Source organism: Cnephaeus nilssonii, assembly GCF_951640355.1.
Source record: "Cnephaeus nilssonii genome assembly, chromosome: 7".
NCBI classification, from domain to species: domain Eukaryota; kingdom Metazoa; phylum Chordata; class Mammalia; order Chiroptera; family Vespertilionidae; genus Cnephaeus; species Cnephaeus nilssonii.
In genome coordinates this window covers 83,628,762-83,691,181 of record NC_137078.1, presented here as the reverse complement: position 1 = coordinate 83,691,181, position 62,420 = coordinate 83,628,762, and the positions used below count along the sequence as shown (strand labels likewise).

Sequence of the window (62,420 nt, the reverse complement as noted above, 5' to 3'; positions counted from 1 at the left end):
ATTATCTGAACATAACTGAGAACTAAGAGACCAGCACTTCTCCTGCCTCCCCTCTGATCCCGGCAGTCAAGGCTGTCAAGGTAACAGAGACACTGGGAGAAAGGAGGGCAGCTGAAGGAGCTTCTGCCAGAGCAGGAAGTGCAGTTAGACCAGAAGGACTTCCCAGCTCCTCAAGAGGCCAGCTGGAACCATCAGAGTCCAAATGAGAATAAGAACTTCCAGGAGGAGAGCCACTGCTCATCCCAGCCACCCCCAGGGGTCCCTCTCAGCCTCTGCTTTCACAGCCCCGACCTCCCTGTGGCACCGCTACACAGCTGCAGCAGCGGGAGCGTCTCCCTCCTGAGCGGACCTCTGCCTTCCCCTACCCAAGGCACAGCAGAGGAATCCCAATTGTCCAAAATGGGACCCCGAGGCCCAGACAGGGCAAGGGAATGACTCCAGGGCCCCCAATCCTCTCTGGCCAGGGCTCAGATATGTGAGTATCCAAGCAAAGTTTCTGCCCCCAACATTCCCCTCGACCCTGCTCCATCCCAGACATCTCAGATCTAGAGGGGACTTTCTCGGTCACCACCTTCTTAGTTTTGGTCTTTTTTAAAATATATATATTTTTATTGATTTCAGATAGAAAGGGAGAGAGAGATAGAAACATCAATGATGAGAGAGAATCCTTGATCAGTTGCTTCCTGCACACCCCACACTGGGGATCAAGCCTGCAATCCGGGCACATGCCCTGACGGGGAATCGAATCGTGACCTCCTGCCTCAACACCCAACCACTGAGCCACGCCAGCTGGACTCAGTTTTGGTCTTTAAGCCTCTCAACCTCAGCTGCAGCTGCTGCAGCTGCCTCAAGCTCCAGCACCTTTGAAACAGGAATGCAAGGTTTCTGGAAACAGTTGACCCCTGAGAGAGACAAGTATGTTAAATGTGTTCACGTGTGGTGGTGGTGGTGGTGGTGGTGGTGGTGATGAGATGGGGGGGGGGGGGGAGGGTCCATGCTTCACCAACCTGGTATCCAGCCTCCAAGAAGGACAAACAAGCAAACCAACATAGTCCACATCCTGTGCCTGGAATCCAGTCTGCCCTGACATCTGAACGTTTACCCTGATGTTAGTTGTTGTGTCTTGAGCTGCAAAGGAAGCTGATTTGCTTTGGTGGGGCCCTGCGAGAAGCTGGGCTCTATGGAGAGATGAAGGGAACTACCATTACATGCCTACTGTGTGTCAGAAGCAGCAATAAGGGTATGCAGAGGTGGCATCTCACGGAACCCTCACATAACCTGATGAGTCAGGGATTAGTATGCCTCTTACAGAGAAGGAAACTGAGCCAGCGAGAGGGAAACTAAACTTGCCCAAGGCCACACCGCCAGGAAAGGGCAGAACTGGGATTCTAATCATTGCCTGCATGTCTTTGGTCAGTGATATCGCGATGGGTTCATCCTAATGGTTCAATAAGGTGACCAGGGCTGGAATCGGTGATCACTGTTACATTTTACCCACTTGACCCAAATCTGGGAACATTAGTAAGAAAAATGTGCCTGGCGGTGTGCTCCGTGGTTAGAGGGTTATCCTGCGCACTGTAGGGTCAGCGGGTTCGATTCCCTGTTAGTTCCTCTCCAGTCGGGGTGCCTGCGGGAGGCAACCAATGTGTGTGTGTGTGTGTGTGTCTCTCCCCCTCCCTCCCTCCCTTCCTCCCTCCCTCCCTTCTACTCTCTAAAAAGCAATGAAAAAAAATTATCCTCAGGTGAGGATTAAGAAAATAATAACATAAAATAAAAAAACATAAAAATTTTTAGAACCGCTTACGCATGCGCAGCCCTCGTGCCCATCCAGCAGGACAAGAAGCAAAGGGAACCTGTCCACTGTCCAGGGATAGTTGCCCAAACTAGTTCCGGCCCCGCCTCTATGTTAATGGCATGCAGATAGATGTAAATTTGCACAAGCAACTGCTCAAACCTTGGGAAGCAATGCGATGACACACAGAAGTTTCTATGGAAACCCAAAAGCGCCCCCACACACACCTCGCGGCACCAGCAATCGCACAGACACGTGCACAAAGACCCAGGGTTCCTCGCTCCGGAGCCCAGAGGATCCAGGAGTCGCGGAGGGCGTGAACCGGAAGGAACCGCAGCGCCGGCGGCGTCCAGCCGGTGCTGAAGCCCGAGAAAGCCGCGGGGAGAGCGGCACCGTGGGGCGCCTTCCGCTAAAACCCAGGGGAGCTGGGGAGCCCTTCAAGTCCCAGGCGACTCCTACTCTGGCCTAGCAACGTGAGCCCCGCCCAGCGTTGCTTAGCAACAGCTCACCGAGCCTAGCAACCGCCGGCCTCGCCCCCCTAGCAACAGCTCGCCTAACGCCCCGTCCGGGCCTCCTCTGCCCAAGAGAAAGGCGAGGGGCTTGTGGGCCAGCCGCGCAGCGGTCGCCAACCGGTGGTCCGCGGACAACTGGGGGTCGTGAGGTTCGAAAGGTTGGCGGCCGCTGGACTAGGGCCAAAAGGTGGGTGGGCGGCAGGCTGACCAGCCCCCAGCCTCGAAGCAGGCCGCCAGACTCCGGGTCCGCCTACAGCCCTCGTCCCACGGAGGGGAAAGCGGGACGGAAGCCCCGGCGCAGAGTACTGAGCGCCCCGGGAAGGCCGCGAACGCTCGGCACCTGGGGGAGGGGTGCGCAGCCGGCTCCTGCTCCAACTCCTCCTCCTTCAACTGCGTTAGGAAAATGACCCAAATTGCCGGCTCGGAATAGAGCTGTAGGTTGCATGGTAATTGGTGTCATTTGCATATGGCACAGAAGCTGTGGCGCTCACCAGCCGCTCGGACCAGAAAAGTTCCCAAAGGAGCTTCGACCCCCTCTGCACGTTCACCTGTCCCTGCTCCCTGTCCCACCCCGCACCCCACCCCTGTCCCTGCTTCCAATCCCTTCGGCTAAAATCCCACACTTCGCCCCACCCCCAGCTCGGCCTCTAGCCCTGCCAGCCCCGACCTCCATCCCAAGGCCGAGGGCCCCCTCTGCTGTCGTCCGCGGGTAGGGCAGCAGCAGAGCTCATGGGGCAGAGAAGAGACTCCCCCAAACAACCGATACCCCATCCTTCCAGCACGGTCCAGGACAAGGCTGGCACATAGGGAGATTTCGATAAGGGGTGGGCAGGGGTACGCCCTTCAGGCCCGGGGAGAAGGGTAGGGTCCTGTCAGAAGTTCTCCAAGCCAGGTCCTGCTTCTCCGTGTGGGTTAGGCAGCCAAGGGCGGCCAGTTCGCAGGTCAGTCCCCAGACTCAGTTCTCCCAAGGACACTCCACACTGATATGCTTTACAATTGTAGCTGCTGTTAGATCACTCCAGGCCCCAGACAAAGCAGCAGCATCCAGCCCTGACGACAGCCCGAATGTCCACCTGCCAGGCCAAGACCCTTGGCTTTCTCCAGTCCCAGTGTCCGGGAGCTGGCAAGAGATAGAGGAGTCGTGCTTTATGGTTCTCCCGACTTCCTTCCTCAACAGACACACACAGATACACACACACATGCTCACAGGCAGATGCACACACAGAGACACGGAGGGGCTATGGTGGTAGCCCCACCCCCACCCCAACTATCCAAAGGGGAAAAACATTCTTGGTAACAGAAAGTTTTTAAAACCATTGCCGTCTCTAGGTGCCTGTGCCCCTTCGAAAGCCGAATTCTCTCTCTCCCCCTCCCTACTCCCGCCATCTCTCCCATTACCCGTTCTTCCCCCTAGTTCACATTACTTGCAAAATGCTCCCAGAACCCACCATGGCGACAGCCGCGCCCTGGCACATCATGATAGTTAAGGACCTCAGGCAAGCAACTGGCAAAGTTGCCCCTCCATCCCAGCACTTTGGCTTTGCTACTACATCTGCGCACAAAATCTCAGACACACCCACCCCAACCCACACCTGGCCAGGCCCGGGGTCTCTCCTGCCCAGCCAGCAGAGGCATGCAGTCTCAACTTGGTCAAAATCTTTATTGAACCAAAAAATCAACACTAAACGGTTTGCAAAACATGAAAACCAAAAGGGGCAGGTGGGTTGCGCTGGCCCTCCCCTTCCTCTGCCCCCACATCTCCCAGGAACAGCTCAGGGTTCAGCGCTGGGGAGGGAGTCAAAGCCCCTCTTCTAGGGTCAGGTCCCTCCAGGGAGAGGACACTCAGAGCCAGCTCCATCTGTTGGGCCCCAAGTGGAGTCAGGGGCTGGGCCAGAGGGCTCTGGAGCCGCAGGAGGCCAGCAAAAGAGTCCAAGGATCCCACCGGCCGCAGGGGGCTGGGGAAGGAGCTCCTGACCTGGGGGTCTCAGGGAGGCTTGGAGCTGGTGGCTCATCGTCACCAGGGATTCAAGATGCTGGAGCAGGGCTTGCTGGGGACAGGATGCCTTGTGGAGGTGCTGGCCCCGGCCAGCTGGTGCTGCCGAATACGGATGCCAGGACTGGCCCCAGCCTGGTCTCATGGGCCACTCCCCTCGCCCAGGACCCTGCCGGGTCTCAGGCTCTTCCCACAGTCTCTCCCTGCCTCTAGAGGGCTTCTGCCAGGCACAGATTCCCCTTGGTGCCAGGCTGCCTTTGCCCCGGCTCTGCTGCAGGGTACCCCCTGGGGGTGGGGAGCCCTTCAGGGCCACATCCGGGCTCCCGTCCTTCCGCTGGTAGCATCTCATCTCCACTTTTTTGTTGAAGGAGACCGTCTTGCGCACCTTCTCCAACAAGGGGCTGGCTTCCGCTGTGTCTGGAAGCCCTGCTGTGGGGAGCAGCACAGCCAGCAGCAGGCTTGGGTGAGTGACTTCCAGGCCTGGGGAGAGGCAGGGAGGGAGCAGAGGCCTGGTAGGAGAGTGCACAGCCCTCGGAAGCTGCATGCTGGCTGTGGCAGGAGGTCCTGGAGGTTAGACCCCCAAGAAGAGCTTTCCGGCAATGCGATGGGGGCCCAGGAGATGCTGGGAAAAGTAACTGGGAGGGTGGACCTGCCTTGGAAGATCTGTTTCAGTCGGGGAAAGGGTTCACCTGGCTGAGGGTAGACATGGATGGTTTGACCCTACCTCACTTTCCTCATCTGTGAAATGAGGACATTAATAGCACCATTCCAGGGTTATTTTGAGGACGAAACGAATTAATTTAAGTAAGCTTTTAGAACACTGTCTGGCGTGCAGTAAACAATATACAAGTATGAGCTACCGTCATTGTTATCACATTTTCCTGTCTCAGGAGTTCCCTCCTGAGAGGTGCCTGTCTCCACAGAGACATGGGTGACCGTGTCACCAAGCGAAGGGAGGCAGGGTCTGGCATGGGCATCGGTGTGCTCACCTGGGCCTCCAAGAGGGCGCAGTCTGGTGGGCAGGGGCTGGAAGGCAGGCAGGGGCAGCAGGACCACCCTCACGTGTTCCACAGCTGCCAAGCCATGGCACTGCTTGTTGTTGAGGTAGGAGTAGAGCAGGTGGCAGTTCTGGGTGTCCCGAGCCCCCTGGGGGCACAGTCTGACCACACAGATGTCCTGTAGTTGCAGGAAAGACAGCAGCTTTAGGACCAGTCATCCTTCACTCCTGCAAACACCCCTGCTGTGAGGAAGCGCATCCCCACTTTCCGGAGAAGGAAACAGAGGGACTTGTCCAGGGTCACACTGTAAGCCTGCAGTCACCGTGGAAACTCCACCCAACTGTTGTACACCAGGTCTCCGCTCCAGAGGCAGAGAGAGAGGGAGCACAGGGCTGGGGGTACGGTGCTAGCAGGAGAGGTGAGACCCAAGGGTGGGTGGTTACCTTGGCCTTGGCCGGGCAGATGCTAGCCAGAAGGTCCCAGATGGTATTTCGGGGGATGCAGCCTGCTGAGCGGATCACCTCGGGCAGGGTCTGGGGGGCAGGTAGCATGGCCAGTCAGCCCCCAAGATTCCTAGCCACTTAGGGCAGACTCGACACCAGCCACCTGAAAGCCACAGCCTGTGACGAAGAGGATGAGCAACTAGTCTATCAGGACCCCAAGTGGCTGCCCAGGAGGCCCTAATTGCCCCTGAGGCTTACGTTCTGTCCTGGCCAATCTCCTACAACTTCTCAGAAGGCCCTCACTCCCTCTTCTAACCTTCCACCTTCGTCCCACACTTCAGCTGATCATTAGTCACTTAACAATCATTTCTAAAATCTCCTCTGAGCCAGGGAAGCACAGACCCCTCTCCTGGGTCCTTCTTGCTTTATGCCTTGGGTTACAGGGAGTCCTTTACCCATGTGTGTCTCTGCAGGAGTGGGGCTGGCATCTCATTTGTCCCCATGTCTAGCACTGGGCCAGGCATAGAGAGGGTCTTAGAATGAGTGAGTGAATGAATGAATGAATGAATGAATGAGGGTGTGAGTAACTGACTGGGCTGGTCAGTGTGTGAGGGAGACCCGGGTGAATAGGGCAACAGTACCATGATGAGCTGACAGCTGTGTCCTGAGACCAGCTGGGCCTTGACCCGGAACTGCTTGATGGAGAACATGGCCACAGCCCCCTCCCAGGGGGGCTTTGTGGACTCCGCAGACATCTGCAGCCTGGAGGGAAGGACAGAGAGAGAGGGCCAGGGAGAACAGGTCATCAGGGCTCCCCGGCATCTCCTTCCTTTTCCAAGAAGGTCCCGTGTCCGCACTGCGGGTGCAGCACACTGGTCCGAGCATGGCGTTACGCAGGGGTGAACCAGTAGGTCGGGATGATTAGTTCTACCGCACAGATGGGGAAACTGAGACCCACAGAAGAAGTACGTTTTTTCCAAGGCCACCCAAAAAGAGAAATCCATGCCTATCTGCTGTCCCAGCGGGTGGCTCCCACCACCTCCCTGCCCCCAGCCCCACACCTGTCCTGGGGCTCCATGGGAGGTTTCTCCAAGATTTGGGGCATCTCTGGAGAGGACGCAGGGGCTGGGCTTGGGGCTCTCTGGATGACATTGTCCTCCACCCTCCTGTTGGCTTTGGAGAAGCCTGGCAGCTCACACGAGGGCTTCCTGTCTGCAAACAGCAGAGGCAGGAGCTGAAACAGGGGCAGGCAGCCAGCCTGAAGCCAGCCAGGGCTTTAGAGCCAGGGTTTGAAGCAGGTCATCTTTGAAGTGACCTGGGGCCCAGGCACCCCCACCCTGCCACCTTCTCCCCAGGCCACACATCCCTATTACTGCTGAACCTCACCGCCCCAGCCTGCCTGCCCCCCTCCCCCCCCACCCCGTGCCCTTTCTGTGTCTCCCACAACCCTTGAAGATGTGGCAGCTGGAGTCTAAGAAGTGATGTTCATGCTGCTCCGTGGGGTCCTGCTGCTCCGTGGAGTCCTGCTGCTCCGTGGGGTCCTGCTGCTCCGTGGGGTCCCCCTGCTGCTCCATGGGATCCTGCTGCTCCATGGGGTCCTGCTGCTCCGTGGGGTCCCCCTGCTGCTCCGTGGGGTCCCCGTGCTGCTCCGTGGGATCCTGCTGCTCCATGGGTTCCTGCTGCTCCGTGGGGTCCCCCTGCTGCTCCGTGGGGTCCCCCTGCTGCTCCATGGGGTCCTCCTGCTGCTCCGTGGGGTCCTCTGACATGGCAGGCAGGGCCAGTGGGCTGCAGTCTATGGACACCATGGGTCTCTGGGAGGCACAGGGAGAGGGGGTGGCCTGGAAAGGCAGCTGGGGACGTCAGGAGCCCTCTGTGAGCGGAAAGCCTCAGGGATGTGGCTTTATTCTTCCAAGTAATGGGTTCTTTTATAACAAAAGCATGTGACTTGTTAAAGAAAATTTGGAAATTTTGAAAATTAAAAAAAAAAAAAAAGCCCCTGTCCCATCACTTAGAGACAACTGTTGATACTCTGGGTATTCCTTTATAATTTTTTTATACCCAGGTTTTAGGGTCTTTTACTAAAATAGTTAGGATCAAATATTCAACCTGGGCCTGGCCAAGTGGCTCCGTTGGTTGGAGCATTGTCCCATACGCCAAAAAGGTAGCAGGTTTGATTCCTGGTCAGGGTGCATACCCAGGTTGCAAGTTCCATCCCTGATTGGGGTGTGTATGAGAGGCAATCAATCTCTCTCTCTCTCTCTCTCTCTCTCTCTCCCTCCCTCTTTCCCCCCCTTTCTCCCTTCCCCCTTCCTCCCTCTCTCCCTCCCTCCATCTCTCTAAAATCAATTTTAAAACAACAACATATCCTCGGATGAGTATTAAAAATATACATATACAGGGTGTCCCAAAAAGATGTATACACACTTTGAATGATTATAAACTCAGTGTTTATTAATATACAGTTCACTTTCAAAATTTAAAAGAATCTACAGAAATTAATCATTTGTTTTGTCATTGCCTGTTTTCAAATTGATGACTATTCTGGTCCAGGCACTGCTGATAAGGTGAAGCAATGGAATCGCAAACATCAAGAATCATTTCGTTCGGTATTTGTGCGCCTCGATTCGTTGACTGTTGCCGGGTTTTGTACCGTAAACTTTATCCTTTCTATATCCCCATTAAAAAACGTCTAGTGGCGCTTTAGGATAAATTTTCTTTGTTCAAAACTTAGTCTGGCTTCACCCATTATTTCAAACCAGTTAAACCTGAAAAGGAGTGAAAATTAAGTGAGTTACCAGCTGTTAAAGTGTGTATACATTTTGGGGGGACACCCTATATATCTTCAACCTTTAGAGCATACCTCTGAGGTGCTGTGGGTTCCGTTCCATACCACCACAATAATGCGAATATTGTAATACAGTGAGTCACATGACTTTTCTGGTTTCCCAGTGCATACGTAAGTTATGTTTACACTATTCTGTAGTTGATTAAGTGTTCAATAGCCTTATGTATAAAAAAAAAGTGTATCGCCCTGACCGGTTTGGCTCAGTGGATAGAGAGTCGGCCTGCGGACTGAAGGGTCCCAGGTTCGATTCCAGTCAAGGGCATGTACCTTGGTTGAGGGCACATCCCCGGTGGGGGGTGTGCAAGAGGCAACTGATTGATGTTTCTCTCTCATCAATGTTTCTAACTCTCTCTCCCTCTCCCTTCCTCTCTGTAAAAACATCAATAAAATATATATTTTTAAAAAGTGTATCCCCTGGCTGGGTAGCTCAGTTGGTTAGAGCATCATCTCAGTACACCAAGGTCGAGAGTTCAATCCCCAGTCAGGGCACATACAAGAATCAATCAATGAGTGCATAAATAAGTAGAACAACAAATCGATTTCTCTCTCTCTCTTCCTTCCTCTCTCGCTCTAAAATCAATCAATCAATAAATAAATAAGTAAAGTGTACCTAGCCCTAGCTGGTTTGGCTAAGTGGATAGAGCGTCAGCCTGCGGACTGAAGGGTCCCCGGGTTAGATTCCGGTCAAGGGCATATGCAATGGGTTTTAGGCTCGATCCCCAGTGGGGGGCGTGCAGGAGGCAGCCGATCAATGATTCTCTCTCATCATTGAGGTTTCCATCTCTCTCTCCCTTTCTCCTCCTCTCTGAAATAAAAATATATATTTTTAAAAAGTGTACCTACCTTAATTAAAAATATTTTATTGTGGTGAACACACAATACAGTATACAAGATGATGTATTATAGAATCATACACTTGAAACCTACATAATTTTATTACCAATGTCACCCCAATAAATTCAATAAAAATTTTTATTTATAGAGCAAAGTACGAAATAGAGAAAGACAATATTTCACATATCTTAGTGTCACCAAAATAAAATTTAGGTTCCCCCAAATTAAAAAACAACAACAACATCATTGTTTAAAAATCCTAATCATCATCTGAACCTGTTGAAAAACTGGTGCCAATAGACTTACTTGACATAGGGTGGCCACAAACCTTCAATTTGTAAAAAAAAAAAAGGGCAGTATCTGCAAAGCACAATAAAGCAGAAGCGCAATAAAACAAGGTGGGCCTGTATCCTCATCTTGTCCCCGAATGACAGCAGCGGCATTTGCCACGTCCCGTAGTCCCTGTAGATATTACACGCATGAGGTGCGTGGCAGTGTCCCCATCACCTCGGTGGCCAGATGACTGGGTCAGTCCCAGGTTTTCGCTATTACAAATGGTACTGAGGACATCCTTGTGCAAGAAAATATTTGCCTAAACTTTCAACTATTTCCTTAGGACAAGTTCTCATAAGCTGACAACGGAATCAGGGAGAAGGAACCTTTTTAAGACTCTTGATGCCCATGCCAAATCACCTTCCTTCGTCATAATAGCAACAGCTTTAAACACAAACTAAACATTGTTTTAGGAAGAGTCTAGAAGATGTTTAACTTTGCCTGGCCGGCATGGCTCAGTGGTTGAATGTCGACCTGTGAACCAGGAGTTCACGGTTCAATTCCCAGTCGGGGCACATGCTGAGGTTGTGGGCTCCATCCCCAGTGTAGGGCGGGCAGGAGGCAGCCGATCCATGATTCTCTCTCATCATCGATCCGCTCCCTCCCTCTCTCTCTCTCTCCCCCTTCATCTCTGAAATCAATAAAAATATATTTTAAAAAATTATTTTTAAAAAGATTTTTAACCTCTACTTTTGCCCTAAATACCATCTCTTGAGTAGCGCCAAGGCTCAGGCTCTGGAGTCAGACAGCCTGGCTTCAAATCTCATCTCCCCGCTGCCAACTAGGTGACCTGGGCAAGTGGCTTCAGGTTCCTCATCCAGGAGTACTTTCAGCAAGGAGTAAAGATGGTTGTGTATTATTTCCCCCCCCCCCCTACTCTGCCACCCCCTACTCTTCCCCTCTCTCTCCTCTCCAGGTCTTCCTAGCTCCTCCCCTACACTTACATTCAGTCTATTCAGGGAACACAGATTGGTTTTGGTTGGAGAGCAGCCACATCCCCGCGGGCTACTCTCTGCACAGCAGCAGCTCTGGTTGTTGGCCTGGATGTTGATTGGGAGAAGCAGGGACTTTGTCTTGCTCACTGCCATTTCCCCGGTGAAGGTGACTCCAGGGACCTTGCCTGCCCTCCCCACCCTGGACACACGGCTGATTAGACTGGCGTGAACATCTGACCCACAGACACCCAACCAAAGCCGGAGCCACCTCTGAGAGTGACTGAAGGGAGCCACGGGGGAGTTCTGACAGCTGCAGGAGGCCAAGCTGGCGGGCTCATTGACTGGGATGGAGGGCTGCTGAGCCACCGTGTCGGGCCATGTGCAAGATGGAAGGGCCGCCAAAACCGGTTTGGCTCAGTGGATAGAACGTCGGCCTGCGGACTGAAAGGTCCCAGGTTCGTTTCCGGTCAAGGGCATGTACCTTGGTTGCGGGCACATCCCCAGTGGGGGGTGTGCAGGAGGCAGCTGATCGATGTTTCTCTCTCATCGATGTTTCTAACTCTCTATCTCTCTCCCTTCCTCTCTGTAAAAAATCAATAAAATATATTAAAAAAAAAAAAAGATGGAAGGGCCAAGCAGGAGGAAGGAGCAGGATGGACAGGAGGACGAGGCAGATCCCAGCGATAAGAGGACACTCTGCACCGACTGCCCTGCGATCTGGGTGATTCCCTGCCTGAAGCACCCCCAATTCCTTCTGCCGAATAGAGCAGGTCTGCTCCTTACAGGCACAAAGACACTGCCTCAAACAGTGCGGCCCTCCTGCTTCCCAACCAGGTATCTGGGGGGGACTGCGGGGATAGGACCACTCACATGGGGTCCCTCAGGGTTAGGTCAGTGGTCGGCAAACTCATTAGTCAACAGAGACAAATATCAACAGTACAACAAATGAAATTTCTTTTGAGAGCCAAATTTTTTAAACTTAAACTTCTAACGCCACTTCTTCAAAATAGACTCGCCCAGGCCGTGGTATTTTGTGGAAGAGCCACACTCAAAGGGCCAAAGAGCCGCATGTGGCTCGCGAGCCGCCGTTTGCCAACAACGGGGTTAGGTCAAAAGGAGAGGGACCAGCACTGAGGAGGAGCTGCCAGGCCCTGGGTCGGGGCTGGCTGGCCCCATGCTCACCTGCACTCGGCGTGGTAGATCATTACCCAGCTGGCCAACGAAGACTGTGGGCCTCACAGTGGTCAGGTGATTTGCCCAAGGCCACACAGCTGGTGAGGGAAGGAGTGGGATCCCGGGCACAGGCCCTGCCCAGCACCAGGTCAGGTTCCGCTTACCACCAGATCCTCCAGGGTCAGCATCTGGTCCGTGTCCCGCAGGATCTCGACTTCACCCTTGTGGGTCAGTTTGGAGGTCGGAAGGATGCACAGCTCCTTCTGTTGCTGCTCAATGATCTCCAGGCCCTGAGGGGTGGAGCAGCCGGATTCAGGGGGTCTCTGGCCACCAAGGACCCAAGTGCTCACTGTCCTCCCTCGAGGCCCCTCTCCGGTGGTCCTTTCCACGCCAGGCTTTTCCCTCCCCACGCTTTTGCTTTTGCTATTCCCCTCACCCGGAAAGCCCTCCAGCCCAGCCCTACCTCTCCATAGTCCACTCATCCACCCTCCAGCACAAGCCCTGCTCCTCCAGGACACCTTGAACTTCGCCTGCACCAGCACAGTCGGTGCTGCTCCTGAGTGCACCCCATCGTCTGTCCTGGGAGGTGTGCACGCTCTTGAGTGCCAGCTGGGCCGTTAATATAAGAGACCCACAAGGTAGTGGCCTTGGGCAAGCGCTTTACTGCTCTAAGCCTCATTTTTCCTCTTCTCCAGGGATTAAACTAAGAGCATTATATTAAACAGCATACGTAGAGTGCTTAGCCAGAGCCTGGTTCATAGCAAAGGCTGGTTGTGACTCTTATTATTGATCAGTGCCTTCCTATCTGAAATGTTTCCTGAAAGCCTGTCCCTCCCTTTCTAACCAGCCCTGGAGGGCCGAGGCCCTCTCCTCTCTGGCAGTGCTGGCTTCGTGGGCGAGGCTCCGGGGCAGCTGCGCAGGCTCTGTGCTTAGACGGGCCCCATGCTTAATGCCGTTGTCATCGTGAAATTCTTCATCGTTGTTGAACAAAGGGCCCTGCATTTCCATTCAGCACTGGCCCCACCGATTAAGCAGCTGGTCCCGCTCCCTGATCCCCACAGGGCCTGGACAGAAGTTCAATCTATAGTGGCCAGATTCTCCTAGTGGATTCTAGTTATTCATTCTAATCAGGTCTACCAGAACGGGAGCCTTAGCACCCACCCCATCCCATGGCCCCACTCCCTAGATCCGTCCTTCCCTCTCTCACTAGGCCCCCAAAACCGTTACGCAAATCCCCAAAGCCAGCTGTGCCCACACCTTCCCTGCGCCTGAACAGTCCCCAGGGAGGGGAGACCATGGACACAGGGTATATGGGGATATAACTGTGAAGTGTCGGGGGAGGGAGGTCTCTCATCCAGTCTGGGGCACCAGGAGGCAGGAATGGGAACAGGGGCACCCCAGGGGTCTATTCCCCATGGATGGCAGATGTCAATCATGAACTCTAGAGTCTGGACCATCAACCCCAGCCCCGCCCCCCCTCCCAGAACCCAGCTTCACAGGAAAACAAGAGGAAGGTAACACCTCTCGGGGGTGTCACTCCTCTACCATCTCTCCGTCTCTAATCCCTCTCGTCTCTGCCGCTTTTCCTCGTTTTGTTGGTGGAGTCTCTGACTCTCCCTGTCTGCCTCCTCTCTCCTTTCGTTTCCTCGTTTCTATGTTTCTCTCCGTCTTGTGTTCCCGTGTCTCACCACCTCCCTCCTCCCTCTGCTCTGTCTCCCTCTTCCTGCTCCATACTCGGGTCACCCCTCCACACCGCCACCCATCCTGTCACCTATCCTGACCTGACCCCAAACCTCACCCTTTTCTCCTCCTGGTCCCGCCAGCGGGCCAGCTCTTGGGGGGCCAGCTGGATTGAGTTCATCCGCACCAGGCCGTGGGGGGTGACGTCTCCATGAACCACTTTGAGAAACAGGTCCTGCAGGGCAGGGGCAGGGGCTGCACCGCACCGCTCAGAGCCCCCACCCGCTCAGAGGCCAGGGCTTTGCCGCGGAGGGGGCCGGGCCCAGCCCACAGTCCTGCTCACGGGGTTCCTAGGGTCACGCAGGTTGAACAGCAGGCTGCGGTACTTGGTCTTGTAGCGGCAGTTGGTGGCTTGTGTCAGGTCGAAGAGGGCCGCCTCGATGCCAGCAGCGATGCCCTCCACCACCTCCTCACTCAGCGCCACGTCTGGGACCTCCCGGAGGCTGCGGGGGACAGGCCCTGAGTGTGAGGCTATCCAGGCCAGGCGTCCTCAAACCACGGCCCGCGGGCCACAGGCGGGTGTTTTTGCCGTTTTGTTTTTTTACTTCAAAATAAGATATGTGCAGTGTGCATAGGAATTTGTTCATAGTTTTTTTTTTTAAACTATAGTCCGGCCCTCCACCGGTCTGAGGGACAGTGAACTGGCCCCCTGTTTAAAAAGTTTGAGGACCCCTGATCCAGGCACTCGGCTGGCGGGGAGAGAGATGGTGGGAGGCAGGGTCTGGGCATTTTCCTACGTTTATTCTCACCCCAACTCTCGGAGGAATAAGTATTATCACTCTCCATTTACAGAAGGGGTAACTGAGGCTCAGGGAAGGTAAGTGGCTTGCCCAGGGCCACATGATTAGTGGCAAACAAAATCTGCCTGCTTGGCTCACGCTCTAGCCCTGGCGCTGGAACTGAGGAGAGTAAAAGAGGAGACAGCCTGGGGGCGGGTAAGGCATCAGCCAGGGCAGAGGACAGAGCCCTGGCCTTGGGTGAAACCTTAAGTCTGCCATTGGTTTGCTGGGTGGCTTTTTATTTCATTTTATTTATTTATTTTATTGCTATCAGAGAGGAAGGGAGAGGGAGAGAGAGAGAAACATCAATGATGAGAGAGAATCATTGACTGCCTGCCTCCTGCACGCCCCCTACCTGGGATGGAGCCCACAACCCTTGACTGGAATTGAACCCGGGACCCTTACGGTAAGTCCACAGGCCGATGCTCTATCCACTGAGCCAAACCAGCAAGGGCTGCTGGGTGGCTTTTGCCAAGTCCCGCCTTCCCTGGGCCTTGGTCTCCCCGTTGGGAAATGAGCGCTCTGGGCTCAGACCTCTGAGATCCCACCACCGTCTCATTGTATCTGAAAACATCTGCTGTGGCGACACCCACGAGGACCTGAGCAGACCGGGAGCCACAGGGGCTTAATGGGAAAGCGCAGCCTGGAAGCCAGAGAGACCCAGGGTCAAGTCCACCTCTCTTCTCACTCTTTGTGTGGGCAAGTGACCTCGCGGCTACGAAAGGGGTTCCTCATACACACAAAAGCCCTTGGAAGACAGGTGGGAGACATCCTGCCCCCGGCCGTATAAACCTGCGAAATCATTTGGTCCGGCCCTGCCAAGGCATTAGGGGTGAGTTAATTAAATGTTTGACCAAATATAGCAGGCTAATTTTTTTATAGCAGGCTAATTTTTAAGTATAATTTTGTATGGCCCGCGGATGATGTTATACATATCCAAATGGCCCTTGGAGAAAGAAGGTTCCCCACCCCTGCCTCAGAACATGGCATGGCCCAGGGAGGTGGTGGTACCGTCGGGGGTCAGGGAAGTGGGGAGCCAGGCCTTACCGACTCCACAGCACCTTCCGCATGACACGGACCACAGTGTCCCGTACCCCAATGTCCTTCTGGAGCTGGAGCTGAGCTGTGGAGAAAAAGGATCCGGGGTCCCCAGGGGATGCTCAGGGGCAAGGGGAGGAAGTGACTCGGTGCTGAGGGGCTTAGGCAGGCCAAGGAGGGGTCCGAGTCTCAGGGACCGCATCCCCCCCCCCCTCATCTGTCTAAGAGAGCTCAGTCCAGGCAGCCATCAGCCCCTACCTCTTTGGGGAGGACTACAAGCTGATTGGGGGGTGAGGGGAGAAAAGACATATCCTGTCTTCCAGGGACTGCTGGGCGCAGGCGGCCCCTCACCTGAGTCCTCTTCCCAGTCCTGTTCCTCGGGCTCCTCCTCTTCAGACTCCACTGGACTGGACTGTGAGGGAGGGGGGGGGAACTGAGGCCACGTTGCTGGGTCCAGCCCCGTGGCCCCACAGGGACACAGCTTCCCCCAGCCACACACCCCCTTTCCCACGTTCTCCCTGACCCGTGTTCCAGCGAAGGAGGCCGTGGGACAGGGGCAAACGCACTCACCCCTAGCCACTCGGGAAGCCCCTCCTGCAGGAGAAAGAGTATGTGGGGGAGAAGTGGGGTCCCTGAGGGCCAGGGAGCCACTCCCAGGTGGCGGAAGGGGTCACGCCGTCCCTCCTGAGGGAGGCAACCGGAAGGACTTGGGGTGGCCGGGAGCGAAGAGCACACAGACCCCAGGCGCGGGCCAGGCGGCGGCCCAGCCCTCTGGCTACTGCCCGCTGCGTCTCTCTGGGCTGCGGTGGCCACTCGGAGCATCAGTGTGAGGGTGTCTCTCTCAACAAGATCAAGAGACATCGCCCGAGTAAAGAGCCACACTTAATCTGTAAGAACAAAAAGCAGGTGCTCTGTACCTGGCACCAAGTGGGGCTGTGGGCCTGGCGCCGTATCTTCCTTCTGGGCCTCTGGGCAGGCGAGGCTGCGCTGACCTCCATCATGTTCTCCAGGGCCTCCAGCTTCGGGGGCTGCGGCCCCCCTGCCTGCCCGGGGCTGAGGGCCCCCAGGAGGTGGATCACTGCCCCGGAATCCAGCTGCAGGGGGAGCAGAGGCGGGCTGCGCTCAGCCCACTTGTAAGCGCTTACGTCGCTCCCCGCACTGCACTCTACGCTCCATGAGGGCAGCGAACACTGGATCCCGAGGCCTGCTAAAGGCCCGGCACACAGGAGGGTTCCATGACGGCTTGCTGACTGTGTGGCCTGTGCCGCAGGGGAGGAGCCTGTCTCCTGTCCGACCTCTCTCATCTTCCCCGCTCACTCCCAGACACATTCAGCGGTAACTGCACCCTTCCCGCCCTCCTGAGTCCAGACACATCTCGTCAGGGGGGACTGGGGGTCAGAGTGGGGTTCTGGCCTTCTAATGAGCTAAGCCTCTGTCCTGCTCTCCTGGGCGCCGTGGTTGCCAGGAAGCTCCGTGTACGCTTGGAGCCTTGCCGTTGTACCTTCCCAAGATTGGGGGAGGGGGAGGGGTTGTGGTAACAAGAGTTCCCTTCCTCCTTCCCTTGTTCTCGCTTTCTTTAGGCTTTTATCCCGCTTTGAGTATGTTTTGATCATTTGCTTTATTGCAAACTATGGAGAGTTGTTTTGAAAGCAATTGGGTCTGAAAAGCAATCCCCTTGAATAAATGACCATGAATGGTCAGGATCCAAGGTCTGGGGGAAGTGGGAGCACACGGGGGCTCTGGCGGGGGGCAGGCCAGGGGGCTGGGGTTGCCGCTGGTGTGGAGGAGCCCCCATCCCACCAGACCTGGGAGAGGGAGCAAGAAGGGATGTAATAAAAAGCAAAGACCTACGTAGCACACACGCTTCACCCCACGGGGCATTTTCATTTCCTCCTTGAAGAGAAAGAGGATGAGAGATTAGAATGCAGAGGATCCAGGGACCCACAGAGGTGAAACTTTTTTTTTTTTTTTTACTGAAACACAAGTTCAGAACAATACATTCAGTGTTCACTGCATTGGTATTTATAACAAAAAAAAAATTTTTGAGTACAATCTAATGTTCATCAAAGAGGAATGGTTAAGCCCTGGCCAGTGTGCTCAGTGGTTAGAGCATCAGCGCGTGCACCTGAGGGTCTCGGGTTTGATTCCTGGTCAAGGACACATACCTGGGTTTTGGGTTCATTCCCCAGTCCTGGTCGGACATGTACAGGAGGCAACCAATCAATGTGTCTCTTTCACAGCGATGTTTCTCTCTCTCTCTCTCTCTCTCTCTCTCTCTCTCTCTCTCTCTATCTCTCTCCTCCTTCCCTCCCTTTCTCTCTCCCCTCCCCCATACCTTCTATTCTCTCTAGAAATCAATAAAAAAAAATATCCTCAGGTGAGGATTTAAAAAAATAATAAATTTAAAAAGGGGGGATGGGTAATAAAAAGTGACATGTCATACTATGGAGTCTATGTGGTCATTAAAAAGGGTGAGTCATATCCTTAGCTGATTTGGCTCAATGGATAGAGCATCGGCCTGCAGACTGAAGGGTCCCAGGTTCAATTCCAGTCAAGGGCACATGCCTGGGTTGCAGGTTCAATCCCCAATTTGGTGCAGGAGGCAACCAATCAATGATTCTCTCATCACTGATGTTTCTAGCTCTCTCTTCCTCTCTGAAATATATATATATATATATATATATATATATATATATATATATATATATATATATATACTAGAGGCCTGGTGCATGAAAATTCATGCACTGGAAGGGGGGTCCCTCAGCCTGGCCTGCCCCCTCTCACAGTCCGGGAGCCCTCAAGGGCCAGAGGTGACCAGGCGACCAGAAGAAGGCGACGACCCCATCACACCTCTGCTGCTGCCACTGCCGGCAGCACAAGCCTCGGCCGGCCCTAGGCGGCTGGGCAGCTACCATCCAAGGCTTGCTTGCACCTCGGCCATCAGCTGGGCAGCCAACATCTGAGGCTTGCCTGCACCTCGGGCGTCAGCTAGGCAGCTGACATCCGAGGTGCAGGTAAGCCTTGGGCTGGCCCTGGGCGGCTGGGGGGCTGAGGGTACTGGGGGACTCCGGAGGCAGGCACGCGGGGTGGGCCCAGCCGTGCCATGCGTCTGCCACCCTGGTGGGGCTGAGGGAACTGGGCACCGACATCTTGTGGCTGTGGGTGCCGCCATCTTTTAGGTGTGGCAGTCAATTAGCATATTCCCTTCTTATTGGCTATGGGTGCCACCATCTTTGTGAGGGTGTGATGGACAATTAGCATATTCCCTCTTTATTAGATAGGCTATTTTTTTAAAGGTGAGTCATAATATAAACTACTATTCATCAGGTGCTTAGAAGGTAGCTGGCCCTGGAGGAAGCACATCACATGTAATCTTATGAAGGTCTCAGAACAACACTATGAGGTATGTACTATTTCTATCCCCATTTTACAGATTAGGAAACTGAGGCTCAGAGAGGATCTGAAAAGTCCCGTAGCTCCTAAGCAGCAGCAGAGCTAGGATCAGAACCTAGTTCTGTCTGACTCAAAGCTCAGGCGCTAAACTGCTGAGTTATGCAGCAGCACTGACTGATACGGAAAGATGTCATGCTGTACTACTAGGAGAATAAGAATAGCTGACAGAATAGTATCTGTTGCATAAGCCCATTTATGTAAATACATAGTTATAGTTGCATAATAGAGGTTATCTCTAGGGAATGAAATTGCAGGGTGGTTTTTGCTTTCCACATATAGGCACTTGGGTATTTATGTTACTCACAATGAGCACGTATTTCTTTTACAATCGGAAACATTTTTTTTTTTTTTTTTACTGAAACACAAGTTGAGAACAATGTGTGTCGTGTGCTACCACTGCACTAAAAAGACAGAAAAAGACTTTTTAAATTTGTATTTGCTTGACTCTGCATAAAATATCGCCGGAAGTATCCACCAGAACCTAATAAAAACGAGGCTGCCAATAGGAAAAGGACTGGGAGCTGGGAAGGAAACTTTTCACTTTTTTTTTTTTTTTTTTTTTTTAATCATGGGAATGAATCAGCCTTTTAAAAAATAAACTGAGAACGGGGGTGGGGGGGAAAACGGGACATCTGGGAGGGAAAGCAGGAAAGACATTAAGGACAGCCCTTCACAATTTAAAACCTTTTGGCTGGCCCCGTCTCAGGGTCCGCACTGCAGCATTGGGAGGCTCCAAACAACGCAGCAATCAGACCAGCAAAGACTTAAATGCTGGATTTATCAGACCAAAATGCAAAATACATATATATGACATGTCTAACAAAATAAAAGGAGTCGAACATAACCCCCCAAAAAAAGGCGAAAGGCAAAAGAAATATATTTTTTAAATGATCAAGCATGCCGTGACTGGTGTGGCTCAGTTGGTTGGAGTGTCATCCCGTACACTGAAAGGTCTCAGGTTCAATTCCCGGTCAGGGCACATACCTAGTCAGGGTGTGTACAGGAAGCAACCAATCTATGCTTCTCTCTCCCTTCCTCTCTCTCTAAAATTGATACATATATCCTTGATCATTAAAAAAAATGATCAAGCAGACTTGGTCGGGTACCAAACACAAATTTTGGGAATGAAAAATATGATAACAATTAAAATGAAAAACTCAATATATAGGTTTAATCGCATATTAGACACAACAGAAATAAGTTAGTCACCTAGAAGATAGATTTAACAAGTTACTGAGACTATTCACGGCACAAAGACGGTGAGACACCGTCAAAGAGACACTAGGGATGGAGTGAAAAGGACTAATTAACCTGAAGTCCCAGAAGGAGAGGAGGGAGAATGGGGCAGAGGTAATATCTGAAGATATATGGCTAAGAATTTTCCTGAATTGATCAAAGACAACAATTCACAGATTCCAAAAGCTCAGTGCATTTCAAACAGGGTAAGTAAAAGGAAATCCTCACCTAGACAAATCATAATGAAACTGTTCAGCACCAATGATAAGGAGATCCTAAAAGCATCAAGAGAAAAAAATAACAGCTAACCCTGAACTAGCACTGACAATGCACTCTAACGGCGCTGCATGCTTTACGTGTTAGTTCAGTCAATCCTCACCCCCCACCCCACCCCCCGTGAGCTAAGTCCTGGTACCATTACTGTCCCCATTGTTCAGAAGGGGAAACGGAGGCACAGCGAGGCTGGTTAGTCAGCTTGCCCACTGCCGCACAGCTGGTAAACCAGAGCGCTGGGATTCAATCCAGGCAGTCTGGTTCCAGAGGCCACACCTTTAGCCACTACTCCATCAGGCCTCTCACCAGAAGACCTTTTACTTACAACAGAATGACAATTAGACGAACAGCTGACTTCTCAATAGTAATGTGGAAGGCAAAACACAGCAGAATGATGTTTTTCTATGAGCCTAAAGAAAATAACTATCAATTGTGGCCTCAGACAAAATCTTTTCTGAGAACGAGGATAAAATAAAAACACCGTAGAGAAAAGCGAGTTATTGTTTTTCTTGATAATTTAATTTTTTCTTCAATAACCAAAATGTTAAAGGATGAACTTGAGGCAGAAGAAAGGAAAAATGATCCCAGGTAGAAATGCTGAGATGCAAGGAGAAATCTTGAGCAAAGAAAATGATAAATATGTTGTTAAATCTAAGCCAACATTGACTTATGATACTATAATAACAATGTGTAATTTGTGGGATTAAAAAAAAAATAACTTAAGACCAACTCACTGGGTAACAACAGCACATAAATGGGGAAGGTTCGTCCTAGCTGGTTTGGCTCAGTGGATAGAGCGTCGGTCTGCGGACCAAAGGGTCCCAGGTTTGATTCCGGTCAAGGGCATGGACCTCGGTTGCAGGCTCTTCCCTGGCCCAGGGTCTGGTCAGGGCATGTCCAGGAGGCAACTAATCGATGTGTTTCTCTCACATCGATATTTCTCTCTGTCTTTTCCTCTCTCTTCCACTCTCCCTAAAAATCAATGGAAAAATATCCTCGAGTGAGGATTTAAAAAAAAATAAATTGGGAAGGTTCATGCTTGGAATTAAAGCATCCCAAGATCCTTATATCATTTCAGAGGAAGATAAAGATGTAACTACCTTTATACTTTGGTAAGTGAGGTATTCATGTTAAAATTTCTAAAATGGCCACCAAAAGAATATAAACAGGGCATAGAAAACTTCCAATCTACTAGAGCAGTGGTTCTCAACCTTTCTAATGCCGCGACCCTTTAATACAGTTCCTCATGTTGTGGTGACCCCCAACCATAAAATTATTTTCATTGCTACTTCATAACTGTAATTTTGCTACTGTTATGAATCGTAATGTAAATGCAACCCACAGGTTGAGAACCGCTAGCAGGGTCGCCTAAGACCATCGGAAAACACAGATATTTACATTACAATTCATTTACATTACAATTCATTGTGCTGTATACCAAAAGGTTGCAGGTTCAATTCCAGGTCAGGGCACACGCCTAGGTTTCAGGTTTGATCCCCAGTCGGGGAGCCAACTGATCAATGGATGTTTCCCTCTCCTCCCCTCCCCTCCCCTCCCCTCCCCTCCCCTTCCCTCTCCTCTCCTCTCCTCTCCTCTCCTCTCCTCTCCTCAGACAGCCCCCTCCTCTGCCCTCCCCTACCTTAAAACCCTCCCACCCACCCCTCTCCAGGGAAGACTCAATTGCCCTCTAGGTATCCAGGGTCTGCTGGACTTCAGTCTGTATCTTGACTCTCTGGTGACTTAAGTCCCACTTCCCGCTTGTTGAAGAAATTATAATAAAGTCCCATACAAATCCAAACTCCTCAGCCAGGCCTTCGGCAGCCTGGCTCCGAGCGTGGACTCTGGAGTCTCACGGGCCTGGCTTTAAAAGCTGGCCGCGCCGCTCACTTGCTGTGTGACCCTGAGTGGGCCACATACCTTCTCTGAATCCCGGATTCCTTATTTGGCAAAGCAGGGTATTAACACTGACTTCTAATGCTATGGCGAGGGCTCAGTATGAGATGATGATATATGTGAAGCTCCTTATATACAATAAGAACTCAAAACAAGGAGCTATTCTTAGGCTGTCCATCTGGGGGAAAGACACAGTCCTCCCTCGCACGCCTTCTGACACTGCATCTACGCAGGACCCCTGAGGCTGGGAACCTGGGTGGGGCCCGAGCCGCTCTGTGCCTCCCCGGCTGTGATGGGCAGAGCCAGGGGCTCTGGCAGAGCTGCCCTCCCCTCGTCCCCTGCCTTCCACAGAGCAGCTCCAGACCTCCTGGCCACTGCGGGCTCAGGACAGAGAAGAAACTGGCCTCCACCCGCCTCCCCACGCCTCCAAGAGTCTCTACTTCAAGCCAGAGGAATGCAACACGACCGACCTCACACCCCAGATTCCCAGCAGTTCTGGGGCCCAGCTGACTCCCCCATTTTGTAGAGGAAGAAACTGAGATTCAGACGAGAGACATCTCTCATCCGAAGTAAGAAACAGAGCCTGACCTTGAACCCATCTGTCTGGCCCTGGCACAAGCCAGGCTGCCTCCGGGAGAAGGTGCCAGGGCCCCAAAGAGGGGCTCCAGACCAGCCGGGCACTATGCCCACGCCCCACTCAGCCCTGTCCTCAACCACCTGCCCGTCCCTGTCATGCCCAGCCTCCATTCTCCTGCAGCTGCCACCAGTTGCTGTGGCAACGGGTTGTTTGGGAAGCTGTGGGCTGCTGGGCTGGGCTGCAGAGTCAAGGATGGGGCCTGGGGGCACGAGCAGCCGTGGGCTGCTCCCAGTCCAGGCGGGCGGGCACCTGGCTCCGCCACCCACTTCAGTCTAGCCCCTCAGACCGCTGTGGGCCCAGGAACCCCCATGCTGGGCACGTGGCCCCAATAACTAATGTGCAATGGGGAGGAGCCAGATGCCCAGCGATGTTCACCCCAGCGTGACTCAGAGCAGGACAAAATTGTACGTCAACAGCAGGTAACGTTTTTGACTATTGTCCTCGCACCAGGCACCTTGCTAAAGGCCAAGCACACGTCATCTCATGCTGCTCACCTCCACCCTCGGAAATTAGTCCCAGGAGGTGACGTCGCTCGCCTGGGTCACTCAGATAGGGGCAAAGCCAGGACCCAATGCCTGTCTGGTGGCCTCCAGGCCTCGTGCTCGGAACCACAGGACAGAGGTAGGAAATGAGAAAAGGAAGTCCCGGCCCAGCCTTAGTCCTAGCTGGGCCTGTGACAAGTGTGTCTGTAGCTGCTACGATGCAGGCTCAGGGATTCGCCAAACAATAGGTACCAACTTGGAAAAATCTTCAAATGCCACAGCGCGAGAAAAGTAAACAAGCACAGGTCCTGGAACAATGAGGCGTGGGATGAGCCCGCTTACAGATAGGGAGGCGCCATGTGTAGGTGTTCACATATGTATAGACGTTCATAGAAAGCAGATAGGAAAGACTGTTAACAGTGGTTATCTCCACTCAAGGCAAGGGGCCCGGAGGCGTTCAAAGGGATTTCCTCATTCTGTGCTAACAATTAATTGTGTGTGTGTGTGGGGGGGGGGGGGGGAGTTAAATACCAAACATCAAGTTATAAAAAATTTGGCACACGTGATCCCATTTCTAGGCAAAGAAAAGATATATATGCATAGGGAAAAGGACATATACCAAAATGCCACCAGGAGATAGCCCTCAATGTTGACATTATGGGGATTTTATTTTTTCTTTATTTTCTGTGCTACACACACATTCGTGTGTTTTTTTAATTAAAAACTAATATTTTTGAGTGATGCTTACAAAGACAATGTCACCGCATTCTAATGTAATGACCCGCCAGGTGGGGGTAAATCACCCAGGCAGCTCACCGCTTCCTATGCCAGTGCTACTAGTTTGCAGTTTGGCCTGGAACTAGTCATTTCACCTTTCTGAGCCTCAGTGTCCACATCAGTAAAATGGGTTTATATCAATGGCATCTACTTCATAGGGTGGTTAGGAGAATTGAAGATAAAGTGCTTAGGACAGCGCTTAGCACACAGGAGGCAGGCCAGGTACTATTATTGGTCGTCACGGTAGTGATACTGCCCAGTGGCACGCCTGCCCAGCAGGGAAGACGCACAAGCAGGCCGTGCCGCAAGCTCTCAGGACAGACTGCCTGTGTTTGTGTCCTGGCTCCGTCATTTACCAGGTGTGGGGCCTGGGACCTGCTAGCTTACCTCTCCGGGCTTCATGTGAAAACTCAATCAAAAGCGCCCAGCACACAATACATATTCAACAAGTGGGATAAAAATCAACTATGGGAGAAGCATACGCAGGACACAGGTAGTGCCGTCTCCTGCCCTCGGTGTATAAACATGTTCGCCATGATTATTAATAAAACGACGATCATTAGAAGTAAAAGAACAATACAGGGAACGTGGATACGCACCGACTCCCTCGCTGTGTGTGAGCTTGGAGAAGTCTGTGAACTTCCCTGAGCCTCAGTTTCCCCATCTGGAAATACGGAGCCAGTGCCCACTTTATACGGCAATTGCTGACCCCAAAGCAAAAGCCAACTTGACATAAATGAGGTAATTTACCTTGTGCCATCTGCTGTGCTAGGCACATTATTTTACACCATCATCTCATTTAGTCCTTGGAGAAACCCATTAAACTGGCATTAATATTTCCTTTTTACAGATGAAAACACGGAGAGATTAAAAAAATATTCCAACGTCACTCAGCCAGGAGGTGGGCAGAGGTAAAATCTGAACCCAGGACTTACCAACCCCAAAAGATGCTGACCACTGACAAGATGTCAGCAAATGCGGTTTACTTTTAGTCTCCTGACTCGGTGGGCCTTCGTTTCGTCAGGTGTAAAATGGGCATGTGGGACAAAGGTCATTAAGAGTCCATCCAGCTCGGCTCTATTAAATTCCACCACCAAGCATGGCATTGACAGACTGGCCTGGCCCTTCCTATCCCAACCTCTCAGGCTCAACTTACCAGTGTGGGGAAGCCCCGTGGGCGGGCTGCTGCTGGCGGGTCCTGGCTGAAGGTGTGGGAGCTCCTGTCTGTGCCCTGGTCCTCGGCAGGGGGAACGGGGCCCCTCCCCAGCTTAGCGCACTTGAATCTCCTCTGCCCCGTGAATGAACCTGAGCGAGCCTTGCTGGCTGCAGACTCTGGGGAGTCGGCAGGGGTGTCAGTGAGAGCAGGGAGACCTTGCCCGGGCCTCCCCATGGACACTGGCCAAGCCTTGACCTCCAGCTCCTCCTGCCTGTGTGAGGCAGCAGGGCCATCCTCACCGCCAGCCCCCACAACGACCTGCTCAGCGGCCCGCTGCCCTGTGGACGCCTTCCCAGACACCGCCAGGCACGGTGCGGGGCTCTGGGGAGGACCCTGGGCAGCTGGCCTGAGGGACAGCCCTCCACGGGGCAGTGGGAACTCGACAGGGCCGTAGGGGCTGCCTGGTTGGGCCCCATCCGCCGCGTCGGGCAAATATCGGAACGTAGTCCCTGAGGCCCATCCCACACAACTTCCATCTGAATCTCTTGGCCCAGACCCAGTGTCCTTGGGAGGGAGAGGGTGGCAGAGGCCTCCCAAGGACTCCCAGTCAGCTCCTTGTGGGGGGTCTCCCACCCCCTGGGGGTTGTCCCCACCGGGGCTCTGACCAACCCCCTCCCCATCCTCTGAGCAGGTCTCACACTTCCCAACAGGGGCTGAGCCTAGTGAGGGGGGCAGTTCCCGTTTGGGGGGTTCCTCTTTACTGAGGGCGGGGCTTCTCCCATCACACCCCGGAGAACTCCCACCTTCTCCAGCCTCTCTGGGCCGGGGGCAGCTCTCCTTCTCCACCTCTGCTGGCCTCTGCCTGCCAACCAGCGCTCTCTCGGGGAGACCCACACACTTGCTACAAAGATTGCTGGCCCAACCTTCAGCTAAGATGCTGTGCAGAGAGATCTGGGGCCTTCCCTGAGCAGGCACTGTGGCCAGCTGGGTGTGGAGCCTGGGACCAGGCACCGAGTCCTGGCTTTGTCCCGCGACCGGCAGCTCCAGGACCACCAGGTCGGCCGCGGCCTTCACGCTGGCCCTAGGGGCATCCTCAGCCGGGGAGCTGGCACCTCGATGGGCCTCCTCCCTGAGCGCCCTCTTCCTTCTGCCAGCTGAAAGGTGGGCCCCAGAGCTCGCCCCCCGCAGGTGTGGTGCCAGGCCTGCCACGGAGCTAGCTTCCTCCAAGTCCTTCTGGAAGAGCCCACGGCTGCGGCGGGGACTGAGAACAGGCCCCTCTGTGCCGCAGCCCTGGGCAGCCCCTTCCTGAGACATGCCTGTCCCCCTAGAGGGGCCAAAAGCAGCGTGTGGGCCCTGTGAGGAGAGAGGAGAGGTTTCATGGTGGAGGCCTGACTCCCCGGCCGTCAGGACACCAGGACACCGGGAACCCGGAGCCTCTCAGCCTCCCTTCCAGGTGCCCCCCAGGCCTGCCCGCCCCTGAGGCCTGGAGGCCAGTGATGTCAGCCCCAGGGGAGGGCTGAGGCCTGCCACCCCATAGGGCTGAGCTACAGCCACCTTAAGGCCTTCCCGTCTCTGAGGGTTTACACTTTTGCTCAAATGGGGTGAGGTATTAACAGTGACCCGTTACTAATTACTTGTTTTTGAGCATTATTTCATTTCACACTGGCAGCCCCAGGTGAGGAAACCGAGATAGGGAGGCGTTTAGTGACTCGCCCAAGGACGGCACCCAGGAGTGGGGGAGCCGGTACCCTCTCTCCATCTTAACGCCCAGCTCCAAACCACTCCGCAGACACCAAGGGGGTTCATGCCCAGCCCCTGCCCAGCCCCCTCACATCGGGCCTGTCCCGGGAGACACCCCAGCCAGTTCCCAGGCCTGACAAGGACAGTCTCCTACCGCTCAGGGAACTCCGCTCCAAACCGTCTAGAAGCTCCCACTCGGAGTCCCCCGGCGCCCCCATCCCAGGGTTCCACCCCCACCTGGGAAGGGGCTGGAATCACGTGACGCAAGGAGCCCTGGGTGAGGGATGGGGCGCAGTCTCCAATGAGACGCCCAGGACGGCACCCTACACGTGCTGACGTCATGGCACCAGCAGAGGGCGCACGCTCCCTCCAGTCCAGAGGGCTTTCGGGGCGGTGCCTAGGCTCGGGGCTCCTGCGCCGAGGTAGGTAGGTGGGTGTCTGAAGCCAAAGGTCATCCAAGAGCCTTGTCGGTGTCAGAGTGTAAACTTGCTCCCAGGGTGATGGGAGTTACTGAACGTGCCTGAAGCCCTAGGGAAATGTCAGAATCAGATCTACAGTTTTGCCTAATTAGTTATTTTAATTATTATCTCAAGTATAAAAATACAATTCACATAGATAAAAACGCACATGGGAGCCAAATATAAAAGTTAGACATCAAAACTTTAAAATGTCCTCTCACTTCCCAACTCAGGAGCAACCTTGCTTTTTTCTTTTCTTTCTTCTTCTTCTTCTTTTTTTTTTTAATTAGGTTGTTATTTTAGCTTTTTGTTTATGTCACTTTCATAACTGTGAATAATGTCCTCACACTCTGGTACTTGATGTGCTAGAGTTCGCAGTATCTCCTGCTTCCCTGCTGTGGCGATTTCATTAGCCATCCTTTCCCCCTTTCTCCTCCCAAATTTTTTACATTCATATTTTTAGTTTTTCTACTGGTTACAATTATAATTTTGAATAATAGTCTTAACTGTCTGTTTCTTCCTTAGATTGTATCTTTCGACTTTCCTCTGTGTGAAATGAATAATTTCCCCGCCCCACTTCTGCCTTCCTCCATCAACTCAATTTTTACTTTGCCTTTGTGAAGGTTTGGAGTATGTACATCCTATGCCGTAAAAGGTGGTTCCATTTGCCATACTTTGCCTGTAGAATGATTCTTAACATTGAAAATCCAGATGGCATTTTATAACATTACTGCCATGTAAGTATCTTCACTGCCGAACCCTCGAAGAGGAAGATGGGATTCTGGGCACTAAAGCCTGGGCCATGGGACACCACGAAAAGCTTCCAGATTCATGGAACACTGCGCTGCAGTGAGAATAAGTTAGCTCCACACATCAACATGGATGCATCTCAAAGACATCGTGTTGAATTTAAAAGGCAAGATAATGTTAATAACAGGCAACTGAATGCCAGGTATTTGGGAACTCTCTGTACTAATCTTCAATTCTTTTTGCTATAAATCTAAATCTTTTCTTAAAAATAAGGTTTACTACACACACACACACACACACACACACACACACACATTCACACACACACACACCGGAAGCTGTTGTATAATCCATATTGAAAGCTATCATGACCTGGCTGTCAGGGTCCCAAATGAGGTAAGAGGTAAGATTGATGTTACCAGTGAGATCCAACCAACGCTCTCAAGAAATAACTTTTTTTACGTGAAAAGACCTCCCACTATGAAACGTCCTGGTGATACTGGGCACAACGGGTCCGTTACTGCCTTCGCCACTAAGCCAATAAGCAGAGACAAGGTCGAATCCTTTGTGAGCGTTTATTAATCAGATAGCAGGCAACCTGAGAGAGCAGCAGGATAGCACCTTGAAAAGGAGTGCTCTGGCATTTCACTTCAAGCTCTTGTATAGGGTTAGTGGGTGGGGGAAAATCTGAAGTTACTGAGTTCCCAGGGTCTGCCTTCTTCCGTTGTCCTTGCGAAGATTAGCCCTGGAATGCTGTCTCCCTTCAGAGATGTTCTGTCCTTCATCTGGGCTCCGGGTTGTCTTATCTCCAGGGCCTGTGCTCCTTCGTGTAACACGTCCTTCAGTTTCCCAGGGTCTGTAAGAAAATCTCTTCTTTATAGTGAGTAGCTATTAAACAACTGTGATTCTACTTCTATTATGTGTCCCTCCCCTATTACCTCCCCCCTCCCCCGTTAGTTTTAAATCTTATATCTATGAGATTAGTTTCCTATGGGAAGGGTCTTGCTGCTGAAGGGGAGGGTGGAAAAGTCCTGTGGGTGCAGGCCAGCGAAGTCCATGCCGACAAGGACCTGGAAACTGGTCAAGTGATGGTCTGATGTGCGTCCTCCTGGTCTTTGTCATCCTGCCTCTGTGTCACCCTGGCTTTAGGTCTGAAGGTCAGCTATTTACCCCTCAGCCATTTCCTTCCACTGTTAGCATCTCCCAGAACTGGGATCACTGAAGGTCAGAGTCTGTATCTTCGGAAGTGAGTTCCTGGGATTCCTACACAAGCATGCTGTTTATCTAGTCAGAGTCAGCATTTATGGAAACAGTGTCAAACGAATGGCCGACTGGGTTACAATTCCCGCTGTTATTCTGGTCGTTGTGGTAGAGGCTTGACCAGGTCCCCTAAGACCAAGTGAACTGTTATTCTGGTCCATTCGGATAATGGAAATCTCCCACCATTGGGTAAGGTGCTGTTAGCATCACGTGGCATTGGGGAGAAATGGGCAGCGACAGATAACACATACGGAGCTACTTTGAGCCAGGGATTGGTCTAAATGCTTTACTATCTTAATCCTATATTTACCTATTTTGATTACCTATATTAATCCTTACAGCAAGTCTATGAGGTAAGTACTGTTATCGCCCCTACTTGACAGATGAGGAAATAAGCAGAGAGATTAAGTGACTTGCCAAGGTTAGTAAGTGGTAGAATTGGTTCAGGAAGCCAGCCAGTCTCTCTATCTCCTGATAGTCTAAAATGTCTCATTGTCATAAAGAATAATCAGAGTAGGGTTTTAGCCAGGTTTTGGCCCAATGCCTTTCACGAAATCGTTTGCTGATTCCTCCATTTACTCAGGACAGCGCCTCTGCCTGCGCTTCCTTATCACCAGGGTTTACCTTTGTTGTTGTTGTTCTTGGTTGCTTCTCGCATTAAACTCCTTCCACGGACGTGAAACTAGAGAAACTGCATGGGAGGCTGCAGGCCTGACCCGGGTGTCAGTGGTTCCCTTAGTGAGTGTTTATTGAGCACTTACTATGGGTTGGGACTTTTGTATATTATCTCATTGAATCTTCACAGCCATACTACAAAGTAGACGTCCTTGTTCACTTTCTACAGAGAAGAAAAGCTGAGGTTTCCGTGGATGAAGGGACTTACCTGGGATCACGCAATGTCTAGGGAGGAGCAGAGCTGGTTCAACCTCAAGTCCAACTCAATTCAAAGTTCCTGCTCTAAACCAGCGGTCGCCAACCGGTGGTGCACGGACCATGGTGGTCCGTGAGGTCTGAAAGGTTGGCGACTGCTGCTCTAAACTATAGTCCCATGAGGGCAGGAACCAGACTGGGTTTGCCTTGTTGGCCTCCTTATTCACAATACCTAATGTGTTAGCTGTCATTTGGTGAGTAAGAACACACACACACACACACACACACACATACACACACACACACACACCAACACATACACAGAGGAAGAATATACTGGCACAATATCACGGAAGCCAAGGAGAGAGTGTTTGGTTTTCGTGGGGGGTGTTTTCTTCTAATAAATGGCTTCTCTTGAAATAAGTTTAGGCTCCCAGAAAAGCTCCAAATATAATACACGGAGTTCTATATACCCTCACCCATTTCCTTCCACTGTCAGCATCTTACATTCTCATGTACGTCACTATTAACTAAGTTGCGCACTTTATTTGGATTTCACCGTGTTCTCACTGATGTCTTTTTTTCTGTTTGTGTTTACCTGTCCTGTGGCGCCCTGGTTACACATGGAATTCAGCTGCCAGGCCTCCCCAGTCTCCTCTGGCCTGTGATAGTTGCTCAGTCTTTCCTTGCTTTTCATGACCTTGACATTCTGAGGAGTAACACTCAATGTTTTGTGGAGTGTTCCTCAATTTGGGTTACTCTGGTGCTTTTCTCCTGATTAAACTGGTCTTAAGGGTTTGGGGCAAGCATGCCACAGAGGGGAAGTGCCTTCTCCCCACATCAGACCAGGGGCATGTGATAGCCACACAACATCACAGGTGACAGGAACCTTCAGCACATGGTAAGATAGCATTTTCCAGACTCCTCCACGGCACAGTTACTGCTTTAAGAATTTTAAGATGTCCATAGCCGGTTTGGCTCAGTGGATAGAGCATCGGCCTGTGGACTGAAGGGTCCCGGATTCAATTCCGGTCAAGGGCACATGACTGGGTTTCGGACTCAATCCCTAGTGGGGGGCGTGCAGGAGGCAGCCAATCATTGATTCTCTCTCATCATTGATGTCTCTCTCTCTCTCTCTCTCTCTCTTGCCCTTCCTCTCTGAAATCAATAAAAATATTTTTTCAAAAGAGTTTTAAGATGGAAAGAGGTAATGTTTTCCAAGAATATTTAATGAGATGGACAAAGTGTCATATATGATGCTAAGCATGGGCTTAACACTGGAGCCGTCATGGATTCGACAAGGGGGAAGCGCTCAGTCTTGCCTCCCTGAGATGGACTGGTTTTTGTAAATTGGCTTCTCCCGCTGATGGGGAGGCGGGGAGAGGACAAGCGTTCATTTTCTACGGGTGCTTTTGAGCACATTCTTCATCCCAGCTTTGGAGTCAAGGGAAAGAGGGGGCTGATCTGGACCACACTGAGCAGCCAGGGGCCTCCTGGGGGGAGAACGGAAAGTCACTGGGATCCTTGCCTTCCCAGAAGCACCCCCCGCACGGCCGGTCAGCAGCAGGCTGCTCGGCCAGAGGTCACCGAGACAAGCGTGGACCTGACTCTGATGGGGGTTCTCTGGTTTGCTGAAGGACGTGTTCAAGATTGTTGACCTCGTGAACTGGAAAAACAGAAGCAGACCCTCTGGGCCCGAGGCAAGAGGTTTCAGAACATGCTGTCAGCAGCTCCGAGTCCCAGTCTCTGCCTGCAGATGCGCACTGCTAACCCCAGGGCCACCTCCGGCTGCTGGCGCCTCCGGGTGCCGGTGTCCCTCTGACCCAGCTGCTGGGCCTGCCCTGGACGCTGCTGCTGCTCTTCGCTGCCTCTGGACAATGCGAACTCGGTCACAGCTGGGCCCCGTCCAACTCCCTGGGCACTGCGGGCCTCTGACAGAGCCCTCCTGGATGCCGTGGACTGTGGCTTCCCTCTCAGTCCTGGGCCTCAGTGACCGGACTTCCTGTGCCCCTGAGCTCTCAGGAGCTGAGGCGACAGCGGGTGCTCCAGGGCTCCTGGTCCCCACCCCACAAGGTCATGGACACACACAGCCAGGAGTGAACGGGAGCTGTGGATATGCTTGTGTTTATGAAAAAACAGGCTTTTTCCAAGGCGGCCAGGGGCTGCTGGCGCCCTGACCAAGGATGCCGATGGACACAGCATATCCACCTGGCTTATCGGGCTGATGTTGGCCTGACGACCTGGCCGAGGTGGCGTTTGTCAGAAATGCCCCCTGAGAAGGTCCCTCTGCCCCTCCCTGCCACACTGTTCTCTTCGGACGGAAGTCGCCATGAGCAGCCCACGCGTAAGCAATGGGGAGTACGTCCCACCTCTCTGAGGGTAGAATATCTGCATCAATTATTTGGAATGTTCTGTGGAAGATCTGACTCTTCCCGATCATGTATTTATATCAGTATGAACTCATGGGTATCTATTTTATACTCTGGGTGGAAACACAGTGCTACTTCCCTTACTTTGCTGCTCAAACTCTTCCAGCTTTGGCAATAGGGAGCTCTTTCCTTGGCTCCTGTGTCTCTGACGTTTTGGCATTATTGTTGGGGGGGCGGGGTCACATTTCCTTCCTCCTTGGAGGCTTTTGACCCCACTGATGTCAGGTGTCGATGCAGCTGAGACTCAGATGGACCCCCTCCTTCATTCACCCGTGCCTCTTGCTGCTGGGCCTCTGCACCCCAAGCCCTGGCTGGGCCTCCTGGGGAACCTCGGAGCCGCTGGACACACTGAACTTCAGACCTGCCCTTTCCTCCCTCCCGCGGCCACTGCCCTGTGGAAACGGTGCCCTTTCCCCCAGAGGAGTCTGCCCAGTTCTGGCTCCAGAAAGGCTTTGTAACCTTAGGAATGTAACTATATCCTCCATGTGTGTGAATAAACTTACTTGAAGGGTGAAGCAAAACAAAAACAAAATCTGCCTCTGGATTATCTTTGAGACCGACCTTATCTTCTCCATTCCTGGACGTCGGATCCCTGTCCTCTGGCCTGAGGCTGTTTTCATTACACACGTCCCATCGGGCCAGGGTAGCATCAAGGTCTTTGGAGTCAGCCAGACTCGGATTCCAATCCTAGGGGCCCTGGGCTGTCACTTGATCTCTCAAAGCCTCCTTTTCCTCACCTAGAAAAGAGGGATAATAATAACCTCCAAGTCGCTCCCACTAACAGAGCGCCTGTATGTGTATTAAGTGATGACTTAGGAAAAGCACCTAATATGATGTCTAACATACCAGTAGGTGCTCAACAAAAGGAAGCTATTATCACTATTCGTAGAAAGAATACTGTAGTCAGGGTGGGTGGGTGGGAGGTAATCAACCAAAGACCTTGTATGCGTATATGTGTAACCCATGGACTCAGACAGTGGGGTGGTGAGGGCCTGGGGCAGGGGGCGGGGTGGGCTGGAGGAGGTTGATGGAGGGGGAAAGGAGAACATATGTAATACTTTCAACAATAGAGATTTAAAAATAAATAAAATAAAGAATACTGTAGTCACTTATCTCCCTCACCTGTCTCTCCCTCGGATCCAATCTCTACTCCAAAACTCAGACGTAAAGATGTCATTCTTGCCCTAACCGGGTTGGCTCAGTGGATAGAGCGTCGGCCTGTGGACTGAAAGGTCCCAGGTTCTATTCCGGTCAAGGACATGTACCTTGGTTGCGGGCACATCCCCAGTAGGGGGTGTGCAGGAGGCAGCTGATCGATGTTTCTCATCGATGTTTCTAACTCTCTATCCCTCTCCCTTCCTCTCTGTAAAAAATCAATATATATATATATATATATATATATATATATATATATATATATAAAATTATTATTATTATTTTTAAAGATGTCAGTCTTCCACTGGCAATCCTTTGAGAATCTAGAAACCCCCTGGAATTCCAGATCCTTTGGAATCTTGCCGCTCCCTGTGCCTAGCCTCATCTTCCTTCCCTCCCCAAATCCCAGCAGACCATCCACTGTTCCCCAAGCAGGCCTCACTTGACACCTCCTTGCCTTTGCTTGTTCTGTTCCCGCTGCCCACAACCACCTTCCAGCCTTTCTCCACCTGGGACATCCAGTTCCAGGTTTCTGTTCTGTGACAGAACCAACCAACCAGCTGGAGCGTGTGGCTGCTTCCTGCCCCACGGCACCTCCCTGCATGTTGATGTGTCTGCCTCGCTCCCGACCCCTCACTGACCAGGCCCCCTCACTGACCAGGCCCCCTCACTGACCAGGCCCCCTCACTGACCAGGCCCCCCCTCACTGACCAGGCCCCCTCACTGACCAGGCCCCCCCTCACTGACCAGGCCCCCTCACTGACCAGGCCCCCTCACTGACCAGGCCCCCCCTCACTGACCAGGCCCCCCCCTCACTGACCAGGCCCCCCTCACTGACCAGGCCCCCCCCTCACTGACCAGGCCCCCCCTCACTGACCAGGCCCCCTCACTGACCAGGCCCCCCCTCACTGACCAGGCCCCCTCACTGACCAGGCCCCCCCTCACTGACCAGGCCCCCCCTCACTGACCAGGCCCCCCTCACTGACCAGGTCCCCTCACTGACCAGGCCCCCTCACTGACCAGGCCCCCCTCACTGACCAGGCCCCCCTCACTGACCAGGCCCCCCCTCACTGACCAGGCCCCCTCACTGACCAGGCCCCCCTCACTGACCAGGCCCCCTCACTGACCAGGCCCCCCTCACTGACCAGGCCCCCCTCACTGACCAGGCCCCCCCTCACTGACCAGGCCCCCTCACTGACCAGGCCCCCCTCACTGGCCAGGCCCCCTCACTGACCAGGCCCCCCTCACTGACCAGGCCCCCTCACTGACCAGGCCCCCCTCACTGACCAGGCCCCCCTCACTGACCAGGCCCCCCTCACTGACCAGGTCCCCCCTCACTGACCAGGCCCCCTCACTGACCAGGCCCCCTCACTGACCAGGCCCCCCCTCACTGACCAGGCCCCCCCTCACTGACCAGGCCCCCCTCACTGACCAGGCCCCCCCTCACTGACCAGGCCCCCCCTCACTGACCAGGCCCCCTCACTGACCAGGCCCCCCCTCACTGACCAGGCCCCCTCACTGACCAGGCCCCCCCTCACTGACCAGGCCCCCCCTCACTGACCAGGCCCCCCTCACTGACCAGGTCCCCTCACTGACCAGGCCCCCTCACTGACCAGGCCCCCCTCACTGACCAGGCCCCCCTCACTGACCAGGCCCCCCCTCACTGACCAGGCCCCCTCACTGACCAGGCCCCCCTCACTGACCAGGCCCCCTCACTGACCAGGCCCCCCTCACTGACCAGGCCCCCCTCACTGACCAGGCCCCCCCTCACTGACCAGGCCCCCTCACTGACCAGGCCCCCCTCACTGGCCAGGCCCCCTTCACTGACCAGGCCCCCCCTCACTGGCCAGGCCCCCTTCACTGACCAGGCCCCCCTCACTGGCCAGGCCCCCTTCACTGACCAGGCCCCCCTCACTGGCCAGGCCGCCCAAAGGTCAGGGTCAGTTTTATTACCCCAAGTGGTAAGGAGGAAAGGGCATGGACCTGGAGTCCCACAGACCTGGGTGTGATCTGCATTTGGAGCTTATCAGCTGGGTGGCTTCTTGTGGGAATGTTGTAAAGATTTAAGTAGATAACCCATGTAAACTGCTTCCCATAATGCCCGGCACCCAGAAAATGCTTAACAAATGGCCACTTTCTCCCTTTTATTAATATCAGGCAGCCAGGGGTTGGCTGCTCTGCCAGGCTCCGGTTATTGATGGATTCAAGGCTAAAAATAGAGCTGCAGCCTTGAGGAGCAGGTCCTGCCAGAGCTGGGAACTGACGCCCTTGGTGCTGTGGGTGGGAAGGAGCCTGCTTCTCCCCCCCGGGGCCCCTCAGAGAAATAAATCTTAATGCCTCTGGCCTTTCTCCCATTGGTGTCCAGCGGGGGGGGGGGGGGGGGGGGTGGAAGACGGGGACAGGGGGGGGCATGCAGAGGCCACCGGCCCAGACCAGGCTGATGAGCAATCCTAGCAGAGGGCTTTGTAAGCTGACAAGCTGGCCTTTAACTCCCGCCCTGCCATTCATTGGCTCTGTGACCTTGGGCAAGCAACTTCCCCTCTCTGAGGATCATTATTATTCTCTAGCCTGGGAAACTGACAATGGTAATAACATAGTTTGGAATAACAAGCAGCTTACATGCACAGAGAGAGGCCTCGGGGCCGGTGACAAGCTCTGGGATTCTGAGTAATGACATCCCTCTCTGAGCCTCAGTTTGCAGATCTCTAAAACAGGCGCAGCGGCCCTGACCTTAGGCTGTGGTGAGGGCTAGAGAGGGCGTGGACAGCGATCGCTGACAGCGGCATCGCCTGATGGGAACCTGAGTCATCTAATGGCCCGTCTCCCCACGTGAGAGCAGAAACAGAAATTTATTTGAGCTGCTTGTAAGCTATCGATCCGCCAGGCTTGGGAAATGCAAAAAAAAATAAAAAATAAAAAATGCATCCAACAAGAAAAATACCTCTCGTCTTGAGCTGCTAGCAGGCTGGCCCTGCCAGCCGATAGACCACTTCTGGGTGATTGACATTCCCTGCCATCAGCTCGGTGCTCTTGTAGAGTTGTCTCATCTCCCAGGACAAGATGCTGATTTAATTAAAGAAGATCCTCAATGGCGGGCGGGAGGCCCCATTTTCCTTCTACAGCTTGTCTTCACGGTGCCGTCCAAGGGCCTACGTCTGGCCTCCAGGGGCACCGACCCAGCTCCTCCACGTAGACATGCAGAGCTCCGACGGTTCACAGCCTCACGGCCACACACACTGAGGGGTCTCCCTTTCTTCCCCTCCTGGCCCAGGTCCAGTCAGGCTCCAGCCGCTTGCTCATTTCTGACCACGAGATGGATTCAGAATTGCATGACAATGGCATTAATAAAAATATACAACCCCGTCACGTTGCAGCCCTCCAGGGAGGAGGATGGTGCAGTGGTCCCTGCAAGGCACTGTAAGCGCTCTCTACCCAGCCTGTGCCCCTGACAAGGAGAGAGAGAATCCGTGTCCTTCTGCCCAGGCTGAGCGTGAAAGGAGGAAGGCGGGATGCTCGTCTCGGGGTGCCAGCAAGCCTACGGGACTGCCCCCACTCGGCGGGGGTGTCCATCCAGCAGCATCTAGAATGAGAGTCTGGGCTCTGGGTTCTCAGCCTCCTGAGCGTGGATCCCAGATCCACCCTAGGAGACCCTGACTCTCCTCGGTGTGTATTTATTTGTTCGTTTGTTTGCATAGTCGTCAGGATTCCTGCTTGCAGACACCAGAGTCCTCTCTGGCCAGGTTAAGGAGAAGAGGAATTCACATAGTGGTTAGGGTCATTGGATGTGGAGAAGCAGCCGGTACATGCAGCTTTCGGGAGCACCTCGAAGAAGCAGCTGCAGAATCGGACTGACGGGGGAGCTGCTGCTGCTGCCCGGACGTCGGCCACCCCCCAGGCCAGCGAAAGGGATGCCCCTCTGCAGCCATTACCACAGAGAGCTCGCCTGCTCGGGTCCTCAGGCGGGTGAGTATGCTGGGAGGAAACCGGGTCACACGCCTGCACGCTAGCCACAAGGGAGGCTGGCTTCTGTTTTGAGGAGGAATTCAAGCTACAAGGAATATTCAAAACGTAGACAGGGATTTTTGAAGCTGTTGGACAGCAATGGATGACAAGCATTCAATACATCTTCTTTCTCTTCTATTTCCTCCACCTTGAGTGAAAGTTCCAAGGGGCAGGTCTCTTAAATGTCTTGTTCACCTCTGTTTTCCCAGCACCTAACATGGAGCCTGGGATGAATAAACAGACAAATCAAATGTGGGTGATAAAAGAGCCACCTACACTTTGAGGCAACTGGCCCACTGACCGTCTCAGGAGACTGCAGCTCCATGCCTGTGGAAAAGCTGCTCCCTGTGGAATGCATTCCTCCACAACCCTTTGCCTAATGAAGTTATCTTCACCTTTCCGTTCTCAGCTTTAATTCACCTCCGCCCGGAGGCCTTCCTTGATGCACAACTCTGTCCCTTTCAGTGTCATAGTAACCTCCCTGAGCTAGTTTACTAGTAGGATGGTGGTTAAAAAGGCGAGCTCTACATTCTAATTGGCTGATTTCAAACACTGGCCTCAGCCCTTACTAGCTGCTGGAGCTTGGTTAAGTCGTGTAATTAGCCTTAGGACCATTCTCTTCATCTATAAAATGGGAATGCTATAGTTTCTTAAGTCACAGAGTTGTTGTGAGGTTTAAATGAGATAGTGGATGCAAGTTCTTAGAACAGGGTCTGAGAGAGAGAGAGAACTGGCACAGAGAGATAACTCGATTGGCTGCTGCTGTTGCAAGCCTTGCCGTTCTAGTGCTTATCTGGGCAATATTATGATTGTTTTCATGTCTATATCCCCAACTTAACTAAGAGCTCTGGAAATTAGGAACTAGGGTGTCCTATATGCCCCCCATCCCTCTCCATGCATCTGTTATACAAACTGGGTGCTCACACACTTTGTTGGATAAATGATTAACTCAACCAGAGAAATCACAAATGCCAAGACTGATAGGTAAAACGTTTAAAGTTTGCGTATTAGAAAAATAACTAAGATCTAAAATTAAAATGTCACCCGGAAGTGGGGAGAATGGCAAATGGCTAATGTCTACATTATGTAAAGATTTCACGCACACCAATATAAAATACCTGAGCTGCTGAGAGATATCCGGACAAAGTTCATGAGCAGGCAATTCAAATGAGGAAATAGAAGCAGTAAGCAAACATGAAAGACTGTTCAACCTTCAACAGGAGAAATAAAAATGAGTCACAAATGAAGGCAACAAGAAACAGAATTCAATACCGAACTATTTATAACACTAAAAAAGGTCCAGTGGCCGAAGAATGGTACATAATTAATGATTCATTGATTCAGTGGCCTGGTGTTTCACCATTAAATAATTATGAAAATGTTGAAACAAGTGCTTATGCTGTAAAAGTTTACAGGCAGACTGTGAAATTAAATTTAAAGCATGATCACCAAGTGTGCAGAATGGATTTGATAAAAGCTTGGCAGAAAATACAAGAAAATGCAAACAGTTGCCTTGATAAAGAAGAGAAATTTTTATGGAGTGCCCACCATACACCAGACTCTATGCCAAGGGCTTCTACATACATGATCTCCCTTAATTCCCCCGTCTCCCCAAATCCCTGCCAGGTTGGAGTTGTTCCCCTTTATAGGTAAGGCAGCTAAGGCATAGGAAGGTGCAATCACCTGCCGAGGGGCACAGCCAGTAACCGGAGAGAAGGACGCCGAAGGATGCCAGCCCTGGAGGGTGGGACTCCAAGCCCAGCCATCTTTCCAAGGCATCAGATGTGTAAAATGGACGGGGTCCAGCGGTTTTTCTTTCTTTTTAAATATTGCTTTTAGTGCTGTTTAAATGTCACTTGTGCAATCAAAACACAATCAAAAGAGCAACCCAAGCTGTCTCAGGAAGGCAGTTCAGCTCCCGTCCCTCCAGAGAGTCCACGGATCAGAGCCCCACCCTGCCATGGGCCAACACCCATGGTTTTGCCCAAACAATACCAGGAAACAACCCGGCTGAATCTTCTGTCCCTCTTCATTGCATTAAAAACCCTTGGGGAGGCACCTGCCATTTCCCCCACTTCTTCACTGTGACCCTTATTTCACCCCAAGGTACCCCAGGGCCTCTGCGTGCCTCAGCAACAGGGACCCCAGGACCTTTGCACATTCCACCCCCTTGCCTAGAACACTCTCCTCTGCTCTTCAGACGTGTCTGGCTCCTCCTCACGCCCTTCCTCAGAGAGCCTCCCCAGTTATTCTTTACCCAGCTTTATCTCTGCTTCCCTGGATTGCTCAAGGTTCTATTGCCACGTCAGGCTCTCTCCACCCCGAGGGAGGATGCCTCTTGGAAGGCCCCTAGGCCCCATGCAGATAAGCCCTGGCGTATCTACCCAAACCAGATCAGCAGATTGCCCATTCCTGTAAGCGCTGCAACCTGGGTGCTAGTTGATACTAACCATCCCCTCCAGAAATACAAGAAATAAAGCCCTTGGAAAATTCCAAGTTATTCTGTACTGAAAACAGAGGACTTTTTTTTTTTTTTTTTTAGCACAAATGAGAACCCCTCGGGGCTTCCCAGAAACCTCCCCCCCCTCACCTTCTTCTCTCTAAACCCCCACATCTAATCATCTATTTATTCAATACATTTCTTGAGCACCTCCCATGTGCCCGGCCTGTGTGTGCTAAGCACTAGTATACACACCAGGGCAGGTCACTCACTGCACAAGGGCACCCAGTTGAGGGACCAGTGGGCCCAGAATCCAGCCCACGGACCCATCACCAAACTGTGGGCTCACAGAGCTGTGTCTGCTCAAAAGGACACCGCGTTCTAACTTCCTTCAGAAACACCATTTGGGCTAGCAGCAGCCCTGCACATCCATGAACTAAACCACATGGTCCCTGACCATGTGGAGTTCCAGTCCAGTGAGAGACAGACCAATAATTAAACAACTAAATATGTAATTAGAATTTACCCTTATTCCACTGGTGCGGACGCAGGGTTTCTGAGAAGCTACGTAATGGGCCCAAGGCCACACAGCTAGTGAGTGACGGGGTCAGGGTTCAGATTGGGGTCTCCTGGCCTCAACGCCACAATCTGCTCTGCAGAAGGAAAGAGGCATGTTAGCCACATCAGTGTTCACGTTGAGATTCAGTCCAACCCCAGCATCTCCGTTCCTCCCTCTTCCTGCCCCTGTGATGATAAACTCAGGCTTCTCTAATTCTGGAGGTTCCCTTACCGTAACCCTGTGGCCCTGCCCCTCAGCTCAGCTCAGCTCGCTTGGATCCACCTGCTGCCTCATGCAGAGGCTCTTAGAGAAATGACTCCTGCGATTTACTTCCGGTCTCGTGTCTTCTGCACCCAGTCCTTCATCCCAGGGCTGGGCTGGCGACAGGCCTGCGTGACTCCTCCTGGGCTCGACTCGCTATTCCATTCACAGAGGCGAATAAAGCCATCCCACATCTAGGAATAAGCCGGTGTGAATAAAATTGTAAACCTTGACTGAAGGCATAAAAGGAGATCTGAAGAAATGGAGAGGCACACCATGTTCCTGGATGGAAAGACTCAGTGTTGTCAAGATGTCAGTTCTCCCCAGAGTAATGGATACGTTCAATGTGCTTCCAATCAAAATGGCAAAGGTATTTTCATAGAATTCGACAAGCTGATTCTCAAGTTAAACTGGGAGAAAATATACAAAAGAATAGAATATCAATATAATAAAATACACATAACATAATTTACCATTTTCACTATTTTTAAGTGTACAATTCATGACATAAGTATATTTAAATTGTTGTGCAACCATCACGACCATCCATCTCCTTTTGTTATCTCAAACTTAAACTCTGTAGCCATTAAACAATAACTCCCCATTTTCCTCTCTCCCACAAGGAAAATAAATTAATGAATAAAAATGAGAAGGAACTATCAAGCCATAAATAAAAATACTTATAAAACAAGAGGAATTCCATATACTATGTAAGTGTCTATCTATCTATTATCATAAGTATAGCATTTTTGCATCTATGAGGAAAATATAGGCTATTTAATCAATGACATTAGGTCAAATGGCTCCCCAATGTGAAAAATATAAAATTTGAACTTTACCCCACACCAGACACACAAACAAAGTACCTTTGATTTAAAGAATGAAATGTAAGAAATACAACCCTGCCCTGGCCAGTGTGCTCAGTGGTTAGAGTGTCGGCCCCAAAACCCAAAGGGTCAAAAATTTGATTCCCAGTCAACGGCAGGCACGTATCTGGGTTGCAGGTTTGATCCCCAGCCCTGGGCAGGGTGGGTGTGGGAGGCAACCAATCCATGTGTCTCTCTCACATCAATGTTTCTCTCGCACACACACACACTTTCTCTCTCTCGCCTTCCCTCCCTTTCACTCTATCTAAAAGCAATGGAAAAATATCCTCAGGTGAAGATTAACAAAAAATAAAGAAGAAAGAAACACAACCTGGCTTGTGGAGAGCGGCTACAGCATTTGGATAGGTTCAAGCCTCGGACTAATGAGAGGGCACGGTCCTCTCATGGCAAAGCCACGTGCAGGTCCCAGCTTGGAGGGCAAAGCCCTCCCAGCACAATTATAGCCAAAGGCTATAGTTGTAAGCTTGACCTTATGGTCCGAACCTGTGGTCCCACATGGCTGAGTGATATGGGCTGTGGGAGGTGCAGCAAGTGCTGCCAAAACAAAGCTTGATAGAGTTCAGATGCAGGTAATTGAGTAGATTCGAAACCTGCAAGAACATTATAAACATCTTGACCATGCCCTTACTTTGCCTCGTGGAATCTGCTCTAAAATAAAGACTCAGCTTGCAGGCTGGGGCACTGTCTCTCCATCCGAGAGCAGTGTCCTACCTAGCCCCAGCTTTATTCTCTTGTCTGTCTTCTTTAATCCTTCACCGCCCCCTCCCCCCACCCACTCAGGTTCACCCCTGGCCGGGCTGAGCACGGCACACTGGCCCTGGTTGGTTAGAGCGTCGTCCCCAATACACCAAGGTTGCAGGTTCAATCCCTGTCAGGGCAAAAACAAGAATCAACCAATGATTGCATAAATAAGTGGAACAATGGATTGATATTTCCCTTTTGCTCTGTCTCTCTCTCTCCCTTTCTTTCTCTCTAAAAAGCAATAAATAAAAATTTTAAAACCATGAAAGCATTAAAAGAATAAAAAAGGTAGTTAGGTCTGACGACATAAAAACATTTAATTTCTGCCCTAGCCGGTTTGGCTCAGTGGATAGAGCATCGGCCTGCAGACAAAAGGGTCCCAGGTTCAATTCCAGCCAAGGGCACATGCTCGGGCTCCATTCCCCCCAGTGGGGGGCATGCAGGAGGCAGCCGATCAATGATCTCTCTCATCATTGATGTTTCCATCTCTCTTTCCCTCTCTCTTCCTCTCTGAAATCAATAAAAATATATTTTTAAAAAGAAATTTAACTTCTGAATGACAGAAGACTATGTGAGCAAAGTTAATATAGCCTGGGAGAGCAAATCTGCCACAGACATACCGGAATGCAACAAGAACATACCTCAAAATAAACACGCTGCTTTTATTTCTCCCACTTCCTCACTTCAATCGGAGGTTGCATTTTACCTCCAGGAGAATTCGTGCCTTTGTAGCAGGAATATAAAGTGAGAGAAACAGCCAGCATTCAGATGTCGTTGTTTTTTAAATTCCCAGATAGTCAGCTGAAGCCCACATCAGAAGCCACGCTTTTGAAAGGCAGAGCCTTTGATTTGCAAGAGGCTGCTTTTGCTGAGGGGAGAAAATCCTCTTGGAAATTAAGGGTAAGGAGTGAAGAAAGCTGGAGATAGAGCTTATGCCTTAATTATCTATTGAAAAGAGAACAGAGCCGGCCCAGACCACGTGCCACCTGGGGAGGTGAATGGGGTCCCTGGGCCGGGATAAAAAGCCAGTGGGATGCAGCATGACCTTGGAAGAGGTCAAGGGGCCCGGGATAAGGAACTGACCTGCAGGACCCCAAGGAGGGGAAGAGAGTCAGTGCCCAGAGACGGCCAAACCCCCTTCATCACCACGACCAGGGAGCTTCCCGGGGACGGGGCTGTCACCGGCAGATTCCCGTGACCTTTTGTCTAATAGCCATATTAGCCATTCAGGTCTTCACTGTCCTGAGACCTGGCTGAGGAGTCCCACCCACACTAATCCCTATCAACACTGCTCCTTTTCAAATGGCTCAGAACATTCATCAGCTCCCAAACCAAAGGGTGGGATCTTTGACGCCCGTAGAGGAGGTGGTATGGAAGGAAAGACCCCCTGCAACCTGTATTTGACTAGAACTAAATAATGGTAAAATCTACCCTGCCTAAGTAGATCCAAAATACAGTATTTTTCAAAATATATTTTATTGATTTTTTACAGAGAGGAAGGGAGAGGGATAGAGAGTTAGAAACATTGATGAGAGAGAAACATTGATCAGCTGCCTCTTGCACACCCCCTACTGGGGATGTGCCCGCAACCAAGGCACATGCCCTTGACTGGAATCAAACCTGGGACCCTTCAGTCCGCAGGCCGAGGCTCTATCCACTGAGCCAAACCGGTTAGGCTACAGTATATTTTTTAAAAGCTCCTATAAATCAGTAAAAATAGACCAATAAACTAATAGAAATGTGGGCAGGGGAATATGAAAAATAAAATTCACAGAGGAAATACGAACATCTAATAAGTATGTGAAAAGATGTTCAGTGTCAGTTCTAATTAGGAAAATGCAAATTAAAATATATGATACTTTTGGCTTAGCAAATCGGCAAAAATTAAAAAGGCAGATAAGCATCGTAAAGCACTGTCATATGCCATTGGCGAACCCTTGGTAAAGGGCCATTGGGCAATTCCATAGAAATTTTAAATGTACACCTTTAAATGCACACCTTTAAACCAGCAATTCCACTCATCCAAAATGCCCCACTAGGGGATGGCTGAGAAAATCATGAGTAAAGGGGTCTGTCGAACATGTGTGCAGTAGGGTTGTTTGCAACATTGTTTTAGTGAAAAACTGGGTAACAGATTGGGAGTGCAGCTGGGGTGCTGCCATTTGGGTGGGATGGTTGTCTCTTGTTTGACTGAGAGAGAGATCCTTCAGGATACCCTCAACGGTGTTGAGAAGTGATCTTGGGACAAGACATTCCAGGCAGTGGGAACAGCCACTGAGGAGGCCCTAAGGATGGAGCATGTCCAGTGTGTTCAGGAAAGCCAGAAAGCCATTGTGGCTGGAGCAGAGTCACGGGGACAGGAAAGAAGGGTCTAGAAGGGGCACACCAGGGTTCTGGGTAGGAGGTGGAGTGGGCAGGCAGATCATGTAGGGCAAGCATGTCAAACTCGTGGCCCACGGACCGCATGCGGCCCACAACGAATATTTTTGCGGCCCAGCCAATATAACGGTATGTAAGAAACGTTTTAATAAAAATGTCATAACTTAATTTTTACAACATCCTGTTATACATAACTAGAGGCCCGGGGCATGAAAATTCATGCACTGGAGGGGGGTCCCTCAGCCCGGCCTGGGACCCCCCTCGGGTAGGAGGCGACCTGGCGATCAGGGGAAAGCAACACCCCCTCACACCTCTGCTGCTGCCACTGCTGGCAGCGCAAGCCTTGGCCGGCCCTGGTTACCTGAGCCTCGGGGGGCCCTGGGCGGGTGGGCAGCCACCATCTGAGGCTTGCCTGCACCTCGGGCCGGCCCTGGGGGACTGGGGGGCTGAGGGGACTGGGGGACTCTGGAGGCAGGCGAGCGGAAGCGGCCTTGCCGCGTGCCTGCCGCCCCGGTGAGGCTGAGGGGACTGGGCGCCATCATCTTGTGGCTGTGGGCACTGCCACCTTTGAGGGAGTGGCAGTCAAGTAGCATATTCCCTCCTTATTGGCTGTGGGAGCTGCCATCTTTGAGTTGGGGCAATCAATTATCATATTCCCTCCGTATTGGCTGTGGGCGCCGCCATCTTTGCGACAGCATGAGGGTCAATTAGCATATTCCCTCTTTATTAGATAGGATTATTAATAGCGAACTACAACATTCACTAATGACTGATTACTATAATCATGTTGCATTCATTTCCCTTACGCGCCTTACTTGCAGGCGCACCATTTCTCTCCACTAATACTAGCAGCGAATATTTTGGCCGCCGATTGCCACGTCATTAGTCTTGTACTGACTTGTTTGGTGTGCGCAACAGGAGATATTTCACTTTCGGAGAACAAGAAAAATAGGCTTATTTGTGTTATGCTTATTAATTTGTGCAGTTATTCAGTGTCTGGTAAGTTAATGTTCAAGAAAAAATATTAATTTTTATTAAAATGTTCTATTATTTTATGTTAACAATTACTCATTTATTTCAGCCCTTTGTATTCAACATGCCTCTATCGAAATAAGCCTACGTTTCTATGAAAATTGAAGCTTTTGTTTTTTTGCGGCCCACACAAACTTAAACCTTGTTTATTTGGCCCGTGTTAGCCTTTGAGTTTGACAAGCTTGATGTAGGGCCTTGTAGGCCATCATAAAGGTGCTTTGGTTTTTGCTCTGAGATTGGAAATCACTGGAGGGATTTATGATTAAGATGAAAAAGCAGCCCGGCTAGTGTTTCTCAGTGGTTGAGCATCAACCTATGAAGCAAGAGGTCACACGGTTTGATTCCTGGTCAGGGCACATGCCGAGGTTGCAGCTAGATCCACAGTTGGGGGCATGCAGGAAGCAGCCAATCAATGATTCTCATCATTGATGTTTCTATCTCTCCCGCTCCCTTCTTCTCTGAAATCAATAATAAAATAAATTTTAAGAAGATTAAAAAGCAGACCTTGGCCGCTGTGGCTCAGTTGGTTGGAGCATCGCCCCACACACCAAAAGGGGGTGGGTTCAATCCCAGTCAGGGAGCATGCAGGAGGCAACTGATCAATATTTTTCTCTCTCATCAGTGTTTCTCTCTTTTTCACTCTCCCTTCCAAAAAAAAAAAGATTAAAAAGCAGAATATAAAATCCAAGAATAGGATGAGATATTTAAAAACTCATTTTAAAAAGACTGAAAGGAAATAACCAAAATTGACCACAGCTGCTAAGTTAGAATGAAGGAGTTATTAACTCTTTCCTCTATCCAGCTTTCAATGTCTCTTTATAGTATGTTTGTGATTAAAATCTCTTTATATGATATTTTAACTGGATCCTTATGAGAAGGCAGAAAACTATTCTGAAGAAGGAGGACGTATACAAAGATCACTGGAGTCAGAGGTAGAGGTGAGGGGCAGAAGCAGAAATAGGGCCCCTGGTAGAAAAACCGGTGCTGAGGTGGGAGAGACACAGGGATGGGCAGGAGAGAGGGAGAGACAGAGAGGGGGGAAGAGTGAGACAGGAGAGATGGTGACCATGACAGGGGCCCAGGACAGAGGCCAGGCACTGCCTACGCCTGTGGAGGGCCCCAGCCTCGGCCCCCCTCTCCCCCCCACCCCGTCACACCCCCATCACACCCCCATCAGGCCCTCAGTACCTCTTGTCAACCCATCCTCCAGCCCCATTCCAGCATCTCAGGAGCCCTCTGTGGCTGCTTCTCACTTCAGCAAGGAAGCGACAGGGTTGAACTTGAGTGTTCGCAGAGCCCACGTCTGTAAGGAGGAAATGGGCTGGACCCAGCACAAACGCTCTGAGAAACACCTGGTACTTCTGAGAGCAAGGCAGGGGGTACAATTCGCGGTCACACCCCACGGAGGGCGCGCACATCTGCTACTGCCCGCACAGAGAAATCCTGGTTCCCGCTGGAGGCGGGGTATCTGCTGAAGGTCCCGGGCAGGGCAGGAGGAACTTGTTCTGAGCCCAGGGGAGATCCGCTAAGACACAGACAGACAAACGCTGCTGGTGCCCCTCCCAACATCCCCTGGGCCCGATGATGCGGCAGCTAGCTGTATGCAGCTTGCTCCCACCCCCTTCCAAAAGGGCCTCTGGCTTCCATTGCCTCTTCTGCCCAGGGATTTCTCTTCAGCTTCCGAAGCCCACTTGGCCCCGAGGAGGCACAATTTGGAAATGCGGGAAGCTGATGTCCCCGGGGCAACCCTCAACCGTGAGGGCTGGGGTCCTGGATAAATGCCTCAGCTTTCTGGCCTGAAATGGAACAATTCTGAGGCCCATCCCTCATGGTTCCTTAAAGGGACCCCAGGGAGTTGAGCCCGGTTGTTGCATATAACCAGCTCAGAGAACACCCACGGACAAAAAATCATGGTCCTATAGAATGTCCCCCCTTCTGGGTCCATCTGCTTGTTTCTTTGGGGTATCATCTACCTTGTTCCTCTATCTCCTGTATTTTCTGTAAAGAAAAGTCGGCCCCACCGAAACCGGTTTGGCTCAGTGGATAGAGCGTCGGCCTGCGGCCTGAAAGGTCCTAGGTTCGATTCCGGTCAAGGGCATGTACCTTCGTTGCGGGCACATCTGTGCAGGAGGCAGCTGATCGATGTTTCTGACTCTCTATCTCTCTCCCTTCCTCTCTGTAAAAAATCAATAAAATATATTAAAAAAAGAAAAAGAAAGAAGAAAAGTCGGCCCCAAGCGCAATTCTTTTGGCAAGGCAGCATCACAGGTGGTGTGGCGCCCAGCTGGCGCTCTTGGCCAGTTCTGGAGGGCACTTTGCTAATGTGCTGGACCAATGTTCTTCTGAGTCCTGCAACCTGAGAGTATCTCCTGGTGCTGAGAGGAGCTGGATATTAATCCCTGGAGCGGCCTCGGATCAGTGCAGGGTAGGAGTTGGTGGCTCAATACCCCAGCTTCCTTGCCTGTCAGAGGAGTTTCTGCCATGTTCTTCAGCCTCAGAGGGTCCCCAGAGGAAATGGCCCCAGTTACCTGAGTGGTGACCCCCACATTAATTCACTTATTATTGGCTTTCTTACTTCCCTGCCTCCCCTCCCCACTCTCTTAAAGATACTTCTTGGGATCATCTCCCACATAAACTTACTTGCACCCAAATCCTTTCCTTGGGGTCTGTTTTTGGGGAGAATCCAAACTAAGGCAGACCCTTCATAGGAGGGGCTGTGCACATCGTACAGCATCACATCAGTGGTGTGACACTCAGTGGGGCTAAGATTGATCAGCGGGCCCAGGCAGGGTGACAGCCTGCTGCTTCCATTATAAAACTTCGTCAACCTTCCATATAATCATTTCATCCATTGGTGATTATTGCCCAGACCCATTATTGTATTAAGGGTTGTAAAATATATATATATATATATATATAATATATATATATATATATATATATATATATATATATATATCACCAATTCTTTCACATTTATTAGTTGGAATTTTTTTTGGTAAGGAACTTTCCCTCACAAACTAGAACGTTTAGGTTGAGATGAAATAGAAGAATGACAGGAGAAAGCTTTAATTCTTCCCTTTTCATTGCTAATTCTCAGGATGAGGAACTGTGCCATAGTTACCTCCAATGATATTTGTTTACATTGAGGTTCTCTCTCTTCCTCTCTCTCTCTCTCTCTCTCTCTCTCTCTCTCTCTCTCTCTGTCTCTCCCTCTTTCTCTCTTTCTCAGAATCAATATGAACAAATGAGTATTTCTATATTAAGTGTGTTTCAATCATTATCAGTCATTATCATTTCTGATGCTCAAATTATTCCATCTTTAACCAGTGGGCATCCCTTCTTGCTGGCTCCTAAATGTCTTTTGGACGTGATCTCATTACCCTTTGACAATGTCCTTGATTTCTGACCCAGTAAGATGTCCCAGGCCACATTGTCTATTTCTGGCTCCAGACCGGAATCAACCATTCCTCCAAAGAGCCCTTGTTCTTGGAAGTTAGTGGACACAACCTTGACACTAGCTGTGCTCATTGATGGCAGGTTATCATTGCTTCTAAATTTTTCAGTGAACAGAGCTGGAAAATACATACTTTTGAACAGAAAAACCAAAAGACTGCGTTTCGGCTAATATTTCAAATGTTAGATTTCAGAATTTTTCTTTAACTTTTTTATCTTATCCTCATATCTCTTTTCTCATTACACTGAAAATCTTGGATTCTACCATTAACATAATTACTTGTTTACATTATCTTGATGTTTATATAAAATAGTTTATGACTTCCAAATGCATTTTTGAGATTTCTTTGGAGCTCTTTTAGTCAAGAAAATATTTATTTAAAAAAAGACAAAAATATTGCCCTAACTGGTTTGGCTCAGTGGATAGAGCGTTGGCCTTCGGACTGAAGGGTCCCAGGTTTGATTCCGTCAAGGGCATGTACCTTGGTTGCGGGCACATCCCCAGTAGTGGGTGTGCAGGAGGCAGCTGATGGATGTTTTTCTCTCATTGATGTTTCTAACTCTCTATCTCTCTCCCTTCCTCTCTGTAAAAAAAAATCAATAAAATGTGTTTTTTTTAAAAAAGACAAAAATATTTATTAAAGTATGTTCAGTCAGTATATATTGTAAAGACACTTGAGATTATTATCTTTACTGAGTGGCTATATTGCCAACCTGATACACATTTAAGGTCCTTCATTTCAGATTGTTTTCAAATTCTAGAGATGCGTTTTCTCCTTTCTTTTTTATTTAATGCGATTTTTTTTTAATGTGTAAAATAGTTATCTGATTCTAAAGTCAGAACCACACCATGTGGTTTAGAAAATTTGGCTTCTGTCGCTGTCCCTCCGCCCTGTTCTTCCCCCATAAACAATCATTTTCATTATTAGTCTGTTTTTGTGGGCGTTCTTCTGTTTATTCCCCCAGTGTTTCTTTCTGCAACTATAAACAATTCGTGTATATATTTATACCATCTCCCGCCCCACTCTTACACAAAAGGTAGCGCGCTTGTGTTTTTCACTTAACAATCACTCTGGGAGACCATTTCACTGCACCCGCCGTCTCTCTTTACAGCTGGATAGCGTCCCGCTGTGTCCACGGACCACGGCTTGTTCAGCCAGTCTCCTCATGATAACCATTTGGATTGTTTCCAATTTTTTCTTATCTCAAATAATGCCACAATGAATAACCTTGTGCATAAATCATTCTAACATTTTTTCCCAGCGTATTTTTAGGTTAGAAACCTGGAAATGGGACCAAAGGTAAATATATAAGTAATATGGATTTTTTTTAAAAGTATTGCCAAGGTCCCCTCCCAAAGAGCGGCACTATTTTGCATTCTCCCTAATAATCATTTCTCAGTCATTCATTTAATAAACACATATCAAAACAGTTGAAAAGATAAACACAGCCCCTGCACTCAGGAACTTACAATCTGGTAAGGAAGTGAGAGTGATGGCTCGTGATGTATATTAAGGAGCAAGTGTCCATCTAACAAGAAGAAGCCCTAACCTGATTTGGGGGGTGGTCAGGAATACTTTCCTGAGGAATAATGGCTAAGCTGACATCTGATGAACAAGTAAGAATTAGCCAGGAAAAGGGGGTAGAGGAAAATACCTGGATAAAGAAATAAAAGCAGAAACTACAATAATCAAATTAAGGAAAAGAGAAACCCTTTATGGCAAAACTTATTGGGTATAGTCATCTTTATTTAGAAGATAATTTATAACTTCAAGTTATTTTATTTGTTTAAAAATGCTGAAAACAAATGAACTAAAACGTGCAACCTAAGACCTAGAAAGAGGGAAAAGAAGTAGAAGAAAATTAATAAAAATAAAGTAATGAAGCAGAAAGGAAAGAAATAAAAAGCAGTTAAAGGTGTAAATTAAAACTGGTTCTTTGAAAATATTTTTTAAATCACTAGCAGGGAGGAAGCAAGAGAAAGAAAAAGGAGATATAACTATGGATATAGAGTGGCTTAAAGAATTTAAAAATGAAATTATGACCACAAATATGTAAGTGCACAGGATGATAACAATCCACCGACATACAAATTACCAAAATTGTCTTAAGAAGGAGAAAGCGGAACAGACCATTAATCAAACAAAAGGTTTAAAAGACTATTAAAGAACTACCACTAAAACACAGCAGAGTTCTCCCCCATCACTTTCTCTCTCCCTCTCCATCTCTCTTCCTTTATTCATACGTTGGCTTCATGCCCTCATGTTACACAGTCTCTATGTGACCTCAGAGGTGACCCCCACGGACAGCCTTCACCTTATGATGGGGGTAAGGGGGAGAGATCAACCAAAGGACTTGTATGCATGCATATAAGCCTAACCAATGGACACAGACAACAGGGGGGTGAGGGCATGAGTGGGGGGATGGGGGTTAATGGGTGGATAAGGACACATATGTGATACCTTAATCAATAAAGAAATTTAAAAAAAAAACATAAGGAAGAGTGCACCTGTCCTGTTAATTACAATGGTAACAACAACAACAAATCCTCCTGACTGATTACCCAGCTTGAGTCGCAGGCTCAGTCAGTCACAGGACGGGGCTGCAGTGCCTGTGTAAGGAACCCAAGTTCTGTCGCCTGCCGCCACGAAAACCCAACTCACTCAACAGGTGCTGGTGGCAAAGGAAAGAGGTTTTATTCAAGTGCCGGTCACCTGAGGAGATGGGGGACTCTTGTCACAAAGCCCATCTCTACATCTCAGCCCAGGCGGAGGTTTTTATAAGGAGGGAGAGGCAAAGCAGAACCAAGGAATCAAGGGGAGGGGGTGAAAGTTCTCTGCGTGCAGACCAGCACCGTCCACGCCGATAAGGATCTCGAAACCGGTCAAGTGGTGGTCTGGTGTGGTCATCCTGGTCTCCCTCATCCTTGTTCTACGTTTGAAGGTCAGCAAATCTCCAGGAACTGGGATAACTGAAGGCCAGAGTCTGTATCTCCTGAGTTAGTTCCTAGGATTCTTATACAAACACTAGAGGCCCGATGCACGAAATCCATGCACAGCGTGGGGAGGGGTCCCCTCAACCCAGCCTGCACCCTCTCCAATGTTGGACATCCCTCTCACAATCCGGGACTGCTGGCTCCTAACTACTCACCTGCCTGCCGGCCTGATTGCCCCTAACTGCCCCCCCGTGCCAACCTGGTCACCCCTTACTGCCCCCACTGCCAGCCTGGTCGCCCCTAACTGCCCCCACCTGCCGGCCTGGTTGCCCCCATCTGCCCTCCCCTGCCAGCCTGGATGTCCCCAACTGCTCCCCCTGCCAGCCTGGTTGTCCCACACAGCCTGCTGTTCAGTCATTTGGTCGTCCCTCACTAACCCCCCCTGCCGGCCAGGTCACCCCATGCAGCCTGCTGTTCAGTCGTTACTGTGAGGGCACCCTGACCAATTTACATATTACCCTTTTATTAGTATAAATGCTATTGATCTACAAGCTACATATTAGTCAGAGTCAGCATTTGCAGAAACAATGTCAAATGAATGGTGGGGTGGGTTGCAATTCCCACTGTCATAGCTGGGGCACCTGTGATTGATAGGGCCCCTCCCCCTGCCCCCAGATCGCAAGGAGTCAGGAGGAAACCCCAGAGAAAGCGACGTCCTGGGAGCCGTGTCTCCAGGAAGAAAGAGTGATTAGCTGTGTCAGATGCTGCTGATGGGCCAGGTAAAGATGAATGAAGGCGATTCAGGTGAGCGGTGAGAGAGAAGAGCTCCTTGGAGAGGGTTTAGAAGAGACTGGAATGGAGTGGGGGTGGGGTGGGCAGATGGAGAGCAAGGACAAAATACACTTTGGGGGAGTTGGCTGCAAAGGTGAGTGTTTTTTTTTACAATGGGATGATAGCTGGCAGAGAAAATCCAGTTTAAAGTGTTTATTGTGTTTTATCTTATAAGATGGGAGAAATCACAATGTTTGTTTGCTGATGGAAGTAATCTAATGAATCATTGTGAGACAGGTCACTGCTGAGAATGAAATGGGGAGGAGGCATTGGGAGACTGAGAAGAGAGCAGAATGTATTAAATAGTCACTTAGAAGCATGGGAGAACCCTGGCCACTGTGGCTGTTTGTTGGAGCATCGTCCTGTACACCAGAAGGTCACAGGTCCAATTCCTGGTCAGGGCACATACCTGGATTTCAGGTTTGGTCCTCATTTGGGGCAAGTACAGGAGGCAACCAATCAAAGTTTCTCTTTCACATTGATGGTTCTATCTCTCTCCCCCTCTCCCTTCCTCTCTGAAATCAATAAAAATATTAAATAATAATAATTAAAATTTAAAAATCAATAAACACACCCTCAGGTGAGGATTAAAATTAATACTAATAATAAATAAATAAATAAAAGCATGTGAGGGTGAAGGGCTCGCTGGCATATAGTGTGATGGCCAGGCAGCCTTCAGGGCCCACTTGAAGTCTGTAGTCAAGAACTATGAGAATTAGCCCTAGCCAGTTTGGCTCAGTGGATAGAGCATCAGCCTGCGGACCGAAAGGTCCCAGATTCAATTCCGGGCAAGGGCATGTACCTTGGTTGCAGGCTCCTCCCTGGTCTGGGCCCTGGTCAGGGCATGTGCTGGAGGCAACCAATTGATGTGTTTCTCTCACATTGATATTTCTCTCTGTCTTTCCCTCTCTCTTCCACTCTTTCTAAAATCAATGGAAAAAATCCTCGGGTGAGGATTTAAAAAAACCAACTATGAGAATTACAAGAGCTAATATATAACATATGAAAAACACTTAGAGCAGAATCTGGCACATAGAAAATATATGATTATTAGCTACTATTATTTAAAATTAAGTATTGAAAGGCCTAAGAGAATCAAAACCATAGCATTCACAATCTTGGGATAAGAACAAATCTACTCATGTTTGGTATTCTCTCTTATTTGGTCTATCAGAATGACAGCCATGTAATAACTCCAATGTATGTGTGCAATTGAGTAATTGATTAAGACGTATGATTACAAGTTGAAATCTTAGTAAAGATTGAAACACCTCATTGAGTTTTAGGCTCACCATATTTATAGTTTAATTTTATAGATTGATAAGAATTATTTTGTGCTTAGAGAGGTTTTGTTTGTTAAGTGAGAAAATTGAAATACTTAAAAAGAAATAAAACATATTTAAATTTATCAGTGCAGTTATACAATGGTGATGGTGTTTAATTAGCTGAGTTCGTAAATGGAACCAAACATTATTCAAAGTCAAAGAATAATTAAAAATTATTCTTAAAATGAATTAGGCTCCTAAATAGAATAATAAATAAGACTTGTAAACTGAACATAAAAGGCTGAAGAAGAACCAATGTTCCTGAGTATGTATTTTTAATAAATTGACTCCGTTTTTAAAACCCAAAATAAACCTTCTTAATAGTCTTTTATGCAGACAAAAATCATCCTCAAGGGCATCAAAGACCAACAACAACAAATTCCGGGGAGATGGCTGCTTCCTCTGGGAGAAGCAATCAGAGTCCAAGACAAACCACCTGGCCATGGAGGGTCATGTTGAGGGCTGAGCCAAGAGGGGGCACAGTGTGGAGACGGAAGGGAATGGGGGTGGGAGGATGGGAAGGAGAGAGAGCCGGTCACCCAGCTGGGGTGGGAGTTGAAAGTGAAGGACTGGGTTTTCAAGGCAACTGGAAGGTTTGTGAGTGAGACAAATTCAGAGGGGAAGGAGTCAGCTTCAGGGATGAATACTCTTTATTGACTCACTTTCTACATTATTCAGGACATGCCAGTAAAAAGTGAATCACTTTTACTTTGGTGGCCAAACAGTGTTTGTTCTGATACAAGCCCGGGCCAGGATGGACCATGCAGAGCCCTGATTTAAGAGAATCTGGGGTCTCCAGGCAGAAAGCTTCCTGTTGAGACGACCCCTGCAGTTCTATCCTGGCAAGGGGTTTTGAATCCAGAAGGCGGATGGGAAGTGGGTCCTCAGAGGGCGTGTGCTGCGGGCGGAGATACTTCCTGAGGCTTCTCCTCCGCTTGGAAGAAGATACCTTTGGGACTGTCCTCCCTTGACCTCATTCCTGGTTCATCCAGTAACCTTCTGGATTTTGTTTTGTTCTGTTCTGTTCTGTCTATTTAGTGCTTAGTGTGTGCCAGGCATTGTTATCTATACACAATCATCTTGTTAAATTCTCATAAGAATTCTGGGGGTAGGGGACTCTGCCCAAGGTCACGGGCCAGTTAACCTAGCCCTAGAGCCCAAACTCTTAACCATCAGGCTACATGGCCTTTCTTGATGAAGTTTGCCTCCCAGAGACCTTGATACCAGGCCTAATGTTGGCAGGTCTGAACCTGTCTCCTCTGGTATAAAATGAAAATAATATTCCCTACATATTGGGCAGTTTACATGAATTAACAGGGACAGCAGGTACAAAGAAAGAAGAACATAGTCCTGGTTCTCTTTAGGAAGATCCTGTCTCTCAAACTCAAAGATAGTGCAGAAAAGGAAAAAGATAGACCAACCTCGCTTACTCATATTGATGCAAAACTTCTGAATAAAATTATGACCGAATGAGAAATGTGGCATTTCTTTTGCAATTGAATCTATACGCTGTAACAAAGAGAACCTAATAGTGTATTAGGGAATAAATATACCATGATCAAGTGGTATCTATTTTTTAAATGTTAAGATAGTTCAATATTAATTAATCTATTAATATAATTTGTTCTAGAAATAGACTACAATAATGGCTTAAAAGAAAAATATACACAACCAAGTGGTATTCTTTACAGGAATAAAAAAATAGATCAATACTAGAAAACGTATTAATATAATTTATCTTATTAATAAGTACAAAAAGAAAACCATGAAATATTATTAAAAGGTAATAAAGATTCATTTGATGAATTTAATATCCATAACTACATTTTTAAATCTTAGTAAAATAGAAATAATGTCCTTCTTTATGACTATATTTTTAAATGTCTGAAACTTACTTTAAGCGTTATGCTTCACAATGAAACTAGAAATAGACCCATTAGGTAAGGAACAACTCTTAGTTAACATAGTTCTGAAAGCTCTCTTTGATTTAATTATGGAACTACAGAAAAAGAGGTTCAAATATTAGGAAAAAAGAGGCAAAACAATCATGATTTAAAGTTAATATTGAGACAGCCAGTCAGCCAGGACAAGTGGAATAGGGAAACTGAGACAGACAGCTGAACAAACTGACAGCCACTCACAGCAGATACAGAAGGTCACCTCCTAGAAATAACATCCAGGCCTCAGTTGTATTTCGGCTCCAGACCCAGAAAAGCAGCAAAACCAGGTGGGCGACGCCGGGACCAGCTGCAATAACTAAGGACCCCCTGCCCTGACACCGGCCCATCAGTGGAGACCACAGCCTGAGGAGCCCTCCCAGAGAACTGACGGATACTCTGCCGAAACCCTCTCCTAAGATCCCCGCCTACGAGGACCCAGCATGCTTTCCCTCCGGAGACCAGCCTCCGCCATGCCTTTTCCCCTCTTCTTTCCCCATGTCTCCCCCGCAGGCATACATCTCCTGAATTAGAAGAAACTACAACCCAGAAACTCCTCTTCTAGGAACGTATCCTAAAGAAATGATCGGGTGCGGCATGTGGACCGTGATGTTCTTTGAAGCACGGCCTGTAAGAGCTCATACCCACTGAGCACTCACTCTGGGGGGGTCTCGCTTAATCCTCACAGCAATCAACTCTGTGACACTGGGAGTATTGAACCCCATTATACCGATGAGAAAACTGATCATTAAACCAAGAACTTTCCCCAGGATGCAGGATGCTTAGAGTGTCAGGGCCAAGACCACAGCCTGCAAGCCCTCACTGTGCTATCTTCTCAACGCAAAGGCCTTGGCCTCTGGAGGGGCAGGTGCAGGAGAAACGTCTTCTGGGTTCCTCCCGGCGGGTCCCTGGGAGGGGAGTGCAGCGGGTGCCAGAAGGGACGTACATGGAACCAGAGGGCAGCTCCAGAGTCTATCTGGGGGCCTGGGAGCAGCCATCTGGTTGTGGGAGGATGCCCTGGGGTCTTGTGTGGAAGTTGTACTTCGTGGAAAAGATGTGGTTTTACTTAGCTGCCTCGGAGGAGCCGGACTTCACAGAGAAGTGTTTCGGTGAGGAATTGCTTCCAGCAGCAGGCAAGCCCCCAACAGTGGCTGCAGTGAGGGAGGGGCTTTGTTTTGTCTCCAGTGCCCTCCTGGTGGCTTCTCCTCTCTCCTGCTCTGCCGTGCTGCTGCTCCGGCATCGGCATCGGCATCGCAGCCACAGTGAGGAAGGCGGGGGATGCCTATGGGAAATGCAGCCAGCAGGGTCTTCCACAGGGAGGATGGAGTGCGCCGAGCCACCTGGCACCACCGCTGCGGAGCTTTGCTTTAAAAGAAGAAAACTTCGACCCCAGCACGCACGAGAACCTCACCTGCATGCAGCTGCGGCAGAAGGCTACTCTTGACCCTGAAACTGGCCTGCTATTTCTTTCTCTCTCTTGAGAGTGAATGGACTTTTTATGTGGTGGTATGCTAACTCTCAAAAATATCTTACTCTATTCTTCAAGATTTTAAATTTTCTTTAATGAGGTTTCACTTACTTTAAATATATATATATATATATATATATATATATATATATATATATATATAATAGAGAAAGGAGAGGGATAGTGAGATAGAAACATGGATGAGAGAGAAACATCGATCGGCTGCCTCCAGCAAGCCCTTTCCTGGGGATGGAGTGGGCAACCCTGGAATCGAACCAGGGACCTCTTGGTTCATGGGCCTCTCACTCAACCACTGAGCCACACTGGCTGGGTAACTTCGTTTTTAAATCTATCTGGTAACGTTGTTTCCTTTCCATTGCCCTTCCAGTTGTCTGTATTTTTCCTCGGCATTAAAAGAAGGCCATGTTGCCGAAGCCGGTTTGACTCAGTGGATAGAGCGTTGGCCTGCGGACTCAAGGGTCCCAGGTTCGATTCCGGTCAAGGGCATGTACATTGGTTGCGGGCACATCCCCAGTGGGGGGTGTGCAAGAGGCAGCTGATCGATGTTTCTCTCTCATCGATGTTTCTAACTCTCTATCCCTCTCTCTTCCTCTCTGTAAAAAATCAATAAAATATATTAAAAAAAAAAAAAAGAAGGCCATGCTCCCTGGCCATGTTCATCCTGACATAAAAAAAAAAAAATAATAATAATAATAATAATAATAATAAATAAAAGAAGAAGAAAAGTCTAAGCACTTTGAAAATCTGCTGCTTGGGAAGCAGAAGGAGATTGTGGAGAAACCCCGTGTCTTCAAAGCCCCACTGCATCTCTGTGCCTGCTGCCTGCGTACCCTTCGTTCCTCCCGGGCTCCCTCGGAGCACAGGGCCCAGCAGCCTCGGCAGGAACTCCGCCTTCCAGGAGGGGCAGTGACAGGGGCGGGTTCTCCAGAGCCTTCCCAGCGGGGCCTCTGTTGGAGGAGAACTTATTGCCACCTGGGGACGGTGGTTTGCTAATTAGTTTGGGGAGCTTTGCGCCAGTAAACTGGCTCCAAAAATTTTTTCTTTAATTTAAAAAAACACCCTGATTTGTAGCATTTGCTGATTTCCATGGTGTAAATACTCCCACTGTGGCCAATTTCTAGTTATCACGGTATAACAACCAGCTCACAGAATTCTTAACTATTTAACAACCAGCTCGTGGGAGCCTGCACATGCCGGCTTTTGTACACCTCTCCCGGGAGCCCTCTTTTGGGGACTCCCAGAAATAACTGGGCGGGGGGGGGGGGGGGACTCTGAGGAGAGACGGAGCATTTGTCATCACATGAATGGAGTGTTAAGTCATTATAAGTTGAGTATGAAAAAGTAATCTGACAATTAAACCCAACTTCATAGTAGCAAGCTGATGAGGTTAGATACTTGGGCTATATTGGCACTAAAATGCTTAATATACATTCTCATTATAAAATAGACAACTAAGGCCCTGCCCAGGTGGTGCAGTTGGTTGGAGCATCATCCCATACTTCAAAAGGTTGTGGGTTCGATTCTCAGTCAGGCTACATACCTAGGTTTTGGGTTTGGTCCCCAGTCGGGGCTGTATGTGTTAATGTAGGAAACTGTTCATGTATTTATCATGTAGTAGACAAAAAGCAGATTCTATATCAGTATATATGCTATCACCTGATTTTATGCCGGTTTATAACCTGTTCAAACGCAAGTTTGTATTCGTGTATATAGATATATGTGTAATATTAGGTATAGATGCTTAGGAAAATGTTTGGAATGGGATACACCAAACCATTAACCATGACGGTCACTGCAGCGTGAGTACATGCGTAGATTTTTCTAGTGCTTATCCGTTTTTTAATTTTTTAAATCTGACTATGTGTGATGTGTGTCATAAAAATATTAATAAAGAAAAAGATTAAAATTTATGGTCCAGATCTAGAAAGAGCTCCAAGCGAGGTTAAAAAAAAAAGAGAGAGAGAGTGAAAGGAAAACTTTATCCAGCTTTATTTTATTGTGATGAAATATACATGACATAAAAATATACCATTTTAACCATTTTTAAGTTACAGTTCAGTGACATTAAGACTATTCACATTGCACGCAACCACCACTACCATCCATCTCCAGACCAAAACGCTGTTCCCCTTAAACAATAACTCCCCACCGCTCCCTCCCGCAGCCCCTGCCACCACCATTTCACTTTCTGTCTCTCTGAATCTAACTACTCTAGGCACCTCATATAAGTAAAGTCATGCATTATTTGTTCTTTTGTGTCTGGCTTCTTTCACTTAGCATGATGTCTGCAAGGTTCATCCATGTTGAAGCATGTGCCAGATTTTTCCTGTTAAGGCTGAACATATGTCATTATATGCATCTACCACATTCCGTGTCTCTGTGGCTGGGCATTTGGGTTGTGAATGGTGCTACTGTGGACATGGGCGTTTCATCCTCTTTTCATGGAGGGTCGCCGCACATCCTTCCGTGTGTGGCCTCTCTCCCATTGCTGATCAGGTTGAGATTCAGCTAACAGTTAATAAGCAGCGACTGAGCTCCAGTGGAGTGGGCATAGACTCGGTGCTTTTAACGTTGTTTTATGTAAGTCCTCAAAACCGCCCTGCACGTGAAGCGAGTACAGTTACCACTGTTTTACAGGTGAGGATGCTCAGGCTCAGACAGGTCAGGCAACATGCCCAAGGCCAGTGTGTCAGAGAGGCTGTAATTACAAGCGACTCCAACATCTCAGAGACAATGTTTTTCTCTGAAAAAATACCTCTTTCTCACTCATGTTCATGTCATCGTAGGTCAGCTTGTCTCTGCTCCATGTTATCTTCATTCCAGGCTGATAGAACAGCCCGTCTCCGGGACATGGCTGCCCTCACGGTAGAGAAAAAAGAAAAAGATAAGCGACCACAGGCCAGCTCTTAACACATCTGCTTAGAAGTGACACGTCGCCCGCCGCAGTGGCTCAGTGGTTGAGCGTCGACCGGTCAGGGCACACCCCCAGCTTGAGGGCTCGATCCCCAGTCGGGGGCGTGCAGGAGGCAGCCCATCCATGATTCTCTCTCATCATAGATGTTTCTATCTCTCTCTCCCTTCCTCTCTGAAATCAATAAAAATACGTTTAAAATAAAAATAAAAAGTAGAAGTGACACGGTCATTTACACCCACATTGCATTGACCAAAAGTCCTATGGACACTCCTGTTCTACAGGGCGGAGATATGCAACCCGCGAATGGTTTGAGCACCTGCTGCAGCCCCGCGGGGGGCGGGGGGGGGGTGTTCCTGGAGCTATCCGAGAAGCCAACAGGCATTCAGTCGGGGTGTCCACATTGCAAAAGTAGAATCCAAAGTCTGCGAGAGCCCCGGAGTGCTCTAATCTCAGAAAACTGACCCAACTGAACCAAATCAGAGGAAACAACAGACCAACAGGAGGTCAAGATGTTTGTTTACAGTGAGCATTGGAGAGGCCGCAGGGAATCAGACAGGTGGGTGGGTCCTGTGGGAACACAGCGTCTCTCCCGGGCGGGCGGAGGCCTCCGGAGGAGCCTGCTGTAAACAGGCCACTCTGCACACCCAGCAGCCGCGGGCGGGTCTTGGTAGAACACAGACAGGCCTGGGCCTCTCTCATCCCCGGAAACGCTGCCTCTTTCCCTGCCGGGTAGAAAAAGCCAGCCAGGGTGCCTGGCCCTGTGCTGGCAGGAATCCCCTCCTTGGAACCCTGTGAGTAGAGACTATTCAGCCCATTTTACAGAGGGAAAATAGGAGGGAGACAGACACACACACACACACACTCACACAGCTATACATATATACATATTCACATATTCTATATGCTGTATATATTGTATATATAATTATATATGTGTATATAAACTGTATATATATAAGGATTTTGCTTGCCTATGTTTTCTGGGTATATCATGTATGATATATGTTATACATAACATATATTGTACATATTATGTATGTATTATACATGTGTACCTATATAAAATATAGGCAGCAAAGATCAAAGAAAGGTCAAGAGTTTTTTTCTGGTGATATCATTATGGATATATAGATCTTTTTTAAAAAAATGAATTTCTGACCTGCATTGAGCATATGTCAACCTATAATTAAGAAATATTTATTAAAAATTAAAGTAATCTAACCCAGGCCAGATGGCCCAGTTGGT

At 50.0% G+C, this 62,420-nt stretch overlaps 1 protein-coding gene across 1 annotated transcript; it reads right to left on the bottom strand.

The window, feature by feature from the left end:
- Positions 1–4,121: 4,121 nt before the first annotated feature.
- SPOCD1 (SPOC domain containing 1) lies at positions 4,122–26,639 on the bottom strand (the record flags this gene model as incomplete). Its single annotated transcript, XM_079777865.1, has 15 exons — positions 4,122–4,777; positions 5,287–5,473; positions 5,739–5,828; positions 6,380–6,500; positions 6,800–6,950; positions 7,186–7,246; positions 7,457–7,549; positions 12,023–12,148; positions 13,657–13,773; positions 13,882–14,041; positions 15,425–15,500; positions 15,767–15,827; positions 16,333–16,509; positions 17,267–17,308; positions 25,326–26,639. 15 exons carry the CDS (start codon positions 26,637–26,639, stop codon positions 4,122–4,124), a joined length of 3,432 nt encoding a protein of 1,143 aa, XP_079633991.1.
- Positions 26,640–62,420: the final 35,781 nt, after the last annotated feature.